Consider the following 71864-nt stretch of genomic DNA (forward strand, 5'->3'; position numbering starts at 1 on the left):
CTAAAAGCACAACGTAATTTCTATTATGGGACAGGGCTTGTGTTTGTCTATCATATGAAATGGCAGAGAAGGAAACACATATTGATTTTGCAAATGTATACTTTTTTATGGTCTCTAAAGAAATGGAGGAAATCAGAGACTCCATTTGCTATTGCCATATGGAATATAGTGCGAGAAAAATTTACCAGCCTGCAAACCTGCAGTTTCTGGTCTTAAATCTTACCTATGAATTATGTTTTCCTTCTTACAAATGGAAATCCCTGAACATTTAAATAGAGGACTCACTTGCTTGTCCCTTGAATTGCAGTTCAACGCAGAGACCCTTTTCACTGGATTAGATTGTTTAAGTCCCTCTAGCCGGGAAAATTTTTTTCGTGGTCCTCCAGGTTTCTTTCTGGAAAGTGAGTAGGTCAGGAGGAGAGATACCAACCTGACTTAACTTTTGTGGCGATGACAAGGGCAATACAACTTCCTAGGGTGAGCTTTGAAGTTGGGCAGACATGGAAGGGAATCTTGTATTCTCTCCATCCCTAGTTCCACAATCAGGGCAAGTTATTGAGAGAGGTGGTATTGAAGAGTAGTTAAGAAGACGGGCTTCTAGGTCTGACAGCTTGAGTTTAAATCTTGTTCCTGCTACTTAGTCTATGATCTTGGACAATTGACTTTACCTCCCTGAACTTCAGTCTCTTCTTCTGTAAACTAGTGCTTTACTGGGTGGTTGCAATGATTAAGTGAAATAAAGATGTTAAGCTCTTAGCACAGTTTCTGGCACACAGCAAAGGTGCAATAAATAGAAGCTGTTATGTCATCATCATCATCATCATCACCATCGGTAACATTAGTAATTGTGGTATTAGTTAAGATCGCACAGCTAGTCAGTGATGGAATCTTAAAAATCCCTAGTTGCCTTATTTCCAGCCAAGTGATTTTTCTGTTGTCAAAATATGTAGCTTTGGGAAAAGATTGGGCAAGAAGTTCAACAACGAGGGTGGAGGTGATGATGATGATGATGTTAGCAATGACGGTGGTCACTTGAACCACAGCCTTCTGTAAAGTAGTGGTTCTCATCCTAGGTCACATACTGGAACCATCTGGATGGTTTAGAAAAGACTTGGATTTCACTCCCAAAGATTTGGATTTAAATGGCTTTGAGTGCAGCCCAGGTGATGGGATTTTTAATAAATCATCCTGGGAATTCTCACGTCCAGCCAGGGCTGAGAACCGCTGGTGTAAGGGCACCTCTCGTGGGTTGCTCCTCAGTGGCAAGGGTCAAGACAAGGTCAGGTTCTGGTGCCTGCAGAGAGGAAAGCCAGCAGACCTGGCCCCCAAATTACCTGCTATTACAAGACTGAGAGGATGTGAGCTCAGTTCACCTTGCTGGGCATCAAGAAAAGAAACAAGCAGCTGGTTACCTTTTCACTTGGGAGCCACCAACCCACGGTGATCTCCGTGGGAGCCTCTCTCTGCACCCAACTGTCAGAGGCTAACCCGTCCCAACTATCAGAGGCTAACCCGTAAGCAAAAAGTGCGCCTACATGTAGACCTGCACATGCTTAGAAGCATGTTATCCTGGAACAGCCACGAGAACCTCAAAATGTGAGTGCGTGCAGGCATGTGTGTGTATATATAAGTGAAATCATTACATTCAGTTTCAGATTCTCCTGCATGTAATTTTATTCAACACAAAACAGCTGAATATTGTATAGGAAGATGACCATGATCTTGAGAGAGCCTTGAGGTTGTTCTGAGCCACCAGGTGGCACCATATTGCACATCTAGCTAATGGCCTTCGGTTTAAGAGTGCTGATTGAGTCCACTTCGTGATTTATGGCCATTATTTATCAATACATGATCTCCTCTCTACCCAGAGGTGCACAGCACAGGGTGGGTAGGGCCAGCCTGGCTTGACCAGATCTCACAAAGTTGAGCAGATGTCTCAAAGTGATGTGTCAAGCTGGGGAAAAGAGACTTAGCATTGTGTCCTTGAGGAGTGGGGAGTTGAAGCTGGGGCAGCAGAGCCAGGCCAGGGTTCTGGAGCGAGAATCAAGGTGTGGAGTCCCAAAAAGGTATTGTGATACCAGGAAGGTCAGAGGAGCTAGAGAAACAGGAAGGGTCTTGGAGCAGTTCTGATAAAATGGGTCAACACACCTTCATTTGTAAGGGAAGCAGGGACCAGAATAAAGTGGACAATTATCATTGCCTATGTATCTATTGCAAATTATTTGCCTCTTGAAACCCTGGACACATCAGGTAGCTGAAGCTGGTGATTTTATCAGTCCATTGATCTCTTGGGGTCTGGTCCATGGACATTTGACCCTTCCGGAGTTTTAGTTACTGCTTTCCTGCCTCTCTTCCTTCCCAGTGTGCCTTCCTCTTATTAACCACTCTCGTCCTTGCCCCGATCAGGGCCCATGACCAGGGGCTGCTGCGCCCACTCTGTGCCCTTGTTCAGGACCTTCTGCTCCCTCCTCCAAGAAGCTGGCGAGGTTTCCTGTTGGAAAGGATGAGTAAACTAGTTCACACCACAGCGTGACTAACTTAGAAATACTTAGCATGCACCTCTTCCCTTTAGGGTATTTGCATTTTGTGGGGAAAGCATATTACAGGGAAAGGAATTTTAAAATAGAATTTCAGGCGTCTGTCAATAGGACAACGACAAATGATTAAAGATACTTGTGTAAGAAAAGAGGAGTTTTGAGAATTTCACAAATTCTCGTGGGCATGCTGCCCCTGAGACAGGAACAGTCTTCCCCCACGTGCTGGTCTATACACAGGTCCAGGTGGGGGGAACCAGTGGGCCAGGGAGGTGGAAAAAGCACTCTGGAGAGGATCAGTGACGTGAGTCTGGGCTCACACTCAGGCACTAGCAGTGTGTGATCCAGGCAATCCACCTGAGCTTCCCAGAGAAGTAGCCCAGCCAGCATTTATGGGATACCCACTCGGTTCCAGTGCAGCATGCACTAAGCTTCAGGGTGCAAGGCGAAGAGCATTTACGGACGGAGACAAATGGTGGCTACAAGGCTTTCTAGTGGTACGCACCACAGGGTGCACAGAAGAGGAGTGGAGGGAACGTCTAACTCTGCAGGGGCGCCAGGGAAGCCTTCCGGAGGTGAGCTCTGCGCTGGAACAAAGCTCTGAAATGTCCAAGCGTCTGATGCTGGGGACAGTGCAGCCTGGCCTGTGGGAGCCTCAAGCTCTGGAGTCGCAGAGCTAGCCTGACTCGAGGCTCTGCTCCTCACCAGCTGTGGAACTTCATGTGACCAACAGGGAGGATGACAGTATGTCCCCCATAGGTGAGAAGTAAGATAATACAAGCGACCTGCTCAGATCGGTGCCTAGAACATAGGAAAAGCCAGCTTTTATCTCTTATTATTGAATAACTGGTAAAGAGGGGGTTTCCAGGAAGAGAGGAGAGACTGGGACAGCATTCTAGGCACCGATTAAGGAGTGGGGGCTCCACCCAGAGCATCAGAGGAACCAGTCACGGAGGTGAAAGGGTTGGAGGGTTAGAGCAGAAAAACGTCTCTGGCAGCTTTGGGAAGGTTGAACTGCGGAAGGGAGACAGGTAACAGGGGTGTGGGAAGAGTCAATGAAATAATAAGTCTGAGAAAAGCTCACTCGGGTGTGCAAAGCGCAAGGTGAATAGGAGTGGTCCGGGGAGACCACGGCAGTGCTGCCGATAAGCCCTTGGCTGGGAGGCCCCTGGGGGAGAACCATTGCTGTCCTGCCCTGGGAGGAGGTGGGAGGGCTGTGGTAAGGCCCCTGCCCACGCCTACGTGTGGCGACTGCCGTTGACCACAGGAGTGGCAGACAGGAATCCTCGGAAGGGACGGCTCCCCACTCAGCCCTCCTACCCTACCACCCCCCACACAGTCTCTCGAATGGGAGACTCCTCATGATGGCTGTAAGCAGACAGAGTGACGGCATTAGAGGTGGCCGGGACTTAAAACTGCTTCTCTTAATTATGAGAAGTTACTCAACTTTAGCCTCAGTTTTCACATCCATAAAATGGGGTTAATGAGAATGCCTACCATAAGATGGCTTTGAGGATTAAATGAGTCACTCTGTGGAAAGCACTAGAATGGTTTCTGGCACACAGTGCTGAATAAGCCGTTTGTTGGCTAAAATATGTAAAATGATAACAATTGCACCTACTTCAAAATGTATTGTGGACATTAAAGGATTTAGGGCAATGTCTGGAATGTAACAAACCCTCAGGGAAGTTAGCTATGACTATTGGTATTCTAACAGATGCCCTGGAGCCCAGGGAAAAAGCCGGGGGCAAAGTAAAGGTGTGGATGGGAAGGACATTTTCCCCATTCCAGTGAATCTACTTGAACATGAGCCTTGCTTTGTTGCGTTTCTAGTTGAAGTTTACTTTGGACGTGTTTGTTAATCGCTTTCTGCATGCATAGATTCTCAGCTATACCATTTTTATCTCTGAAGAGATATGAAGCCCCCATTCCTTGCATTGCATCAGGCCTTTATCTGCCTGACCCCAGTTGAGTGCACTTCTGTTGGGAGGCAGAGGGATGGACTAAATGATCTCCTCCTACCCTAAAGATTCTTTTTCTAAAAAGGACAGGTCAGATTTCCCTGGCTGTCTCACCCAGAACCCCACATGTCCTCCCATTCATCTCAATTGCTTTGCAAGATCAATGGGGGATTGCTCCTCAGTTTCCTGGAGCACCCCCACCACCCCAACCCCCCACCCCAGCTGGGTTTGGAAAGAGGAGCCATAGGGCTAGAATCTCAAGAGAGAAGGTGAACATTTCGCAAAAGGGCAGAGAAGAAAGCAGGCAAATGGAAAGCTGGGGGCCTCGGGATATCCTTAACTCTCTTCTATGCAGAACAGTAAGACCACCTACGGGAGGGCTGGTCTCCTCAGGGGGACATCAGGGAAGCCCAATGGGGATCCCAGCTCTGTCTCCCTTTGCAGGATCCAGACCTACTTACTTGACTGCACAAGCTTTTCCTCCTCTGTAAGATGAGAAGAACAGCAGTACATCAAGAGTGTTTTTAGGGATTCATGAAGTAATAGCCTTCTTTCTGTTTCTTAGACACACGAAGCTTGTTCCCACCCTGGGGCCTCTCTCCAGAGGGCTCTCCCACCAGCCTTTTGTTTGATTACTTTCTTTTCAACATTTAGGCCTCAAAGCAAGTATCTTCTCCTCAAAAGGTTTTTTTTCTCACCACCTGATCAAAAATAGCCACTTCATGACAACCGTATTACGAGTTCATTTTATTATTGACATTTATTTGCTTACTGGGCTAGCATCTGCCTCCCCAGACTAGAGTGTTAAGTCCCGTGAATACACGCTGCTGTGTGCTGTGGGCTTGGCCCACCGGACTGATAAATCATGTATTAGAAGCACCTGTATATTCAGCTCCTAAAACTCAATGATGTTATTTTTATTATCATGATTTTCCCAGGAAAAGACGTCAGTTTTACCATTCTCTTGTTTTATTTCGAACAATCAGAATTCCTTTCAATTTTCAACCCTTAGCAAAATGTTCACTTCCTTTGGGGAACTAGTATGCATTTTTTCTTCAAGAGTTGAGTAGCAGGCCATGTTTCCCTTTTCACTTCAGCTGCCAGGAAGCTCAGGGCCAAATTTTCAACTCCCTTATAGCAGCTATGTAAGCTTTCCTGGCCTGCATATTTGCCTTTCTCTTTCTCCTTAGTCTTTACTTCTTGCTTTATATTCATCTTCATTATGCTTAATCTCTGAGAAGATAAAAAAATTTGGCTTAGAAAAGGGCAGGTACCGATGAGGCTGGGCTATGGAAACTACAGCCTAAACATAAGAGAGGAACAACTTGGGGAGGATACTCCTGCCACAGGCCCTGGACATGGGTCTCCTCCACTGTAGATGCAGAGTCCTGAGTGGGGACATCTGCTTGGACAAGACTAGTCACACGCGGAGACCCTCACAGCGAGGGGAGCAGTGCACAGGGGGTCTCTGGCCTTCTAGGCATCTGTGTGAGGCATGGCCCCGCCTCCCTGCCAGACTCAAACAGTAGGGGATTCTCAAACATGGGAGAGGCATTCAGATCTCACCCAAAATACGCACAATACAAAATACACACAAAATAACTACCCACTAGAGTTTGTTTTTGTTTGGAAGGTATGTTTTTCCTCATATACTTCAAAATCTTTGCGGAATGAAGTGGGATAGGAGGATATCAATAAATACAAAGGATGTGAATTGATCCATGCCAGAAGGTGAAAGAAACCTTTCATTTCCTTACCTTTCTAAATGAAAACCTGCTGAGCCCCATTTTCCAGTGGCAGCGAGAAGTTACTTATCATGGCTCCTTTCTCATTTCTTGGACCACCAGAGCCCAGGAGTCATACTTCTCAGAAAAACCGACGGGGTGGCATCCATTCTCTGGGGAGCCCTCCTCCTCCCAGTTGCCATGGAGATGCCCTTCTCCGTCTGCCTGGGCGCTCACTGAGGTGGGCAGTTCCCCTGGTAACATCCTCTCCCTCTTTGAGCCCCTGTGCTGGGTTGGTTGCTAGCGGGGCCGCTCTGAGGTGAAAGCAGAAGTATTTTCGATCCATCTGAGGGTAAAATCCCGCCGGGTGGGAGGAAGTCAGGCTGTGCAGACACCCGGAGGCCGGAACATAGCGGTGGCCCCTCCGTGGTGCGTTCTTCTCTCCCCACCCCCACCCCACCCTGGTCCCAGTGTCCACGTGTTCAACCATCCTCTACCCAACAGCGTGGCGCACCCCTCACACATTTTCCTCTCCCTCTGCTCCGTCTGCATATGGGGGACACACCGAGTGTGGGACCACACCGTTCTCCCCAGTGGGAGGAGGAGGGTGACATTCTATATTTTTAAACATAAAAGGAGGCTGGTTTGATCAAACTCCTCACAGCCAGCAAATTCCCAGGGCTACCAGGCCGAGTTTCCAGGGCAGCAGTTGCCAAGAACAGAACCATCAAGGTGTATCCAAGACTGTTGCTTTCCTGGAGGCCTTAAGTAACATGGCCTTGCCCCTGCCCCGAGCTCCCAGCATGAAAAAGGCTCACGATGCTATCTGAACACCAGAGGGCGCCATTAGCCCGGTTTCTGGATTCTTGTCGCTGTGCTGATCTGAGTAAGAACCCGACAGGTGTGTGGTGGTAAAATAACACCCAGGATTTTAGATTTATTTTATTTTATTTTATATTTTTTATTTTATTTAGATTTTATTTATTTGAGAGAGAGAGTGAGCGCGAGAGAGAGCACAAGCGGGTGGGTGGGGGTGGGGGGAGAGGCAGAGGGAAAAGGAGAAGCAGACTCCCCGCTGAGCAAGGAGCCCAATGTGGGGCTCCATCCCAGGACCCCCAGATCGTGACCTGAGCCAAAGGCTGATGCTTAACCGATTGAGCCACCCAGGTGCCCCTAGATCCATTTTAGAGCCAGTACTTGGCTCTTTGCTGTGAATTTAGGTGACCAACAATAAAGTAGGACAGAACCTCCTCCATTCCTTTCTGCTCAACCTCAACGTGAATAAGCAACTGGTCTAAACTATGGTTTAAATGGTTTCCAAGGGCCTGATAATTCCAAGCATAGGGGCAAATAATAGTGATTTGGGGCATGAGAAGCCCGGGGCCTTCTATGAAGGATGAGGAAGGCTTGTTTCCGTTTTATCACTACATAATTGACATATAGTACTGTGTAAGTTGAAGGTGTACAGCATAAGAGGAAATCTTTTAAATCATCTCAGTGAGAAGCCTTTCCAGGTTTTGCACATCACTCGTCTGAAAACCACGTGGTAGGTCCTCCTCCTCACTCGGTAGAACCACAGCTCTCCTCAGGCCACCCCTTGTCCAGTATTTTTCCCAGAGCTTCCATTGGCAAATAGCCCATCACAGGGGACAATACACAGCCATCTGGGTCTTCCACTGGGAGTCTGTCACCTTTTTGAATCTGGCCTGAGCCAGACTAGGCTTATGGAGAAAGTGCTTGGCAAGTGAATGAAAACTGTAAAGATTTTGGGGTGGGGAGTGGGGGTGTGTGATCAAAGCCTTTGGTCCATGGCTTTTTCTGTTGTGTGTAAATAGACTGAACTTATAAATGAGTCTCACGGGGCCATAAAAGCTGGTCTCAGCAGGGCATTCACTTGGAAACACTGGTAGTGGTCATGGTTTTGAAAATAATAAAAACACATTTTTAAAAATGTGTAAGTCATAAGAAATGCACCTGTCCTGATGAGCACCAGGTGGTGTATGGAAGGGTTGAATCACTATATTGTACACCTGAAACTAATATCATACTGTATGGTAACTAACGAATTAAAATAAAAACTTAAGAGAAAAGAAAAAAAATTCATAAATCAGACTCTGTGTATTCATTCATCATTCATTTAATTACTGGCTATTTGCCACTGAGTCCCATAGGTGCCCCATAGGAGATGAATTCAGGTGGCCCTTTGCCCTGGGGCTGTTTGTTGTCTTGTGGGAGATAAATACATGTAAAATGTCATCGCTGTCCTATGGATAAGGACTGGGATGTAAACAGTGTCCCAGGAACCTAGGAAACAAACCTAGGGAGGGTTAAAGGTGGTTTCTCCTTCAATAGTTCCACACCTAATCGTGCACTCATTCATTCCACACAGATTTATCATGAGGCATCTAGGGATCAGGCTCCGTGAGACAGTGAGCACACTCCAATTGTAGGGATGTGCAAAGCCTTCCATTACAAGGTCCCCATAGTCTGGAGCGACTGGGGCTCTGCAAGCTCGACACTAACTAGCTCACATGTAGGATGTGGCCCACAGTGAGGAGAAACTTCTGGGAGGCTCTTCCCACCCGTAGGGGCTGACATGCACTGATTTTATGTATTACCAATGGGAGTAACAACAAAATGTAGCACGGAAGAATCCTGGAAATCTGAGTACATCTTCCCTTGCTCAGAAAATTCCTTCAGCATGGTCAGTTTGTACAAACTCTAAGGTCACGTGTTTTAAAAATCAGTTTCTGGGGCGCCTGGGTGGCTCAGTCGGTTAAGCGTCTGCCTTGGGCTCAGGTCAGGGAGACTGCTTCTCCCTCCCCTCCCCGTTCGTGCTCTCTCTTGCTATTTCTGTTGCTATCTCTGTCTCTTTCTCTCAAATAAATAAAGAAATCTTTTTAAAAAATCAGTTTCTGAGTCAAGAAAACTTAATAAATGAAATTAATTCCTCTCCTTGCATAATAGCGAGGAGAGGAAAAATGCGATGAGAAGCCAATTTTGGCAAAATCAATATTGTTTCTGCTCTTAAAGTTTGGGCAGCATGTTTCAGATCAGGGTAAGCATGCCTCACCCAAGAATGTAGCCTGGTTCAAAGAAAACATAAGCTTCAGTGTCCACTTGTCTGCAGGCTTCTCTGTGTAACGAATGGAGGCTGACCATTGTGGTTGACTTTGTCTTTTTGCAAGGCATTGTAACGCACCTCACATCTTTTGAGCACCAGGAAGGGAAGAAACAGGAGTTGATTTGATTTATATAATAAAATGGGATCCTGAGATTCCCAGGACTATCTGGGGAAAGGGGGAGATGGATGAGGGAAGTGGCAGAGACCAGGGGGATGGCAAGGAGCGACGGCCAGAGGGAAGGCCTCCGAGGTGAGACCAAATGAGGACCCTTTAAGAACAAAGACATCTGATGTTGCTTTATACGTCGTCTTGTGGACCATGTGGCCGTCTAACTTCTCCACACCTTTAGTACCAGCCTACCAGATGCGGCATCCTTGTGTGCTGTGGGAAAGCCGAGGTCACAGGATGATATTCAATGCAAGATGGCAAGAGACAGTCACAGGAGGACAGAAAGCGGTGAGAATTCAGCATAAATAGGATATTGGAATAACAGGAAGCTGGGGGAAACATACTCTTCCAAGAACCCCGAGAAATGTCAGGAACAGGAAGGATGCTAGTTTTCCTATATAAGATGCAGGCTCTAGATATTTTAAGGTTAACTATTAAAGAAAGGATGCCCCCACATGGCAGCAAGGTGCACTAGCACCCGGATGGCTGGCCTGTGTGTCACACCCCCACCATCTCTCAGACTCTCTGCTAGGGTTTCCCGCAGGCTTTTTAATTCATTTCCTTATAAACATTCAAAGCACGTTGGTGTCCCGTGAGAATAAATGGCATGGATTGAGTTTTTCTAAATTAATAAATTTCAAAAACAGTGATTTGATGAAAGCAAGGGAGAGAGTGAGGAATCATCGGGTTAGGTTTGCTTTCTATGTATTTGAGTTTTATGAAAGAGAGTCTCAAACGAAATAATTACACTGCACAGTGGCCGCAAAGAGCTCTTTGTGGGGGAGAATGGCAGCTTGAATTAAATGGCCTGTTTCTGTGTTGTTGTTGTTGTTGTTGTTTTAATCTCCAGCCATGCAAGAAAGATAACCACAGGACTGTGGTAATTACAGACTAATCAGAGTGATTTGTTAAAGATAAACCTGGCTGGTGGTACTAGGGATTCTGTAAACACTGTCACTTTGCACATTTTGCAGACGACTTTTAAGGGAGCATCAGCTCATTTAACGGGCTTCCTTGTGTGAACTCTGTCATCGGGGCCACTGACTCAGCTTTTAATCCTTCTTCCATTTGAGCTGATGCCTTTCATATTCTTTCAGCCATCAGTTTTGTGGCCAGTGCAACCTGTCCTGGGGAAAATGCGGCGGCCATAGTCAGGGTCTCCGGAGAACGGCAGCAGTGATGGGCAGCGCCCTCGTGCTGCCCACTGCTCCTTCCCTCCAGTTTTCTCCCGGTTCTTGGTTCTTCCACCTGGGATGACTGACATCACTGCAGGGGGTGGGCACGCAGGCACAGAAATGAGCAGAAAGCGCCTTTGCTGATGGAGCCTTTTATTCCAAAAGAATCAAGGAGGTTGTAATTACTCACCGGTTTCTTATTTTCTAGCTAGACACCATGCGAAACAGTGTGAGAGAACCTTTCTACAGAAGTGGGTTTGTTTTTTTTTTTTAAATGTCAACTGCATCCCTTAGTATTTTACGGGGGCAACCCGCAACACACACCCACATGAACATACGTACACGCCCCTCAACTAAAAGTTTTCTAAGAGAGTATTTGTGCTATGCACAGGAATTCTGATCTATTCTATTCTATTTTTTTAAGATTTTATTTGTTTATTTGAGAGAGCAAGAGTGAGAGAGAGAGAGAGCATGAGCAGGGGGAGGAGCAGAGGGAGAGGGAGAAGCAGAGTCCCCGCTGAGCAGGGAGCCTGATCAGGACCCTGGGATCATGACCTGAGCTGAAGGCAGACGCTAAACCGGCTGAGCCACCCAGGAGCCTTCTATTCTATTCTATTCTATTCTATTCTATTCTATTCTATTCTATTCTATTCTATTCTATTCTATTCTGGTTTCATTCCATTCTGTTCCATTCCATTCTTTCAATTAAAAAACTGCTGGTCATTATTCATTGCTCTGATGGCACCACTCACAGTAAAATACTGCAATCTAGACCACTAGGCACTAGGTCACTATAGTAAAACTGTCCATTTGTTTTTAATATGGCATGCTGGAAAACGATTAGAAGAAGGTTAGTAAGAATCTCCGCTCTCTGATCAGTCTTCTTTCTGATCTTTTTAACCATCCTTAAAAATAAATCACTATGAACTTCATGAAGGGGCATTCACCCTTCTCTGACCTGGTTACATGGGGGTCAGGAGGACAAGGGTTTTCAACCCAGGTCTGGTCCCAGCTGTGCCACCAAATGTGAGAGCCCTGTACAGGATCCAACTCACCCTCATTTCTCTTGTCTATAAAATAATACTATTAATAGTTAAGGTATTTCTATGTGCCAGGCATTATTCTAAGTGTTTTACATGAATTAATTCACTTAACTGCACTGCAAACCTGTGAGTTTGATGCTACATTGACCCCACATTGTAGCCCAAAGTCAAGACCTGGAAAGTTATGTGCTGTGCTGAGCCCGTAGACCTACAGTGCTAGAGCCAGGATCTGTGCCTGGGCAGCCTGGACATTCTTCTATACCTCTTATCCGGGGCAAGTGAACCTGGGTCATCTCCCAGGCCTTGCTCAAATCTGAGTTTCTAGGATTCTCCCTGTCACGGTGGTTCAGAGTTCCTCAAAAGTGAGTCTCCCCGCATGATCCTCCCTGTGGCTCCTTGGGAAAAGTTCTGTGTTATATGGCCGTAGAGAATTATGGCTTCTGTAAGACAAGCCCCAACCAATGCTTCTTACTCTAGCAAGAGGTGTGTGTGTGGAAGTGGGCAGAGAACATGGAAGGCAGGCAAGTTGATAAAATCACCCAAGGAGGGTTTTTCCTTTGTCTTTCATACCCACATATAGCACAGCCCCCCTGCCCCTCCCAGGACACATCAGGAGCTGTGGTGAGGCCGGCACCATCAAACATGCCGGTTAGAGCTAAGATGTTAGAGAGGACGTAAGGTCCAGAAGAATTTGGAACACATGTCAACACCACTGCCAGGCGTGCGCTCAGGAGTGGCAGAAGACAAAGTTGAGGCTGAACTGTCCCAGGCCTTGAACCCCAGGAGAAGCCAACATGCCTCTTGAAAAGACCTTTAGCATTAAAATGATCCTTCCAGGTACTATTGTGTTACACTCCTACAGTGATATTCTTGGCACATTGGATACGGCCTAATATTGCTAAAATATGAACTAACTTCTAAGAGAGGGTCAAACAATCCATGGCAGCCATTTAAACCTCCAAAAAAAAAATACAGCAAGGGAATCATAGTGTTGCCTCCACACAATCGTAAAAGTGCCCCCCACAGGGAAGGAGTCAGTATTTATTTGATGCTATATTTAAACAAATATCAAATAATAAAATCCTTATGGGGAGATAGGGTTCCCCCCCTCCATTAGGGCCACTGTGGGAAAATAAATCTATCAAGGGACACATTTAAATAAAAAGAAAAGTAGATTAGTTCCAAGTGGTAGGGTTTGGGGTTTTTTTAAGGAGGAAAATATAAGGTTCAATTCACTTGGTGCTTAAATTAGGATCAACGTGAAAGCAAAGTTTTTAAATGTGCTTCAGTCCCAAATTGTAGCTGGTTAAAGGAGAGGAATAAGAAGAGTGGTGGGATGGGAGGTGGCAGGGGCAAGAAGGGAAAGAGAGGATAAGGGACCAGGCTGGAGACAATGAGAGCCAGTCCCTGAGCAGGAAGAGCATACTCTGAAGGATGCTGTGATCTCAAAGTCTCAAGGAGTCAGGAAAGTGGGAACTGAAGGCGAACTGAAAGGATATTGTACGAGGAAAAAAATAAGAGGAACTGAGGATGGTTCACATGATATCGTTGGAGAGGTGAAGAAGAGATGGATTTTAATCCCCAAAAGACTAGTATGAGTTTTCCATTTGACCTTTGTGTGGATAGGTATAAACTGACCCTCAGTTATGCTTCTTAACAGAGGTGGCACAAAGGGGTTAAAAAGCCAAAATTGTCAACAAAGTTGTCTAGAAATTTCTGTCTTTAAAATTATTATTTTACAAATGGGCATTTCTTGAATTGTCTTATTAAATCTTTGTACTTTTTTCATTGTGGTAAATACACACAACATGAAAATTGGCCATTTTAGCCATTTTTACATGTACAATTCAGTGGCATTAAGTACATTCATGTTGTTGTGCAATCGTCACTGCCATCCAACTCCAGAACATTCTCATCTTCCCAAATTGAAACTTTGTATCCATTAAACACTAACTCCCCATTCCCACCCCGACCCCTCAACCTCACCCAAGCCTTTGGCAACTACTATTCTACTTTCTGTCTCTGTTTGTTTTTTTTTTTTTTAAGACCAATTCATTATAAACGTGACATTTCTTTCTTTCTTTCTTTTAGTAACTGTGACATTTCATAACCTCAGCATTTAAGAAGCAAAATTATGGAGAGAAGTCTCTTTGAGGAAAGGTAGGGCTTACACTGCCTGTTCAAACCTTAAATCCCATATTTATCAATTTCAAAATGAAATTTCAACCATTTCCCAGATTTAAAGTGTTCATTGAATTAATCCTTTGTCTTTATTTTTAGTGATTCCTAGACACAGAGACACTGGAGTATTGTTTTTAAGAAGTCCACAAAAGTAAATAGTTACATCAATCATTTCTATTTGAGTAGAATATATTGAAACTAGTCAGTGTAGGTTCATGCCCTAAATATTAACATAAAATATATGGAATTGTTTCTAAAATGCTTGAGAAAGCATTCACCACTTTTGATGGAGTAGTTGCTCTTTGCAATTTCTTTTACAGGTTAAACCTGGCATGTCAACAAACAGACGAGAGCAATAACCAATAGATACTGCAATCGTGTAGCTAATACTATTTAGAGTTCTGAAGCAACAATAGATTATGATAAATTGATAGTAAATGTGACGTTCTCAGTGCATGTAAATAAACCCTGAATTTGAGAACCTTTGTTTTCCCAGAGCCCTAGTAAATACACTTTTAACAGAGATCTCATGTAAAGTAGCCATATGCTTATAATTATCCAAATATTGTAGATCCCCTGTGTGAAACTTCACATCTTTATTGCTTCTATTTTAATGTTTACAAAGTTGGTAGTAATTTTTAAAACCAAATCTGATCCTAAACAGGAAAGACAATTTCCTATGTAATTGTAATTTTCTATGCAAGATTTGGCAAGGATCAAATCATCCTTAGAATTTATTCACCTTTACTCTTATAAGCATCCTCTACTCTCATTTGAGAAAGGTACTTTGTCTGCTCAGTTTAAGTATCCCAATACCTATTAGCAAACTGCAATGTGTTTTTAATCTAGAATATTTGGACAAACATAAAACATGTCGAATCATTACAGAAGAAAAGTGTTGCCACAAATTCACAGTGAGATACAGTAAAAGCTCACTATGTCAAACAAATTTAGCCTTTTGAGAGGAGTTACTTAACAAAAAGAAATTCTTAAGAGGATATGAAAGCTAGTTAGACTGAAGTTTTAAGATGTAATTTCAGAGCAAATGTATAAAGAGTGAGAACTACTAAAATTAACAGAGAATTCTTTGATACTTAAAAAATCCAAATTCTCAAGTAATTAACAACCACTCTAGTTACTAAACATCTGTAATAAAAATTTACATATGCTGTTGTATGTGTAAGCTGCATAAAAAACCTAGAGGCATGGATTTTCACCTCCATCGGAGGGGAAAAAAGTTGAGTTAGAAGATTTTGGGTTCATGTAGCTAGAGAGTGAGACAGAACTGGGATCAGAACCATCAGCTCCAACCCCCTCCTCCTTCTTTCACATCCATAGTACATAAGATGTCTACGGCCGTTTCATTCTGATGCTGTTTTTGTCTCCCTTCCAGGTTCCAAACAGGCCCAACCCTGCTTGCTTTGAGAGATCTGACCAGATGAGGCACATTTGGCCTGCTAGCCCTGGAGGCAATTAAATACACCTGGTTCGCATGGGGAATGAAAATTATTTGCTCATTAGGAATAAGAATCACTAATTTGAGAATAAAATTGCATACTATGCATTTCCTTTACAGCTCCCTCTTAAAAATCAAAGCATTTCTTGAAGTTCTTGGCAGGTAGATTACCCCTATCTCAGGGCGCAGACCAAAGGTTCTCAAACCCCAGCATGCATCAGAATCCCCTGAGGGCTTGTGGACCTGTCAGTGGCTGGGTCTCAGCCCCAGAGTTTCTGATTCAGTAGATCTGGGGTAAGGCCTAGGAATTTGCATTTCTAACGAGGTTCAGGGTGATGTTGATGCTGCTGGTCCAGGGGAGCCCCCTCGAGAACTACTGGTATTGACAAACTACAATATGGTTGGACATCTACATGCCCTGTGGTGTCCCCAAAGGAGAGCAGTGATTGGGTTGATCGGATGCCCCAGTGGGTCTTCGTGCTTCTTTCAATATTCAGAACCCAAAGTCACCATTCCCTGCCAATCTCAATACTGTCATACTGGTGGTAGGCATGACACCAAGTTGGAGGCAGCTGGTGGAGTGGGGAAACCGAGGCCCAGAGAGCTTGTGAGTATTAGATCATCAGGCACTACTCTTCATTCCATTTCATTTAACTTGTCTGTAAGTCCTGCTGTGAAAGAATGGGAGTGCCAAAGCCAAGAAGCAAGGAAACAGAGGAAATGGAATTATCAGTCTCAATATAAACAGAGGGAAGCAGGAAGGATTACAGAGCTGGTAGCTCCCAGTCTGAGCTGTGAAGAAGTGGTAGCTTCTGCGCACCCTTCCCTCAGCGGTGTTTGGTGGCTGTTGTTGTTGTTTAGTGTTTCCTTTGTTTTTGTTTTGTCTCATCTCCTGCTTTTCTAAGGCAGAGTCCTTGCCTTTCTTCCTGCTGCTACATTTTCCACTCTCTTTGAGGAACATGGCCCAATACTCTAAGCCAATGGCTTCTTTTGTCCTTTTGGAGGGATCTTGTCTGCAGATGAAATTTTATGAAAATGTCAAAACCATAAGAGCAGGGCTGCTTAGGGTGGAGTAAGGATGGGCATCATGAGCCCTGCCTGGTTGGCTAGTTGGTCAGAGTTTTAAACCCACTGCTTGGGTCCTTTCTGTCATTTGCTTTCTATTAAGCAATATCTACCAGTCTTAAGTCTCATTTCTCTTGGTCCACATAGGTGAGACTAGCTAGTCTTATCAGATCACCACTTTTATCAGTTTATTCAGAATAGTGTAACGGTGGTCATAAACTATGAATGGGGACCCTACTCAAGAACATTTGTATTTTAACTAGGACTTTCTGAAGATGGTACCTCAAACAAAAGCAGTTATTTCATTTGTGCAAATATGTCACTAGACTATATTTCCAGAACCGGTCGCCTCCCCTGTGGGGAGGGCGCGCACAAAAAGTCAGACTTCTTCACTCACTTTTATAAAAGTTGCCTTTCGACTGGCACTTGAATGAAACATGACATAATAAAAGAGATAAACTCCTTTATTTCTTTAAGAGAATCTTTCTCCCTGGGTAACTATGAAAAAATAACTTGAAGATAGTAGCAGCACGGATTTCAGATAGGAACAGGACAATTCTATTTGCTTTGGGTCCAATATTTCTGGGCACACGTATCTCTCATGTATGGCTGTTTTGTTGTCGAATGCTCCACACATCTCATTTGTGACTCTCTAGTTTCTTAAAATCATGCTAATGGATGTCACTCTCCCTTGTTCATCTTGCCAAGCTCCTGTAAACATTCCCCCTCCAGCGCGGGTTTGGTTCTCGGCAGTAACTCCGTCGTTGTCCACAGGGGGGCAGGACATACCATCCTGCCAGCTGTTCCTGCTGCCTTCTGCGTGGGGGGAAGAGCTCTCCGAGCACAGAATGCGGGGGGAAGCTGCCCTGGTGCCTACGGCCCACCTGGCCGACCTCGTTCAGCTCAAGGACCCCTTAGCCTTTTTTTTTAGGTTCTTCATAGATGAAACTACTGAAGAACTTATGAGAGAATCAAAGACTGGACTGAAAATTTAAATTCTATATACTAGTTCAAATTCTCAAACTGTTGTGAGAAGATCTGACAACATATGTTCACTTGTAGTTTTTTCTCTGTATCTTTATTTTTAACGCACCCATGCGCGTGCACACACACACACACACACGCACACGCACACGCACACACAGAGCAAAGGCCTTGGCATGGCTTCCTCAACACTGGGGTGAATTCCTATTTGAAACATATCCATGAGGGAGGAAGAGATAAGGCTTTATACATTACTGTTGATCATTGTCACGACATTGGAAATATTTAAGTCACAAAGACTTGCCTCCCAGTCCTGACTGGACCAACTGACGAGAATTTCGGCCTTGGGCCCAGCCGCTGTTTGTTTGCTCACCTGGGAGACAATGCAATTTCCTTGCCTAGACCAGAGGCTGGTAGCAATGAAAGGGAGGAATATCTGCCCTGGGGGAATCCTGGAGCCGGGAAGACAGACCACATCCTTTGTGGTCCCTGTCCCAGTGTCATTTACGCTAACACACCTCTCCATCTAGTGTGCTGAGAGATCCCAAGCCACAGCAAATAGGCTCATTACTTTGTTTCCTGTTTACCGATAACTTGTAGCTGATAATGATTGCTGTGAGCAAATGAAGAGAGAACATGCTGGGCTGCAGTTGCAGGCAGGAACATTCCTATTGGATGGGGGGTCTGAAACCATGAATCATCATGAACCAGACTCCATACTGATAGAAATTAAAACACTGATAACACAAACCACAAGTGTTCATTTCCCCGAGGGAAGGGATGGAGAGAGACCACAAGGAGGAAGCCTCTCCTGGATGACACAGGAGAGGCGGATGTAAGAAGCCAGAAGCCGGGCAGGCCCGGCTAGACCACGTGCATCTCAGGGGTGACAGGTAGGCAGAAGGGGCGACGTGGCTTGTGCTGGTGAGCAATGAGTTTTGAGCCTGTGGTTTTGAAGAGGTGGCCTGCACAGGCCAGGAGGGAGGTGGTGAAGACTTGCAAAGAGGGGCAGAAAGGCACAGAGGAGAGATGTCAAGGACAATAGACTTGGCAGTGATACAAAACCAAGCCAAAAAAATGAAAAGAAGGGCCAGCAGACATGCTTTGGGCGTCGTATTAAGTGACAGGGCAGGATACAGCAAGGTATCTATCCCTAGATTGCAAGGATAGGAAAACCATGGGCATGACAAATAAAGAAGGAATGGAAGGGAACCCATAAAGGTAAAAACATTTTGATTTGGTGATTTGTTGGAGTGGCAAGAATCTGAGAAACAATTTTGTCCCGTTTCAGTTCCATTTCCTTTTATGTTGTTAATTTAGTAAATAATAAAAAATTTTAAAGCACAGAGAGAGGGAAGAAGATAAGGCTATGGTAAAGCACCTTTGAGTTTAAAGGTAGGAACCTGACAATTATGAAATCAAAACTAGGGGATATATATGGGATTGGGATAGGGCCATGGGGCATCTGTGGAGGAGAGGAGGAAGAGAGCAGCCGGCAGACTCTGGAGCAGTGTGACCTTGGGCCTCAGTTTCCCTACCTGTAAAATAGGGATAGTACAGCCCTTATAAGACTGTTTTGAAGATTAAATGAAATGATATAAGTAAAGGGCTTACAACCCCGCCAATACACAAGTTCTCTTAGGTGTTTGCCATGCCCTGGAGGAGGCCTAGTGTCCAGGACGGAAGGCATAGCCTAGACCTTAAGGCAATTAAAGCATGAAGAGAGCGGGGATGTGCAACTTCGTCTCCTTGCAGTCAGGTGAGTGGACAGTTCAGGGACAGAAAAAGGCAGGGAAAAGCAAAAGTGAGAGGGGAACAGAAGATTGGGAACACACACATAAAAAGCAGTGTGGGAGGAAATCATCTGAGAGCAAATAAAACCATAAAGAAAAGAAAAAGTCAAGAATGAGAGATACTGGGGCGCCTGGGTGGCTCAGTTGGTTAAGCCTCTGCCTTCAGCTCAGGTCATGATCCCGGGGTCCTGGGATGGAGCCTCACCTAGGGCTCCCTGCTCAGCGGGGAGCCTGCTTCTCCCTCTCCCACTGCCTGCCCCTCTGCCTACTTGTGCTCTCTGTCTGTCTGTCAAATAAATAAAGAAATAAACAAATAAATAAATAAAATATAAAAAAAAAGAATGAGAGACACTGGGTGGGTGAGCAATTCTTCTATGCTGGAATGGGAACCCTGGATTTGGGGTCCTGGCTGTGGGTTCTGTCCCTGGCTGCATGTCCTCTGGGCTGAGTGTCATTGGAAAAGTCACTCATCCCCTGTCTGTCTCATTTTTTAAATCTGTGAAAGTGAAAATAGTAAGGCCAACCTCACAGAGCTGTAGGGAGACGAAAGGAGAGCATTTTGCGGTTGGTGGCGGGACACCCAATAAATGCACAAGGAGACTCTACGTCCCTAGCATTCCAGGGCACAGAGCACTGTGGGAGAGAAGCGGCCCTCCGCCTTGACTTCCAGCGCTCAGGCCCGGGAGTGAACGAGGCAGTGGGCGGGGAAGACACGCACGGGGAATCTGGGGACAGATAAAGGAAACTCGTGATGGGGCGAGGCTGGGCTGAAGAGAAACAGATTGGGGAAGAGCTGCAAAGGGAGGGGTCCACTGAAAGAGGAGGGGTAGGCCGCGGGGGGAGAGGGTGGGAGGGCAGAGATGGGAGGGCAATGTGCGAAGAAAAGCAGGCTGGGGAAAGGGGGATTGGAATGCAGAAGGAACTTAGGGAAGGAGAAAGGATTGAAGGCGGGAGGGCAAGAAGAGAAAGAAAATGGGGATGCCGTGGAGGCGGGGGCCAGGCCGCGAGAGGAAAGAGGACCCGGGGAGCAGACCGAGGAGAAAAGAACCGGCTAAAGCCAGCGTCAGAAGAGGCTGGGGACTGCGAGAAGAGAGGCTGGGGCCTGCAGTAGAGCGCGGCAGCTTTTAGCATCCATCCAGACTCTAAAGACTCGTGGCCTTTGCCTGACCTCGAGGGTCGGGAACAGACGCCCTGTCTTTGTGGAGAGCGGTACCCCACCGAGAGAATGGGGCTGTTCGGGGCTGGGCCCTGCGCCTGGGACGCGGCGAGGCTTCGCTGGCCCCGGGCTGGCCCCTGAAGGCAGTGAACGGCCGGCCTGGAGGTTGGGGCCGAGGAAAGACGGTACCACGGCCACCCGGAGTCAGAGCGCAGTCCGCTGCAGAGGCGCCGGCCGGGAGCCGTCTCTGGGGGACGCCGCCGCCCCTTCCCTCCTCCCGGGCTGCACGCTCCCCGGACAGTGGAGGCGACCGGCGAGGCCCTAGGGCCCGCGCGGCGCCCCGGGGGGACCGAGCTTCGGACAGTGCTCGGGGGACTCTGGCGCTGTGGATGCTCCCGGCCTCCCCGCCGCCGGGCTACCGCGCCCGCCTTCCCCCGCCCAGCGCTCTGGGCCCGCTCTGCGCACGCCGCCCGGCAACCCCGCGCGCGTCCCGCGGGGGCGCTGCGCCTCCCAGCCACACCGACACACGGCGGCCCCTCTCCCCTACACCTCCTGGCCGCACCACCCGCCTCTCCTCCCACCCTCCGCTCCCCTCCTCTCCCCTCCCCTCCCCTCCTCTCCCCTCCCCTCCCCTCCTCTCCCCTCCCCTCCCCTCCTTCCCCTCCCCTCCCCTCCCGGCGAGGGGCGGGAGGGGGCGTGGCAGGGCCGGAGTTTGTGTGGCTGGGACCCGGCTCCTTGCACTCGGAGTCCGCGCGAGGAGCCGGGCCCCGGCCGCTGTCCAGCCGCTCCGTGCCCCTCGCGCCCTGCGCCGCCGCCTCTCCGGGAGACGCTGCCACTCGCTCGCCATGGATACTCCTAGAGTCCTGCTGTCGGCCGTCTTCCTCATCAGTTTCCTGTGGGATTTGCCCGGTTTCCAGCAGGCTTCCATCTCCTCCTCCTCGTCGTCCGCGGAGCTGGGCTCTGCCAAGGGAATGCGAAGTCGCAAGGAAGGGAAGATGCCGCGGGCGCCACGAGACAGTACCACGGCCCGGGCGCCCCTGGAGCGCCAAGAGCCACGACCGCGGCCACAGGACGAGCCCCGGCGGCGGCCGCCGCAGCAGCCCCAAGGGCAGGAGCCTCCCGGCAGGGGCCCGCGCGTGGTGCCCCACGAGTACATGCTGTCAATTTACAGGACTTACTCCATCGCCGAGAAGCTGGGCATCAATGCCAGCTTTTTCCAGTCTTCCAAGTCGGCTAATACGATCACTAGCTTTGTAGACAGGGGACTAGGTAAGTGGCAAAGAAGATGCCCCACGCCTCTCTCGCTGGAGCTCCGCAGCCACGGCGCTGCTCCGGCTCTGGCAGGAGGCTACATTTGTGAATTCCCTTCCTGCTCTGGACACCTCCCCCTTTCTTTTCTTAAATTGTTTTTCTCAAGCGCAGTAAGTTTCTGAATGCGGCTGCAGATTTTATTCCAGTTTGCAATCCTCCCTTCCTCGCTTCCTTCTTTCCTTTCCTTCCTTTCTCTCTTCCTTCCTTCCTTCTTTCTCTTGTCTTTTGCAGAAAGCAGCTCGGTGGCCGCTCGTCTGGTGGCTGGTGGAGGAAGCGTGGAGGACGGGAGGTGGCAGACAAATGACTGGGTCTGGAGAGGGGCCGCGGCGGGGACTGAGGGCACACTTGCCACGGGGTCTCGGGTTGTGCGCGGAGCGCGGTACAAGGCCTGAGCTGCCGTGGCCGACCGGGCCGGGGCGGGGGGGGGGGGGGGGGACATGGGGCATGAGTGAGCGTTGGAAAGTCCCGAGCTCCCATCCGATCGGGGTGGGGGAAAAGCCGGCAGATGCGAGTCCTGCGGTCCGAGGAACAAGTCCGCGAACTGCATTGGGCAATGCCCTGACCCAGCCGCTGCACGGGTTCTCAGCCCTTCCCTGCACTGGATGTGGGGATCATCAGCCCGGCAGGAGCCCCGCGCCCTCGGGCGTTTTTTGCTCCTCCAGCGCGCTCACCGCTGCGAGACCGCCAGCGAGTAGTTTCTGCTAAGGCAGGGGCAGGGCAACTAAGTCTAGGGATTTGTTGGTACTTAATTCATATGGGTGCATGGATATGCACATCCACCTTTCCAGCCAGGCATCGCTCCTCTCTCTGAGCTCCCAGGGTCCCTGTCCCTGGTCCCCTCTGAGGGCGTGGGTGCAAGAGTGGGCGCCTTCGGAAACTCCTGCACCCACGCCTTGCCACCCGCGTTCGTCCGCGCGGTGAGTGCCTCCGAGAGAACCTCGAGCTCCTCTTGGTCCCAGAAACTGAGGAGGAATCCACAGGCGCCAGGAACTCAGCTCCTAAAGAGGGGAGACAATAACGTGGAAGGAGACAGGAAAGGAAGGGAGATGAAGGAAAGAAAAGGGAAAGGGGAGGAAGGGGACGTGAAGAAAGGAAGGAGAAGATTTAAAAAAAAAAAAAAAAGATTAAGGATAGAGACTTAGGTTCGCGGCTTTGACCACTTCCCCGCCTCCCACTTCCTCCCACTTCCAGGTCAATGAAAGTGGGGTGGCTCGGGAACCCGCGAGCGCCAGGGTTCAGGCAGACGGGGCTGCTCCCTCCCCGCCTGCCGTGAGTACACGCTCGTCCACGGAGCTTTTCGGAGGAGGCTAAGAGCCCCCAGGCCCCCAAGCCCCGGGCTCTTCCCGAGCTTCAGACCCCAGCCTCCACGCTTGTAGCCACCTTCCTTGTGGGCCAGGGTTCCTGCCCACGCTCGGTTCGCCGCTGCAGCCGAGGTCAGAGAGGTTCATGAGCTGCTGAAAGGTCCGGGCGGCAAATTAACGCCTGCTATTTTATGGTGATTTTAGGACTACTAAAGTCACCTTTGCAGATACACACGGCTTCTTCGTAGCGCTGCAACTGCATCCCTAACCTCCGTGCTGCCAGCGCAGCTCGCCCCCCCTCCCCCCACCAGTCTTTGCCCTGCCTCGGTTGTCTCCCTTCCTCCAAATCGTCTTTACCGTCCGTCTTCTCTACTCCTCTAGTCAAAGACTACCCTGCACATCCCTAGTGGAGACACTAAGGAAGCTCAGAGAAAATAGCTCAAGAGGCCTTTCCCCAGGGGAAGGAATCCCGGAGGCCCAGGCTGGCGGGCGGTTGGGCGCAAGTTTTCTTTTCCCCAAAGGAAGTGGCAAGAATCTCCGCCCCTCCCCCAAGCAGGCACCCCTAACTCGTAAGCTTCGCCCTGCGAGTTTGGCACGGGACCAAGAGACACTGCAGGCTGTTCGGAGGTGTCTACCGAAGCCTGGGGCGTGCAGGCAGGAGTGGGAGGTCTCTGGGGGGTTCAGGTCCCGCGCAGACGCGGGCTCGCTTCACCCTTGCGGGCGCTGCATCCTCTCCCCCCGCACCGCTCTGGGCGTCCCCGGGCGCCGGAGGTAGGGAAAGGGACTGGCTGCGAGCCCAGGCCCAGGGGACCTCTGTTGCCGAGCCAAGGTCTCCAGGCTAGCCGGACCAAGATCCAGACGTCGGCTTCAACTCTGGAACGCGGTCCCCAGCCGGAGGAGACGCGGAGTGACCACTTGGACCGCAGCTTCGAAGGCACGGTCTCCTCCACGCTCTCAGGTTCCCAGCAAACGCGAAGAAGGGCAGTCAGTTGGCTGGGAAGGCTGTGCGGCTCGCCGCACGCCGCTCGGGGGTGAAGGAGTACGGAGCCCAAGGCAGGAGGGGGCGCGCAGAGGAGGGGGTGTGTTGCGGGCTACAGCGCCAGCTTGATAAAGGGAAAGCCTCACTTTCCCTCTCACTGATTTTGATTTGATGTGTCACCGGCGGTGACCTCGGGCTGGACCTTCCGGGGCTTGCTTAGCATCGGGCCCCTGATTGGAGTGTTTCAACTCAGCGATCTAATTGAGGGTTCATGTCATAACACATCAAACGGTGTCTAGTCTCCCGTGATGGAAGGGACCCGCCAGCCGCGCATCCCCGGCTCCCCGCGAGGACTTCCGCCCCTCTCACGTGGGGACTCTGAACCGCGCCAAACCCGCCTACATCCCCTCCCCCACCCCGTGGATGGCGGGGCAAGGAGGAAAGAGCCGCGGCCAGCCGAGAGCTGGGCCAGCCGCGAGGACTTGGCGCCTTGCCTCGGGGATGTTTAAATCGCCGTCGAGTGCGGCAGGCTTGGCTTGGCGGAGCGGGGGACCCTCAGGGGGAGGAGCAAAGAAAATGGAAGGAATTCTGAAGCCTGTTCAGGAGGCATGAACTCCTTGCTCACGTACAATATTTGTAAATAGCCTTCCTCGCCCGGGAACCCCAGAAGCTCAAAAGTTACCCCTCAGGCTTGAGATTAAGAGTGGGCAAGCAGGGTTAAAAATTAGTCGGAAGTGATTGAAGAGCGCTTTGCGTCTATAAAGATAGCACATTCTCTATTACCTCACCCTTGCCACCTTCCCCCCCACACACACCCAAAGAGGAGACCTTACTGCAAGTTTTATTTTCTAAATGTCCCTCCTTTCGATTTGCTCTCCAAACATCCAGGAGTAAATACTAACCAACATATATTGAGCATTTACTGCATACCAAGTACTGTGCTAAAATCTGTTACCTGAATTATTTCATTTAATTCTAACAACCACCCCTGGGGAAAGTGCTATAATCACTGTTTTACAGGTGAATTAAGGAAGACAAAGAGGTTAAGTTAAGCAAGTTGCTTAAGGTCATACAGAGGGGCGAAGCACATATCCAATTCTAGATCCTGCATGCTTAACTATGGCACTACACGGGTAGGGTAAAGGGTGAAAGAGGTTTCTAAGGATGGTGGCAGGAAGCAGAAGTTAAAAAAAAAAAATGGGCAGATTTCCCATCTGGTCTAATATTCTTCTGTGATTTCTTAAGATCCAGTTTGGAGTTGGAGTGGAACTTTGGATTTGAGGGTCGGAATCCGTGCTGTGCTTTGCTTCCTCTTTGTGCTCTCTGGAAAGGCACAAACCATGCTATCCCTGATCTTTAAATATTCCTCCATATTGTTCTCTTAAAATGATTTTGAATCCACAAAGATGGAAAGTGTGTGCAGGTGTGTGTTGGTGCAGTTATAAGATCAGAATGGATCAGGTTGGATATAGAGAAATTACAGTTAGCACATGGTGGAACCATTAAAAGGCCACTGGTACTGGAGCCCTAGGGCCCCAACCCTGGGGCCTGAGAAAGGCAGACAATTGGAACTTCTGTGAATTCAACGTGGCTGAGAGATAGAGGGGGAGAGAAAGAGAGAAACAAACCTCAGACTTTCCGTTTATGGAGTGAGAAGTGCCACATAATTCCAACAAGGGGGGGAAGAAACCTCCCCCTTGGTTTGGGAAGAAACCAAATGAGTCTAGGAATACTGCTGCGAGTTCGGTTTCCAGATGATTTGGAAATAAGAAGACTCCTAAATTTTTTTTTTTCTGGTTATTGTTGTTAGAATAGCCTTTTCAGAAAGGAGGCAGTAGGGAACAGATAAAAACCAAAAACGAGATCGGAATATCGGAACATCGAAACTTGACACCCTAGAAATGAATCGCTGAAAAGTTTGCCACCGCCCATTGTTGGCTTCTTGGTTTACCTTCTGGGTCGCGATTATCTGGGGGCAGGGCAGGACAACTGGGCTAGCCGTGCTGCGGGGAGGGTATTCTAAGAGCTGCAGAGCTCCCTCGCGATTGAAGTTCGTCTGGGACAGCATGTTTATGCAAAACAGCGAGTTTCTGGGTGGACCTGGGCCGCAGAGTGGCGTAATCAACGCAGCAGCGCTTTTGCCCCGACCCTGTTGTCGTTGGCAAACGGAAAATGAAATATAAGCAGGGAAGTATTTTAATGGGGACGGAGGGAATTCACAACTGTTAATTATTTGGTGACCTTGTATTCGATTTGTTTGAGTCCCTTATAAAAACACTAATGCAGACCAGACGGCCAAGTGAGGAAGCCGGCAGAAGGTTCCAATCTAGGCTTTATTTCCCCGGAAAGAGGGAACAGCCTTGGAAAAGGATTGCTGAGCATTCAAGTGTGCGTGTGAGAGCGCGCCCGCGTGCGCGCCGGCGTGGGGTTTGCATTGCTGTCCAGGTTCATGATCTTCTATCAGGCCTGTGGACTGGAAGGTCCCGGAAAAAGGCCTGGGGTGACGGAAGGAAGCCTTAAAGAAGGAGTTTGTTCTTCTCTTCTGGTTGCAATGATTAAAACATTTTAAAGGCCACAAACCACAAACGCCTTAGCCATTGGCTTGTTGTTAAGTATCAGTTACTGTCACCCCCATCCCTAAGGTCTTAAGGGTTGCCTTACAAGACTCTTACAAGGGCCACCTTAGCAAGTAAGTTAAGAACACCTAGTACCTTCTGCAGCGAAAGTGCAAGTGGGGCCAGAATCCAGGGCGAGCTTCCTCTGCAGGGGAGGCTAATTTGAAAAGGACTCCGAACGTTTTCCCCAGCGCGGGAGGCGCTTGGGCTCTGGGAGTTTGCGCGGTAGAGTTGCCAGTGGGGGAGGGGATCGAAAAACGTGCTCAAACATCCTTGTCTTTTCTCCACATTAAAACAAAACAAAACAAAACAAAACAAAAATTACCTAAACCACAGCCCACGGCAGGCCTTGAGAATCCCTCGTTCCGCAAACTGAATGAAGACATGAAACCTCCCCCTCGCGACCTGCGAGTTTGCGCGCCGCCTGGACCCGAAGGGAACGCGGGCGTTGCACAGGAGGTGGTCCTAACGCAACCGGGTTTTTTCCCAGTCGGAGTTCTCCGGGTTCTGGCGGCACGCCTCCTTGCAATTGGTGCCGTTTTCCTGGGGCGGCGACAGGGGAAGGAGAAGAGAAGGGGACGCAGAGGTGGGAGAAAGATGTTATGGTAGAGATAGGACAGAACGAAAACGGTTTCCTGGCAGGACTGCTGCGAGCAGTAAGCGATGCAGAGCGCATCAACAATAATCCCGGGGGGCTCTTAAGTAAAGTGAAGGGCATTAGTTCAATAAATCCTCGGGTATGGAATAACCCTGGGCAAACGCTGCTCTCTGGACCCGGGGACCGTATCCCAGCCGAGGCCGCGAGGTGTGGTTAGCGGGAACGTGGGTCCTCCGCGTCCTTTCGTTGCTTGGCACCAACCGCCTCCCTGCCCGCCCCTCCCCGCCCTACCCCCGCCTCTCTTAAAGCCCTGGCTGTTTATTTTTAAGCTCAATGGCGGTTAAGTGGTGTCTTCTGTTTATAGGAATTAAATAGGTCCTCGTCGGCCTAATGGGTTCCAGGGTTGCTGTTCTCTGCCTTCCAGGACAGTCCATTAGCGCTGCTGGGGGCCGAGGGTTGGGTCGGCGTGGCGTGAGCCGCTGCAGGCGCCCGGCCGCACTGTCCAGCTTTCCAGAAGATGCGCGCGCCGCGCCGCCAGCGGCCCGGGGGTCTGGGGGCGGAGTTCGGCTTAGGGACGCGGTAGTGGGCGTGCTGGAGAGGAGAAGGGCGGGCCTCTGGCCCAGTCGGAAGCGGTTTAGCTGACCGAGCCGAGCAGAAAGTGGGGGCAGGAGCAGCGCGGAGGGTTGGCTTTGGGATCCCGGTGGTTTACACGCCCCCCTGCCCTCCCTGAAGAACGTAGGAACCAAAGAAAATCCGTGCGCCTGCTTTGCAAATCTGGCTTCCAGGCACCTCGGTCCAGCCCTCATCCCACTTCCCAGTAGACTGTGGCTCCCGCGCCCCGTGGGGAGGGAAATTGAATGTTAGACGATGGTCCACAGCTGCCACCGCGAATCTCATTCTGCTGCGACGTTAGTTCGGAAGTCAGCCCAAGGTGAGCGCAGTGGAGCAGAGTTTCCACTACCCCTCCTTCAGAAGCCGCGCCCGGCCCAAAACTTTCAAGAGCTCACCATTGAGGTTTCTCCTGCGCAGGAGCCCTGGGCACTCAAGTCCCTTCCTGTCCACACAACATGCCAATTTGAACCCCTCTCCCCACCTGCAAACCCGAGAACTGGTCGGGGAGGAGAAACCAAATAAAACGGGAACCTTTTCTTCTACTTTTGATCTCGAAACTCTCTAGTCGAAAGGCCTGCTCGTATTCCACCCCTGAAGGCTGCTTCGCAGCAGCATTTCCTCCTTCCCTCCAACCCTGGGCCTGTGTGGCTCCAGTGGGCTCCCAGTGACCCTGCTGGTCCGCAGTGCAGCGAGGGCGGCCCCTGGCACATCACCCGGTCCGGGCCCTGCACGCAGAGCTCCAAGGGAAGGGTAGTGACCTTCGGAGGACATGGGGACCCGGCGGAAAGGTGGGGAGAGAAGGGTACAGCTTGTGGCAATAGTACCGGGCTTCCGTTTGGATTTCATCTGCAGTGGTGTCAAATTCAGATTCTGGAAGCCCCGGGTGAGACTGCCCTGAAAAGAGAGCCCCGTGAAGTGTTCTTGATCTCGGCTTCGAATCACTGGTTCTTGAACCCCTCTCAAGAACGCGTGGCCACGAGGTTTCGCACTAAGTTCTTGGACCCCACTTTACAAGGAATCCATTTCATCTTAGAGAAACAAAAGAATCTCCTTGAAGCGCCTTGGGAGTCCTGTTGGGGTTGCGCAGTGTCCAGTGCTCAGGGGAGAGGGCTGGTCCTCGTCTCCCGCCAGAACCTGGCCTTATTGCCACAGAAGGCTGTGCTGAGGCTAGGAGGGCCCCCGAAATTTGCCTTCCGTTGGGTGGCATCTGGGGTTCTCCTTCCCTCCCCTCCCACCCTCACTCATTTGCCTCTGGCTGGGCCAGAGCGTGGTGCACTAACACTGGGATTTCTCTGTGGGATCCAGGCAGGCCACCAGGCCTGCTTAATCCTGTGGGGTTCACAAGCCCCAGGCTTCTTGCAGGGAGGAGGGCGCCGTCTGCCAGGCTTGGGAGAAAGACTAGAAAAGCCTCTCCAGATTCCGTGGAGGACCCGCCTTGGGCCTCTCTGATCTTTGAAAGGAGGAAAGAAGCTGAGAAACGCAGGGCACGCTATTGGAGAAAACACAGGAACCCAAGAGATCCAGAGAGAAGCTGGGCGGGTGCGTGTGTGGTGAGGAGACACACACCTGCCCACTGACTGGGCTTTCTCAGGCGACTTGCTCTGCATCTGGGCCCTGCACTCAGCCTCAGGAGCCATTCATTGCTACAGCCCATCTCCCCGCCAAATGTGCCTGGCCCTTTGCGGGTGAAAAACATCCGGAATGTCACCTTCATCCCCACCCCAGATTGGCTCTGTGGACAGATCGTGCCTCCTCCCTCCCAAAAGGGCTCCACAGTGGGAGGTGAGGAGTGGGGCAAGGAGACCAACCACCAGGCCTCTCAGGGCTGCATCTGCCCAGCCAGGGAGCCAAATGGATTAGCATCTGGGCTAGCGCTGGCCCTGAGCCCACAGAGGAGGGAACCTGCTGGGAGGGACCTATCCTTGATGAGGTTCTGGCTGGAGGTTCGTTGTTCACCTGGAAGTTGTGCGAGAGACCTCAGTAGTGGATGACATAATGACACAGGGGCACTGAGATGGATCCATGTGATGGGGGTGAGGCCACAACCCCTGTGGGCCTTACACTTCCCTGGACCTCAGATGAATAGGAACTGGAAGTCCTTGCTTCTCTCTTTACCCCTCTGCCCAGCGCCTTTCCTTCATTCACTTCTGGAAGTCCTTCCGAAATAAGTGGATTGCCTCTCCTCAAAGAAGGCCAAGAGGAGTATAGGTGCATCTTCTGCCTACCTGGATGTAGGCAGTTAGAGCGATATTGACTGCATTCGCTGGGCGCTTCTGTGTGTCATGCACAACCGGCCATGGGTACCTTGACTCTGACCTTTACAATGACTCTGCAAAGTGGGGGATGGTTCTCCCATTTTACAGATGAGGCATATGAGTCTGGGAGAGATTATGTGACCTAGAGTATCCAGGGTCACCCAGCCAATAAGTCACAGATCAGGTTTCAAATCTATGTCTCTTAGACTCTACATTCCTGTGCTAATTCCATGTTGTCAGTAGTAACCAATATTTGCACATGTCTTCAGATAAATATCTTTCCTACTCTTTCTCTCATTTGCTACCCCTCCTTCAGTGACTCTGTGAGCTGGTGTTATCTTCATTTTGTAGGTGAGAGAATTGTTTCCCTGTAAGTTCTCGTTCAAAACTCCAGTTGTTAACATCCCTTCAGTTCTGCTGTTTAGGAAGTGATTTACTCTAGGAGACCAGAGATTGATGCCCTTCCCCCAAGCATGGGCTGCATGAAAGAGCAGGAGCCTTCTCAGGGTTTCCGCCAAACACAGAGTTCAAGGGCTGGGATGTCCAGGGTGGTGGCACAGATACTGGAGCCAGACTGCCATGTCTACCCCTTCGTATCTTGGGCAAGTTACTATTCAACAATCTGTATTTTAAGTTTTCTGGTCCATAACATGAGCATAGTAATGATATCCTTTTCTTTTCCATAGTTAGTTTTGAGGCTTAAGTGAGTTATGAGAATTTAGATTATGCATAGCAGATGGTAATTGCTACACCAGTGTTTGCTATTACGATTTTTATTCTGGATGGTCAAGCCAGAGCACCCAGTAGAGGCTGAATTGTGTGGACTGCCTCCTGAATCTGCCTTTCAGTGAGGATGCTTAGTAAGCTCAGCAGTTTGCAACAGATCTCAACAGAGCCAGGACTCAGGACAAGAATACAGGGGGAGGCTTAGGTTATTACTGTGTCCCAGGAGAGGGTAATCGTTGGAGCACGAAGTACTCAGAGGCCTTCACACCCCAGGGGAGAGGGCTGGTGGCTCATTTTTACTCACCTTGTACAGCGGACTCTATTTCCAACCTGTAGACTTTGGCACCTCAGGGCAGTGTTGAAGCTGAGTGATCTAGGGAACAAGCGACTCCAAATCTAGCCATGAAATCCCTGCGTGGAGATCTTCTTCCTTCTAGTAAAGGAAGAAAAAAGAAGATCCCGGGGGAACCCAGTTCGCCGGGAGTTGATGGCACCGGTGATGAATGTGTGTCGCGTGTCCTCCCTCCCTCTTTGCACCACCGCCCAATCAGAGCCGTGGAAGGGGGCGTGGCCGCAGGTCGGAGGGCGTAGGAATTAGGACCTTCAGATCTTGCCCTTCACTAGCTGCAGGACATTGGGCAAGTGAAGATACCTCGCAGAACCCCAGTTTCCTCATCTATAAATGAGTGTAACGGTAGAACGGGCCTCACACCCCGCGGTGAGGATTCAGGGACAGAGCCCATCAAAGCCCTGAGCACGTGCCTGCCGCAAAGGCGCGCCCCAGAAGCGCTCAGTGCTGCTGTTGGCTCGAAAATGACGGGGGTTGGGGGAAAGGCTTAACTGCAAAGACATCTGGAGTTTTCTTTGTAAAGATGGGTGCCGATCCCGCCCCTCCCATCCCTCCACCTAGGGAAGTGGGCGTGGGAAAGCCCACTATCATCTTGGCTCTCTGAGCCACCGCCTAGTCGCACCCCTAGATCTGCGCCTTCGGAGGACGTGGGGCGGGACGCGTGGCGGGGTGGCGGGTAGAGGCGGGTACGGGCCTGCCAGAGGCTTGGCCATTCAAAGGATGGGAGCCCGACGCGCACGGAGGAGCTCTCTGAGAGAGCTGGGGCCGCGGGGGCACCCTCGGCGCGACGAGTGACAGAAAATCCCGCAAGGACTCTGAAGAGGGATCTCAAGCAGCCTACATATCTCAGAGATGTCTTGGAAAAAATGCAGTGCGGGCCCTTCCCGCCCCAAACCAAATAAAGCTGCGGGTTTTTGGAAACCCTCAGCAGGGTGGCCCAGCTGAGCTGGCCCCAGCAGGAACAGCCCTGGGGGACCCTCAAGACACATTCCCTGCCGCTGCGCGTCTCTCGCTGAGGCTGCCCTCCTGGGGCTCAGGTTCCCGGGTGTCTGGTCTTTGGTGCCCTGAGCATCCTTTCCTTTCTGATCTGGTGTGTTTCTTAGCTTCCTCCAGCCAAGCACTGAGGCTTCGACCTGCACTGATGACTTTACCTTCCTAGGCCAATTTTCTCATTTAAAATGGGTGTTATAGTCCCTGCCTTGCAAGTGATTAGTTCTTTTTCCCCGTGTCCTCATTTGCGTCTTTTTAAAAATTGTTTATCAAATCCCATACCAGATGTGCATGTTTGAGGTCTCCTCACCTCAGCCTTTTACCAACTTGCTCTTAATTCAAAAAAGGCTGACCTATTTATGAAGACTTTTCTTCAAATATGCAGACGGTTTGTTCCTTCCTTCTCCTCTCCTTCCCTTCCTTCCTCTATCCACCCACCTGGGAAAATTGATAAGCACAAATTCAGCAATTGTAACTTGAAAGGTCTGTACCTCCGTCTAATACACAGCAAACGCTGAGTTAACTGGGTTTGAGCCAAGCTGTAACAAACCAGGTCCATGCAAATTAAAAGCAAAGTAAAAACTCCCATGATTTATTACTGATTGATTTCAATTTAAAGGCCTAAAGCTTAGGATTCACTTCCAAGTTGTTAAAAAAAAAAAAAAAAAGTGCCACAGACGGAATGAAAAGTGCATGTTTCTAGGGAGGGGGATGGGAGAGAGGGTCATTTGGTGCTATCGGCCCCAATTTATAAAGGACTTCAGCCCTCATTTACACAGGACTTAATGGGAGAGGAGGCTGTGGAAGGGAATGTGAAGGACTGGCTTCCCACCCACAGGTGGCCATGGTGGCAGGGCCAGGCTTTTTGATGCCAGGTCAGCAGGCAAAGTGTCTTCAGGGTCACAGGGGCTGGTGGTGTGTGCACTCCCCAGGTCGGATGCCTCCTCTGGGCTATTTCTGTGATTCATGGCTCCAGAGCAGGTCCAGACAGGTGGGGAATGTAGTCGGTAGGAGAGCTGTGCAGAGTTGCCACCTTCTTGGACCCTCTGTTAAGGGGTTAGAGGTTCTGGAGACCCAGTGAGAGTACATGTGGCAGAAAGAGTAAAAAAAAAATGTGGGGGTGGCTGTGGGGTGGGGGCAAAAAGGAGCTGAGAGAAATAGTGACTTGGTTCTGGTGAGTACCACCTTAGACCCTGCCCTGGGTCCTGTGCTTTGGAGGACGCTGTTTTGCCCGGCCCCCAGTGGCTCCTGATCCACAAGGTGGGGAAATGGGGAAATCTAAAGAGCCAAGGGAACATGCTCATCTCAATTAGTGATTCTTAAAGTGGGATCCCAGACCAGCAGAATCAGCATTACCTGGGAACTGAGAAAAATGCAAATTCTGGGCTCCACAACAACCCCCTGGGGCCTGAGAGAAGTGAGAAGTTCTATTTCTAACAAGGGTGATGCTGTATGATGTGATGCTTATCTTGCAGATTTAGGGACGCTTATAGGTTTAGTGGCCTTGAGAGCTACTACTCTACTGTGGTACCCAAACCATAGAGCTCTTGCCCAAATAGCCCAGGGCCCCCTTCCAGGGCCCGGGCAGCTGCTTCATTGGGTCTGTCCTGCAGAGAGTGTATGGACACCAGTGAAACATGCGTGGGCAGCCCGGACCTGTGAGCAAGGGTGTCCACAGTCATGCAGGCGTGGCTGCTCAAGCTGTGGGATGGAGCTGGTATGGAAAGGGAAGGGGGCAGGTTACAGAATGAAGTCCCCATTTGCACTCTTTCCTTGAGCCCTGGAAAGATTACGAGCTGGCTGGTCTTGCTAGAAAGATCATCAGAAATCCCAGGGCTGCAGAATCAGCAGAGCCCTCTACAGATGCTTTCCTCTGTTCTGACCATTCTTGAGGACCAGAGAAATGTGACTCGGCGTACAGACTAACCATTATTAGCCCCCACTTTTTTAGAAAAAGAGTAAAAACAAAAGAAGGCTGATTTCTCCATGTTTCATGAGAGAGAAATAAATTACCCTTTACACCTTCCTATGCTCTCCAGCCAGTGACAAACTGTCTTAAGAGTTATGTAAGCAGAGATGGAAATGATTTCCTTCTGGCGTCCATGTTTTATTCCCAGCAAGGCCTGCGAGTGTAGTTTGGACGGTATCCCCCGTCCCTCATACCCCAGCCATTGCTGGTTGCTTTTAAACTCTACTACCTGCACTCCATTAGAGAGGCAATGGGGCAGTGGGGCTTAGTGGCTAAATGCTCCAACTCTGGAATTAAATAGACTTAAGTTTGGATCTCAACTTTTACCACTTACTAGCTGTCAGACTTCAGTAATCAACTTAATTTCTCCAAACCTTGGTTTTCCCGCCTGTAAAATGGGAACTATCTACCTCACAGAACTGGTCTGTGCTTGCAGATAAAGTAAGGATGAAAAATATGTCAGCCCTCACAATACTTAGCTGGTGCAGCAAATGCCTTCGGTTTGTCCCTCTCATCACATCCTTCGTTGGGGGAGAGAGAAATATGAGAGGCAAGAAAGTGAAGCCTAAGGCAATAGGTCCAGAGATCTGGGTGGTGGCTGAAGGTTGTCAGACGCAGGTTTCTTTAAAGGAGGAGAAGAAAGTGTGCTGAGTTCCCACTGATTTTAATGTGACCCTGGTCGGTTTGAAGGTCTTGGCTTCCATAAATCAACCGCCTCCAGCAGCTTTTCCCTCTTCACCTCTCTAACCCTTCCCACAGCTCCATCTCAGGTTGGGACATGTGCCTGAGAGTGAGGTAGCCTGCCCTGCAGGCAGCCCGGAGTGGGGACTGGGTTTGGCTGAGGCTCCAGGTCCAGTGCCCTGGGGCTACATCGGACAGGCAGTGAGGGTCCGACCGGGACCCAGTGACACTTTTACTGTTGAAATCGAACCAAACTTTACTAGCTTCTGGGGAAAGCTGGGGGCTTTGGGGATTTTTGTATTTGCTGGGTTGTAAATATTTTATGAGAAGGCAGCCCAGGAAAATCTGGTTAGCTTTCCGCCTTGCACACTGAAGTGGGGTTGGCTTCATGCACAAATGCGTCAAAAAAGAAGTTTTGCCTTGGTCCCAAAGAATTCATCTTGGATCTTAAAAGCCTGTTATTCCCCGCACCCCCCCCAATTATGTGCCCTAAATTTCTTTTTCTTATTTGTAACCAAAAATTTAATCTTCAAAAGATTAGTTCCAAAGCAAGATTTCAAGTTGGGTGGGTGGGTGGAGGGGAGAATGTCACTGTGTGTGTGTTTGAGGTTTTCTCCTGATGTATTTCTCATTGACTGCAGGGTCTTCTCAATGGATAGTTGCCTGGTGTGTGTGTGTGTGTGTGTGTGTGTGTGTGTGTGTGTGTGTGTGTGTGTGTGTGTGTGTGTGTTCTTTTGCCTCACCCCACCCCCACCCCCACCCCCAGCAGACTTCTGAAAGCTTGGTTGCTCTTTTGTTAGTTGTTAAAATGGTTGGTGAATTTGAAAAAGGAAGCAAGCAAGCAAGCAATCCTGTAGCAGATCTTCATTCTGTCAGCTTTGTGCTGGGCCTAAATACTTCAGCAAAAGTGTCTAAGGGGCAGCAGCGCTCCCCGAGACCAGGAGGTCTAACTAGGGCTGCATCTTCAAATCATCTTGGAGCTTAAAAACAAAAACAAAACCCAAAATGAACAAACAAAATCTAGCAAAAACCCAGTACCCAGGCTCTGTCCAGAGACCTTGTCTCAATTGGTTAAAGCAAGCCCTGGCACTGGTAATTTTTAAATTCTCTGGATGATTATAAGGGGCACCCAGAGTGGGAATAACTGCTCTGGAAGTTTCCACATACTGACCAGCATGTACTCCAGGTCAGGCACGGCTGCCGTAGGACGGACAGGACATGGTCCTAGCTCCTATGGGCCAGTGGAGGCGGGGCAGGGTGTTGCTGGGAAAGACAGACCACTAAGGAGACAAATAGAAACGAGGTCACCGTAGATAGTGCTAAGTGGGGTGAGATAATAAACCCGGGTCCTGTGATAGTGACCGAGGGAGGCTACTTTAGATCGGGGTGGTCGAAGATGGCCTCTCGGAGGAGGCGACATTTGGACCGAGACGTGAATGATGAGAACGACGAGCCAGTCAGCCGAAAGGAGGTCTGGGGGAAGCGCGGCCCGGGCCCACGACCACAAAGGGCACATTAGTGGTTACGCAGGCTCCTGGGGGAAAACCCGGGAGGCCGCCGCCGCAGCCGCCGCTCCAGCAGCCACCGACTTCCGCCCTGGGAGTCCCGGGCTGACCGGGGGGTGAGGGGGTGGTGCGGGGGGGGAGGCCTGCCCTGGTGCTCCCCCTCCCCTAGCTGCGCACGGGCCCGGGCGGGGAGCCGGGGTGGTCAGGCCCCGGGCTGGCCGAGCTGGACTCCCAGCCGGCCTGCCCCGCTGCCCGCCCTTTTCCTCCCGGGCGCGGCCGCAGAGCACCGGGCTGATCTCCCCCTTAAGTGAAACTGACTGTAATGATTTTTTATCTCGCAGACGATCTCTCGCACACTCCTCTCCGGAGACAGAAGTATTTGTTTGATGTGTCCACGCTCTCAGACAAAGAAGAGCTGGTGGGCGCGGAGCTGCGGCTCTTTCGCCAGGAGCCCGCAACGCCCTGGGGGCCACCGGCCGGGCGGCTCCACGTGCAGCTCTTCCCCTGCTTGTCGCCCCTGCCGCTGGACGCGCGGACCCTGGACCCGCAGGGGGCGCCCCGGGCCGGCTGGGAAGTCTTCGACGTGTGGCAGGGCCTGCGCCAGCAGCCCTGGAAGCAGCTGTGCTTGGAGCTGCGGGCCGCGTGGGGCGAGCCGGGAGCCGGGGAGGCCGAGGCACGCGCGCCGGCGCCCCAGCAGCCGCCGCCCCCGGACCTGCGGAGTCTGGGCTTCGGCCGGAGGGTGCGGCCCCCCCAGGAGCGCGCCCTGCTCGTCGTGTTCACCAGATCCCAGCGCAAGAACCTGTTCGCCGAGATGCGCGAACAGCTGGGCTCGGCCGAGGTCGCGGGCCCCGGCGGCGCCGGCGCCGAGGGGTCGTGGCCGCCGCCGTCGGGCGCCCCGGACGCCGGGCCTTGGCTGCCCTCGCCCGGCCGCCGGCGGCGGCGCACAGCCTTCGCCAGCCGCCACGGTAAGCGGCACGGCAAGAAGTCGAGGCTGCGCTGCAGCAAGAAGCCCCTGCACGTGAACTTCAAGGAGCTGGGCTGGGACGACTGGATTATCGCGCCCCTGGAGTACGAGGCCTACCACTGCGAAGGCGTGTGCGACTTCCCGCTGCGCTCGCACCTGGAGCCCACCAACCACGCCATCATCCAGACGTTGATGAACTCCATGGATCCCGGCTCCACCCCGCCCAGCTGCTGTGTGCCCACCAAGTTGACTCCCATCAGCATCCTGTACATCGACGCGGGCAATAACGTGGTCTACAAGCAGTACGAGGACATGGTGGTGGAGTCCTGCGGCTGCAGGTAGCGGCGCCTTTCCTGCCGCCTTGGCCCCTGACGGCGGGGGAGGCCTGACTGCGGAGAGGCCGAGGAGCTGGCCTCGGAGGAGGCAGAGGGTGGGAGGAACAGCCTGGACGTGCAGCCGGGTGGGAGAGGAGGGAGCTCAGCCCTCCCAGAACCTTCCACCTGCCAGCCCCGAGGGAGATACGGATTTTCACACCTTGCCTGGCCACCCAGGAAAAACAAGCCAAGGAGGATTTCTTTAGTTGTTGTCGTTTTTTCCTTTTTCTTTATTGTTGTGGCTTTGGATTTCCTTGTGTGCCTCACAGGTTTTGATAGGAGGTGGGGGGCGGGGAGACGCAGACCTGGTGCTCAACGGCTCCATGGACTGAAAAATGTATCGTTTAAGAAGAGAAACAGTGTGGGAGGAAGAATCACCTTTGACCACGTCTTGGTTTGATTGTTTTCTACCCATGCAAAGAAGGTGGGGTTTTCTCCGGCCATGTCATAGCCTGTGCCTTGTGACCTCCCGAGCAGAGAGTGTTCCAATAGAGGAATTAGCACGGAGAATAAGAAAGCCAGGAAGGGCCCTGCCTTTAGAAGAACTTGCTTGTATACCGGGCTCTGCCCTGGCCTCTCCCAGTGCAGGGAGCCGGCAACCGGCATCTCACTCAAGGGGGCTCAGGTCGCTGCCTTTACTGTTGCTTTTTCTGGTCGGGGAAAGGGGAACTGGTATGGATGGAATGACAAGAATGAGTCCAAATGGAACCCCCTGAAGGATAATGAGAAACCACCAGGCCTGCCTCTGAGGGGGCTGACACTGAGGTGTATGAACCAGGCTGGAGGTAACCCAGGAAAGGCCCTTCTGTGGGGTCTGTTTCTAATTGATTTCTTTGAACAGAGTTTGCCAAAATTCAGACATCCCCTCTTAAGGGGAAGGTGATTTTCCAGTTAAACAAAAAGCGAGTAGGGGATGGGAAGCTATATAAGTAAGGTAAGAGGTGCGGAGAAGGGGGAATGAGCCAAGAAGCAGAGGCTGAAGTCAGGAGGGGAGGTGGTGGGCCCCTCAGAAGGATGGGGACATAGGGGCCAGTCCAGAAGCAGGGAAGAGGGATTCCGGTCCCTGTGCCCAGAGATTTCTTTCACATCTATGTTCCCTCCCTTCTCTCTTAACATTCCTGAAAGATTACCTACCAGCCAGCGATAGCCCAGGGCTCCCCCAAAAGAATTGTTTCAGATTGTAATTACCAGTTAGGCAATGTTTTTAAAACTTAGTAATGAGAAACTGTGAAAAGAGCAAAGTGTTACATTGAGCTCGGGGGTGGGAGATGGGGAAGGGACAGTGAGGAAGGAGGCAGGGGTGGGATTCATCTTCCGGAAGGAAGCAGGAGAGAGCAAAGCGCAATTTAAATACCCATTCCCAGATTGCCAAACGCATGGACTTTCCCCCAGCCTGCACCAGTATGATTTCCAAGCATTGCCAATGAGTAGAGTTAGTTTGCAGAGTTAGTTTCCTTCTCATCTTTGACCATGAAATGGTTTAAACAAGGGAACTTGTACCAACCATTTAAAAAGTTTTCGTTTTTCCTAAGCGGTTTTGCTCTCTCAATCTAAGCCTGTTGCTTGTTTGGTTCAGAGAACTACAAACTGTCCAAGAAAGGGTGAGAATGATAATAAATGCTAATATAAAATGTCAAGTAAAAAAAAAAAAAAAAAGACTTGGCCAGGAGAAATAATTTAAAATGCACATTTGCTTTGGATGCACTGTTGTTCTGTTAAGGCTGTATATATTTGTTTATTTAAGGTGACTGAAAGTGCAAAGAGGAAGTGGATAGCATGCAATTCATCTTAATGTACAAACGTTATATGCACTCAAATGTTATAATTTCTAATATTTTTAAAGTTTATATTCGAGTTGTACAAAGTTAAGCATTAATCAGATATTTCATTCTGTCATAATGTTATCATTTTCTTAAATATTATTACAAAATTTTAAGTCTGTCTAATGGAGAGTTTTTTTAAACTGTCTACCTCACTATAATACAAGTATTTACAACACTAAAGTTACCAGAGGTCGATTTTATATTCAGAACATTTTTTACAGTATACGTTTCTTGGATGATATTCAATCTAATACTGTATTATTAAACTCATTTTCCCCCTTAATCACTCAGCCTGGTTTATATGGATCTATTTAGAAAAATCCTTTTCTCGAGGAACTACTGTCCATGGTATTTTGGTCCAGTATGGGACTGAATGTCTGAAAAGGCACTGATGATTTAAATGTCCATCCCTTAGAGCATTGCACTTTTTCTTCATAACTCTGCCATGAGTCTTCATGAACTTTTCACTCACCAGATTAAAGTCACATCCTTGTCAACTATGAGAACAGTGTTGATAAGCCTGTAACTCATTCCAGCATCTCAAGACCCCAAGTAAGAATCGGATTATTTTCTTGCTTTCTTTAATGTTGAAAAAAAGCTGTAAGTCACTTAAGCCAAGCGAACTGTCAGTAACTCCTGTTTACGGGTACGGCATACCGCAAGCAGAAGGTAGGCACCGTTTCTGTCTTTGTTCCCTTGCTGTAAATTAGGCTTGTCCTTGCTGTACAAGTCTGAGCCCTCGCTGTATGTCAGGTACAATGAGGCGCATGCAGTATTTCGTGTAAACCCCTCAGAAACTCCAAGATGTAGGTATTATTTTTATCCCCACTTCACAGATGAGGAAACTGAGGTGCGGAGAGTTTAAGTAACCTGTCGGTGGTCATCCAGCCAGGGCGTGGTACTTAGGTTTTAAACCTAGTTCTTGCAGACTCTAGAGCCTGAGGTGTTAACCACCGTACGGTTCTCCCCCAACATCATCTACCTGCTCTCCAACTGGTGCCGAAATGTTAGAGTGGGGAATTTGCAATTAGTCACAGTTATGAGGGTTGGTGAGCTGTCACAGGGGCCACCAACATTGCTCACGGTTTTAGAATATGTGACTGCTGGGATGTGGGAAGCTGAATATGGGTATGGATTGCAAAGCTCAGTGAGTTCTTTGCTTAGGCTTGCCTCAGGAAACCCATCGTTTTAGGTCATTACTGGGCTTCTGTAGAGTCTCTGCAGCTTTCTGGAACTGCCTGGGTGTGGTTATGTGAGTTTGGGTTCTCAAAATAATGGTCAATTTACAAATAGGTTATGTTTCAATAGACTGGTTGTAAGTGGTCTGTGTAGAACTGAGAAACATTTTCCTATGGAAACAATGTTGGTTTGCATTTCCAGGTCATTTTGCGTAAGTTTTATTTACCCAAATGGAACTTTTTAATAAAGCAACTTTGACTTCTGGGTTTTGGGAACAGATAATCACCTGGGAAAGGAAAGAAAAAAGAGGCTCTTGCTCTTCTCTTTCCTGGGTCGAGGCAGTTTTTGAAACAGTTGAGAATTCTTTGCATTTTTCCATCACTCTTTCTATATCCCTCACCCAATTCCCCAGCCTCCCAACTGCCCTGGGGACTCCCAGCCCTACACTGTAATATGTCCCCACTCCAGAGATTTCCCCTTTCTGCATAAATATTTCCAGCCCCAAAGTTATTTTCCTCTCTTCCCTCCATCAGAAAGTTTATTCCTTCACTCAGATGGTAGAAGAAACACAATCTGATTAAATTACATGAAGATGTAAAGATCTCCTAGCTCCTTAGCCTTGGAGACATTTGCATTTTAAGCAAAGAATCTTGGTTAACTCAGATTTCTTGTGAGTGATGTGAAAAACAACATGGAAGATTCAACGCGCAAGCCACACACAATTTGGAGAGTTGAATGTGAGCTCCGCACTAATGATACAGGGTGAGTGGAGAGTCTTGCCAGTGTGAATTTTTTTGATGTCCCCTAGGGTATATTTTGAAGAGACTATTTATAGCTAACTTGTTTTAAAAATTAATATCCAATGTATTAAAGCAAAACATTTAATAACTTAGTTTTGTTTTTTTTCTAAAGCTCTTAAGTTTAATGAATGTAGGCCCCATAAAGAGTTTGTTTGCCCTTAATTTTGCTCGTTGCTGTGTTCTCAGCATCCAAAATAATGCCCAATACACAGCATACGCTCAATAAATATACTGAATGAATAATTTTACAAATCCTATTTTGCTTGTTAATCTAATCATTTTAACAAGCACTTTGAAGGGAGCCTTAGATTTATGCCTCTTCACCTCAGGTTGAATGGATCAACCTCCCTTAATCAATTCTGGTTATAAACCTAGTTAATAAACTTCTTTTAAATATTGTACTGCTTTTATCAGATTAATATATTCAATTTTCTTTTAAAGTCCTTCAAATTTCTCTAAGAGGAAAAACCTTCCTATGTAAACCCCTCCAAGTAAAGCTAATAAATTAAACTTCTTAAGATGATGATTCTTAAGTTCTAGTAAGCATTTCAATACTGTTTATGTCATTTAGCTTAACATCCGGAATCTAAAATGAATTACTCAATCACACATTTAAGTTGATTTCAGAAGGCTAACCTGTTAGATACCTTAATAAACAACACTTCTTAAAGCTTACAAACGTTTTATATACAGATTGTCTCATTGATTAAAAAACCCTATTTTTGAACTTAGTACAACAGTGCTAATGATTTAGATTCAATTTACTTAATCTTTGTATTTACTCTGAAATTTCCTTGGGTTAAAAACACTAACCCACTCCTGAAAATTATAGTGTCACATGCAAGGTGGGGAGAGCATTTCAGCAGCCTGTGGCTGCAAATCTGCCATAGGCTTCAGCTGAGAAAGGAGGTGGATTCTCCCTGGGACACTGACCACATGCCACTCCCTTTTAACACTCACTGTAAAACATGAACCCCAAACTCCTATATTTTATGAGTTGGTCTCTCTTGGTTTCAAGATAGGTCATTAACTCATTTTTCCTCCTGATTTGAGTAAATTGAATTCCACACTCCTCATTAAGATTATAGCTTTCTTCCCTGATTAATTGGATTTCACATTTATTTAATGATCTTAGGACACATCTTTGTTTTCACCTTTGGCTTTAAAATTACCTTACCGCCAGGGCGCCTGGGTGGCTCAGTCAGCTAAACGTCCGACTCTTGGGTTTCGGCTCAGGTCATGATCTCAGGGGCGTGAGATCGAGCCCTGAGTTGGTCTCCAGACTCAGCGCGGAGTCTGCTTGGGATTCTCTCTCTCCCTCTTCCTCTGCCCCTCCCCCTGCTCATGCTCTCTCTCTCTCTAAAATAAAATAAAATCTTAAAAAAATTAATAAAATTACTTTACTGCCACTTTACTGAATTATTCTGCCCTCACATAATTCTTTCATGACCTTTTCCAACTTTATTCTCAAACTCTGGTAATCAGAATTCTGTATTTTTTTTTCCTGTAATCTTCCTTTGTGGAAGAGCTACAGCTCTCACAGATATTAAAATGGTGTCTGATGGAAGCTGCACATCCCTTGTTCTGGTCTAGTTCCGTGGTCACAGCACTAAAATCGTATTAATGAAAACACAGTCCCTATGCTTGAGGAGTTCACGGGAATATTATTATTATTACTACTATTATCTTATGAGGTAATCTTTAGGAAAACTCTAGTTATTATCACTCTGCTTGACAGATGAGAAAACTGAGCCTGAGCCAGTGTCAGTCACTTGCTTGAAAGGCGTTAGGACGTAATCTGGTGGAATCCAGAGCACATTCTCATCTGCTCACTCATTTGGCAGGTAACTGCTAAGTTCCCATAGCATGGCAGGCATTGTGTGAGGCTCTAGGAAACTTTACACATCCAACTAGAGATAAAGGAAGTTCCAAAATTGAGTTCCAGGAGTAAAGGCAGGCTGCTGTCTTTACCTATATTCTGCATTTTTATAGCTTATTCTTTTCCTTTCCAACTCACAAATTCCCTGAAAGCTTCCTCCGCCTTTCTCCATAACTGTCGAGGAAGCTGGGAGAATAGGATTCAGCTTTGAAGGATGGGGAAACACGTACAGCCATGAGTTCTCTACCATCCAGATATTCAAAATTATTAAAGGCGTAATGCTAACCTTTCCAAGAAGTCCAAACTTATTAGGAACAAAATGTGTTTGATTTAAAAGGTTTAATAAATATTTGTTATGTATTGGTGTCATCTCTGACTAATGGCAGACTTCATCAGATGTAACAGAATGATCACAGGAGTGGAAATTAGAACCTCTTGATGCAACTTTGTTTTTGAAAATTCATATTTCCAAGTGATTATTCTTTTACTTCTATTGGGAGTCCTTAATCATGATAATGATTCAGTAGCAGGAATGTGAGACTAGTTAGTATACTTTTTTTTTTTTTACCTCAAACAGCTAGGAAACCAATAGTATGTGTCCAGGGAATTTTAAAACAAGTTTAACAGGATTATTTACCCTTGACCTGGGGCAATGACCAAATGGGGTGACATCTGTGATGCGATTTGGCCATCCGCAGCTCCATGTTTGGTTGTCCCTCTTCGGAACAGAGAGAATCTTGTGTCTCTGTCCAGAAGACCTGATGATTTCCTCGTGAATGCCAACTGACTTACACCAGCCAGTTGTGCCATAAACTTTTCTTTTTGAAAATTCTTGATTTGATCCTGACTTTGGATTTTTGTAAGTTCTTGGGAAATGATGGGTTCCAATTTGTTGGAAGAAAGGGGCAGTTGGACTACCAAATGTCTTCCCTCCTGTCCTTTGAAACTAATATAGTCATTTCCATAGGGTAGTATTTACCTAAGTTGAGATAGTCTTAAAAGTCTTGGAGTTTCAATTTTGAGACTTGCCTTATCTCTAGTTTTATACCTAAAATCTCCAATGAGTTGAGCAAACCTGGAGATAATTAGCTTTTGAGTTATGTTAGTATTTTTGCCCTTACTAGTGGTTGTTTATTGGCCACCCCTAGCATTCAAATCATGGTAGAAAATTTAAATTTATTCAAGACTCTTAGTTAGAGGGCTCAGTTCATAGTTTATTCACACCAGAAAGAATTTTAAATGTTGCTTAATTTAAAATTGCTGTCCAGAGCAAATGGACATTTACCTTATGAGAATGTAGCAAGGAATTCGTACCTTCCCTAGAAACTCAAGAATGTGAGGGAGACATCATTAGGGCAGGAATTTTGCTAACTCTTGCTGGAATGTTGGTGGCTTTTGTGGCTGGTGGAGAAAATTGATTCTCTGCTAGTTATATAATGTTATCGACAATAGTGGTGGTAATGGTGGTTGAAGAGTCAGTCATTTTAACCATTTGCAATTAGAGATAAAGTTTTGACAATAAAAGATGGGTAATATCACTTAGGCCTTTGTTCAGTTTTATTTAACAGAAACCTCCAGGATAAGAGTAGCTTAAATTTAAAAAGTTCAGTTTTCACACACAAAAAGAAAAAGTTCAATGATAGGCAGTCCAGGGCTTAATAAGTGTCCCACAGTGTCTTCAGAGCCTGAGATTCTTATCTGCTCCACCATTCTAGTGCATAGCTTTCATATTCAAAGTTACTTCATGGTCCAAGATGACAGCTGAAGTTCAACCATCACATCCCAGCTGCAGGCCAAAAGAAAGGGAAAGCTAGAAGGGAAAAAAAGGGCTTCTCCCAGCTGGATGAGCTCCCTTTAAGCAGCCTTCCCAGAAGTCCCAAACAACATTTCTCTTGATTTTTCATTGGCCAGAACACACCCACACTTGGCTTCCAAGGAGACTAGGAAATGTAGTCTTACTCAATAAAGCATATGATCGTTTTTTGGTTAGGCAACAACTAGCCTAGGGTTTTAAGGCATGGACCCAATCTTATCACTTACACCTCCTCTTCCCTGAAGGTGTCCTAACCCTGAGAGCTCCTCACAGAGAGTACAGTTAGCTATAAGGGAAAACAAGTGTCCCTAAAGTGATGGTGGAGAAGCACAGGCCCGCCAGTAAAAGCTTGACTGGAGAAACATGCTGAGGCTTGGAAGACAAGCCTTTCACTCTCTCCCTCCAGAAAATGTCTGGGATCTATATAGCACACTCTGATCTAGGGACTTCAGTGTAGAAACAAAGGTTAAACTGAAAGTGCATATTAAGGGAAGTGTTGACCAGTAAGGCAAATGGTAACTTTGACCAAGCAGATTAGGAACCCCTCCTCCTGGGAGAAGGTGGGAGGTAGAAGGTAGAAGATACCATCTGGACCTTAGTTTTCCTCCTGCAGGTGTTCTTGTTAGGCTGTATGTGTATCTAGATTAAGATACTTACAGAGGTATAAATAATCCCATTATTGTATATACAGTAATATTCTGTATCTTTATAGATTCCCTGTGTATATATAATACACTGCATAGTCTTATAACTCTGAGCTCTGCAATCAATGGGCCCTTAAGGATTAAGGTGTGCTGAGATATTGGGCCTGGGGCAGCCAAAGCCTACAGCAGCCTCACTTCTGCACAAGAGCAGACTCTTCTGTTTACCCCAATGTGGTCCACATTTTCAGTGTGGGCTCTGGTCCCCCTAAATGCTATAAATTAGTTTGTTCTAGGCAATCTCATGGTATGTGTCACAAGAATATCACTTTCATTGTCATTTGTCAGTGATGGAAAATAAGTAAAAACTCACGTTAGTTGTAGGCATAAAACCATACTTACTCTGACTGAAATGAAATGCTGACCTGGGCTCTCAATCAGGGGATAGAGGTAAGAACTAGTCAGGCTCACCACAGTGAAAAACTGAAACCTCCTTAGCCTCCAGATCAAACATCTTTAATGAGATAGAGGAAAAGATCAGGTTACTCCAAGAAACTACAGTTGACTCTTGAACAATCCACTGGTTAGGGGTGCTGATGATTAACATGTATTTTGTATGTTGTATGTATTATCTACTATATTCTTACAATAAAGTAAGCTAGACAAAAGAAAATGTTATTAAGAAAATCATAAGGAAGAGAAAACATATTTACAGTGCTGTATCATCAGAAAAAATCCACATGTAAGTGGACCCATGAAGATCAAACCCATTTTTTAAGAGTCAACTATATAGCATCATGATATTTGTTTTTTTTTTAAAGATTTTATTTATTTGACAGAGAGAGACAGTGAGAGAGGGGACACAAGCAGGCAGAGTGGGAGAGGGAGAAGCAGGCTCCCCACTGAACAGAGAGCCCGATGTGGGGCTCGATCCCAGGACCCTGGGATCATGACCTGAGCCGAAGGCAGACGCTTAATGACTGAGCCACCCAGGCGCCCCTAGCATCATGATATTTCTGATATTTTCTGTGATAAAAAACAAAACCAAAAGCAATATTTCACTACTTGGATGTTTCCAGTGGGGCTCTGTGAAGCCGTGCCATTCAAATGATATCTTTTGCCTCACACCTAAAACATTCTTCATTGTTCATTATTTAACACTGATCTTTATTCCGCAGATGGGCAAAATGGTAAACTACATGAATGTTAACAGTTGAGTTCCTTTCATGGACCAAGCCTTGAGTGCCCAATAACCTCATGTATTATTTTGCTTCCTAAAGGTAGATTACAGAACAAATATTTCTTCTAAAAAGTATGCTCGGGAAGACACTCAGAAGCCAGTTCAGGCTCTGTGGATGTGGGGTGGTCTATGACTGGGTCATGGCACCAAATTACACAGCTTCTTTTGAGAGTATGTGTGGTCTGAAAGTGTGGACCATAGATAAAGATAAAATATAGAGACACACACACACACATATATTTAGCTCTCTTACAGAGCTTTCTCAAGCTTAGCAAATGACCTAGTATGTAGAAAGTTAATTAATGTTATCATTATTATTATATTTTTTGGATAGATTTTTGAAAGTTACATTAATTTTTGACTGGTGATAGAAATGATAGTTCAAATGAGCCTCTAGTAAGGGACATCGTTCATTCATTAAGGAGTTGTGACTTTTGGGACATCTATCATTTGCTACGTGCTGTGCTTGGCACTCAGAATACAGACTTAAATAGGAAAGTCTTTGTAAAAGAGAAGACTTGCTAAAATCATTGCAGCACAACATGGGAAGTATTATTAGAGATTTGAGTATCAGGCTGAGGAGGAGAAAGTAGAGCTCCTTCACACAAAAGGAGTTTTTAGTGAGCCATTCACCCTGATTTGTAATCTCTCACATCGGTGAGGTGGGTTGCCAAGTTAGTGTGCAAAGTGCAATTACAAAATTATTTTTTCTCTCTACCTAAAATGAAATAGGCCTTTGAAGAATCAAAGTTTTGACACACATCTTATTAACCCCACTGAGCAAACTCACCTGGACTTTATATTTTAGTAAGCTATCTTAAAGGTTACAGGGTGGGCAATGTAATAAACCTTGCTATGTTATCTTGGGTAGAACAAACTCTGAGAACAGATATTCAGATAAGCCAATGCAGAGAATTCATCCTGGGGCCAAAAAAAAAGGGGAGGGGGAAATAGGTGTGTCAATATGGTCAAGTTCATCTGCATAACACAGAAAGCCCCAAATAACAGCGGCTCAAACCAGATAGTTTATTTCTCTCCTATAAAAATAAATTTGCAATTTGACATTTCAGGGTTGATATGGTGATTTCTTAGATATTAAGAAATTTTTCATCATTTAAATGTGCTTTTTATCTTCAAGTTTGCCACATAGTCCAAGATAGCTGCTGGAGCTCCTGTCATCTCATCCATGTTCCAATAGGCAAGAAAGAGAAAGAAGGAAAGGCAAGAAGGGTGCACTCCCATCCTAGCAGTGTCGGTTATCTTTAGGGAGCCTTTATGAAGTTTCACATAATACTTGAGCTTGTATCTCATCAACAAGAACTTAGTCACAAGGCTTCACCTGGCTACAAGGGAGGGTGGGAAGTGTAGTCTTTTGCCTGGCACATTATTGATGGAAATAAAACTGAGGTTTTGTAATCATGGAAGGAGGGAGAACATGCATGTTGGGAAGATACTGGCAGTCTCTGAGGTAACAGGCATGAATATAGATAACCAGCATGTAAGGTTTTTAAGAGGAGTGTTGGCCTAACATCATACAAGTTATATATGAAATACCCATAGTTAACATCATACTCAATTGTGGAAAACGGAGAGCTTTCCCCCTAAGATTGAGAACAAGACAAGGATGTCCACTTTTACCACTTTTATCAACATAGTACTAGAAGTCCTAGTCACAGCAATCAAGCAAGGAAAAGAAATAAAAGACATCTACATTGCTAAAGAAGAAGTAAAATTTTCACTTTTTGCAGATGACATGATACTGTATATAGTAAACCCTAAAAACTCCACCAAAAAACTATCAGAACTGATCAATGAATTCAGTAAGGTCACAGGATATAAAAGCAATATACAGAAATCTGTTGCATTTTTATACATGAATAATGAAGTAGCAGAAAAAGAAATTAAGAAAATAATACCATTTACAATTACACCAAAAATAATAAAATACCCAAGAATAAACTTAACCAAGGAGGTGAAAGACCTGTATGAGACACTGATGAAAGAAATTGAAGATGATACCAACAAATGGAAGGATAGTCCATGCTTATGGATTGGAAGAATAAATATTGTTAAAATGCCCATACTACTCAAAGCAATCTACAGATTTAATGCAATCCTTATCAAAATATCAACAGCATTTTTTTCACAGAACTAGAACAAACAATCCTAAAATTTGTATGGAACCACAAAAGATGCTGAATAGCCAAAGCAATCTTGAAAAAGAAGAACAAAACTGTAGGTATCACAATCCCAGATTTCAAGGTATCCTCTGAAGTTGTAGTAAGCAAAACAGTATGGTACTGGCACAAAAATAGACAAGCAGATCGATAGAACAGAACAGAGAGCCCAGAAATAAACCCATGGTTATTAATCATGGGTTATTGTCAATTAATCTTTGACAAAGGAGGAAAGAATAGGCAATGGGAAAAAGACAGTCTTTTCAACAAATTGTGCTCGGAAAACTGGAAAGCAACATGCAAAAGAATGAAACTGGACCACTTTCTTACACCCTACACAAAAATAAACTCAAAATGGATTAAGGACCTAAATGTGAGACCTGAAACCATAAACATCCTATAAGAGAGCACAGGCAGTAATTTCTCTGACATCAGCCATGGCAACATTTTTGTAGATATGTCTTCTGAGGCATGGGAAACAAAAACAAACATAAATGATTGGGACTACATCAAAATAAAAAGCTTCTGCACAGCAAAGTAAATAATCAACAAAACCAAAAGGCAACCTACTGAATGAGGAGATATTTGCAAATGACATATTCAATACAGGGTTAGTATCCAAAATATACAAAGAACTTATACAACTTAACACCACAAAACCACAAATAATCCAATTTAAAAATGGACAGAAGATATGAATAAACATTTCTCCAAAGACAGACATCAGATGGCCAATAGACACAAGAAAAGATGCTCAACATCGCTAATCCTCAGGAAATTGCAAATCAAAACCACAAAGAGATCTCACCTCCTACCTGTCAGAATGTCTAAAATCAAACACACGAGAAACAAGTGTTGGCAAGGATGTGGAGAAAAAGGAACCCTCGTGCACTGTTGGTGGGAATGCACCCACCATGGAAAACACCATGGAGGTTCCTCAAAAATTAAAAATAGAATAATAATACCACTACTGATTACTTACCCAAAGAATACAAAAACACTAGTTTGAAAAGATACATGCACCCATATGTTTATTGCAGCATTATTTACAATAGCCAAATTATGGAAGCAGCCCAAGTGTCCATGGATAGATGGACAGATAAAGATGTGGTATATAGATATACACACACACACACACACACACACTGGAATATTACTCAGGATAAAACAGAATGAACTCTTGCCATTTGCGACAACATAGATGGATCTAGAAGGTTTAATGCTAAGTCAAATAAGTCAGAGAGACAAGTACCATATGATTTCACTCATATGTGGAATTTAAGAAACAAAACACACGAACAAAGAAGAAAGAGACAAACCAAAAAGTAGACTCTGAACTACGGAGAACAAACTGGTGGTTGCCAGGGGGTGGGGGAGGCGATGGGTGAAATAGATGAAGGGGATCAAAAATACACTTACGACCAGCACTGAGTAATGTATAGAATTGATGAATCACTATATTGTACACCTGAAACTAATATAACTACAATTGAATTAATTAAAAAAATAAAAATAATAAATAGAAAAAAATAGAATAAAATAAAAGACAGTGTTGCATGAACTCTCCCTAATAGTATGGGACATGTTAATGCAAATAGAGAAGGAGAGGAGCCAGCAACGTAGGGTGAGGTTTCAAAAAAAAAAAAAACCCCAAAACCAAAAATCCAGAAAAAGTTGCCTATTTTTCTCAATTATGGAGAAGATTTATCTCGAATATCATTAAGTGGTGTTGTACGATGTGCAGTTAAGATATTGCTTTCTTGGGGCACCTGGGAGGCTCACTCAGTTAAGCGTCTGACTCTCGATTTCAGCTCAGGTCTGGAGCTCAGGGTTGTGAGTTCAAGCCCCGTGTTGGGCTCCACGCCGGGTGTTGTGCCTACTTAAAAAAAGAAAAGATATTGCTTTCTTGATATCTGGAAAATTATGATCTTGTGCGGGGCCAAAGCATTTGCCATGGGAGGTGAGGGAAGCGTGTTCACTTATGTGCCCTAAAGAGCAGTGGCAATGGGTTTCTCATCTACTGGATCGCAGTGGAAGGGTTAATGTGTTAGTGCTGACCCAGGGCTGGAAGATGAAAACCAGTAGGCTGGGATATGATTTTTATTGTGTTGACACAGATGCATTTTCGTGAAGATTTATAAGAAACTTTTAATTTTTCAAAATACTCTACCTCTTGCTTTTCAAATTCCATTTTACTTATGTATGTGTCATCTACACTACAGCCTCGCTGCAGGAGAACAACAACAAAAAATATTTCTCTTTTCTTTGAGGTTTTACATTCACATGGAACATTTTTACTGAGTCAATAAATCGTTGCTTACCAGTGAGGGTTCCCCAGAGGCACCGATCTTCAGAAAATTTTCTGAAATTTGGGCAAACCAGTAATCATTCAGGAAGAGCGAGCAAACAAAGGAAACCTATTACCTTTCAAGAGAAGCAGGAGGTTTTGCATGATAATATCACCACTACCAACAATCATAAAAAACAGCAACCATTAGAAACCACTTGCTCTGGGACAGAAGCAATGCCTAGTGCTTTCCATACTTGCTGTGCCTCCCCCATTTCCTCCTCTCTACTGTACTATTCCCAACATACAGACAGGAAAACCGAGGCTCAGAGAGGTTAAATAAAATGCCTGTGGATACAGCCAGAAAAAAAAAAAAAAAAAAAAGCAAAGCTGGGACCCATACCAGGCAATCTGATCTCAAAGTCCACAGCAATCTTAACCACTGTGTAATATTGTCTCACAAACATCCCCAGAATCTGCTCCATCTCTTATCACCGACAAAGCCTTGGATTTGCTGGGAGAGAAAAAATGCTTGAAATCTAACTGGGCTCCTCTAGTATCTGTTTTGACAGCCGAAATTAATTGTCCATTTTCTGAGCACTTTTTGGCAGCGCGCTGTAATGACCCGAACTGCCGTCCCCTTCCTTTTCAGCTTGGCAGGTCTCCCTGGTGTCGGGCTGACAGGGAGTGGGGTGGGCCTCGCACTCCAGCCATGGTGCCTGGCAGGGTTGCAGGCTTTGATGAGAAAGGAAGTGATTGTTCTCCCTCCCTGGAGTTGCTGAGACTGATGGTGGGCATTTTCAGACTCTCTGATTAGAATGAAAGCCTCACAAAGCTGATTAAACCAAATGTGATAATTGAGTGGAGCCTATCTCCCATCTTTGTGTTTGTCTTGCCAAAGTGAGACCAACTGTCTTTCTCACTCTCCACCTCAGCGCCCTCCCAGGGAAGGGAGAGCGGTCCTTCCTCTGCACTTTCCCTCAGTGCTGACCAGAAGAGGGAGCAACTTCGGCTGGAAGGTGAGAAATGTTCAGGCACATGTCAGAATGAGCACCCATCTGTAAGTGTGCTCATGCTTTCCTGACTAAAAACATTTGTTAAATTGAAAAATGCTACTGAGAACAGAAAATTATCAATATTTTTTTTCTTGTAGCTATGAGCTTCTAAGTACCGTTTTGGGCAAATTCATGTTGAGGCAAGCAGAAGCTGCCCCCCAAAGTGCATTTAATAATTACTTGAGCAAGCCCTTAATATCTTTGACACTGTTATTGTCGAGGTAGGCATGTGCTAGGGTTTGAACTGCAGAAAGCATTGAGTCCTAAGTGCAAGGTACTTACAGGATAAAATGTGAAAGAGATTTTGTGGATAAACACCATGATTTCCACCTCCCCTCTTTATTTTCTCTGTGTTTCTCTCTTGTAAATAATGAAGGATGCAAATAAATGGGGAGGTCAATATTTGGCTTTGGATAGGAATATTTTCTCCCCTGATTCTTCACCATCATTCCAGGCAAAGGTAACCTTCAAGTGAGGGTGAACTTCAAGTTGGGTTTTCATTAGGAGGAGAAAAGTAAATTGGAACTGTGAAGGGGAGGTGATTCTTCTAGGTAGGGACTGCCCGAAGAAGAAACCGAGAGGAAAATGAACGAAGAACAAAAGTCACCCTTGGCTGCTTGACATTGGATGGAACAAAGAATTTGGATCAAGTAGACTTTCAGCAAACTATAGGAAGAGGAGAATGAATTTGATGCTAAAGGCTGGGGAAGTATTGAGGCTGGAATAAAGAGAAAGGAGATGATGATGCTGGCATGCTCAGATACCAGCGGAGCATTCAAAGCAGTGGATCCTGCTTGCGGGGGAATGGAGAAGGAAGAGGGGGTGTCAAGTAAGAGGGAGGCCACATGTACTGATTGGCCAGGGAAGGTCCCAGTTTATACCTGCTGAAACTAATTACTAGCTCTTTGTTCACTGTCCAGGTGTCCTGGCTTGGATGGTAAATTATATAGTCCCCTTAATCTTAGTTTACATATGGTTCATGGTCAAGGGATAAATCAAATACTTAGCTACACATATGGAGGGGGAGGGATAGATTTTGGAGATTGCTATAAAACAAGCAAACAAAGAAAGCAGGATGACTAGAACAGTGAAAAGTGACCTCACTAGAGATCTCCTGTCACAAGGGGACATGAGGGGGGCCATAAGGGAGCAATGCATTGCTCCATGTGATAGCAAGACCTCCAGGGACAATGGATATTTATTCAATGAAAATACTGAGCCAATAATACATACTTGTGAGGAGGATGAAGTTGTGCACAGGTGGAGGAAGCAGAACGTGATGTGAAGAAGTTGAGATCAAAGCCTGAGAGGGAGCTCCTGGAAGCAGAATTGATTTTCCAGAGAAAAGATGTATGGGAGGAAGTGTGGAGGGCTCGGTGGATTCTCGCTCTTGGCTGAGCCAGAAATAGGGGGCAGAAGAGTCAATAGAGAGACAATGGTTTGGGGGATGAAAGAGACACACAGTAGATGAAGCTTCAAGAACAGAGGCGCGGAGAAGATCTTGCTTGCAGTGTGTGCTAGGCGCCGTGCAAGGCATGAGACAGAGTTGAGTGATGCATGGCAGCAGCCCTCACAGCGTTCACAGTCTGGAACTCTAAGACAATCACTGATACTCAGTTACAAATCAAAGGGATGATGTTAGAGGAGTACAGTCAGGAAGGGCTTAATCCTGCTTGAAGGTGGGATGAAGGTCCTGGGGGGCAGGGGTCAAATTGTTGGAGATGACTGATGGGGTCCTCAAAGAAAGATTAGGAATTTTCTAGTTGTGGGAGTGGCAGAAGGGAGGATGAGACATTATTCCAGGTGGAGCCATCAGGATGAGCACGTGCAGGGAGGTGCAACTGGAGCGCAGGGTATCTGTTGGGTTAAGACCACAGATGAGGGCACGTGAAGAGCATCCTGAGTTCAAAGCTGGCGCATGTCACTTTTGTCCTGCAGCTCACCATGAAGAGTTGTTAGAGAAGGGGAGTGTTTCACAAGTGAACTCTGAGCATTGCACGGAAGGACAGAATGAAGGAAGGTGAGACTGGAACAAGGGAGAGGGTGAACCATGAGAGAACTCTTCATGGTGAAAGGACCGGAGAGTAGCAGAGGGAGCTAAGGGACACCTGCACTGTCGGTTCATCTGTTCGCAAGGTATGCAGGGCGCTTTGGATGTAGAAGGCGAGGGAGAGAGAAGACGCAAATATTTTGATTATGAGGAAATCTTTGAGAGGGTGGTGAAAGGAGGCAGCTCCAGAAACAGAGCTTCAGGGAGGAGAGAAGCGAGTTTGGTGAAAGAAAGCAGAGATGGGTGGGGAGAGTCTAAGGCTGGAGGGGCTGAGATGGGGTGACAGTGTGGTGGGGAAACGGGGAGGAGAAGGGTGGGGGCAGGCATGCCGCCAAGGCTGGAGGAAAGTGGTTAGTTTTATTTCCTGAGATGGATGGGGGGAGCCTGGGTATATTTGGTTTTGATGGGGTTATAGCAACAGAAGGAAAAAGCTGATGAAGAATGAGGGAGATTTCTGTGCTCACTAGAGAAAGCAAACAGCTCCAGCCAAAGTTACAGCTCTGGTACGAGGCTTACCATCAGCAGGTACTCCAATTCTTGCAGTTGATAGTGGTGAGTTCAATTTTGGTGGAAATTGGCGGGGAGGCAGGAGAAGAAACATGGCTGAAGAGGCAGAGAGCTGCCAGGGACAACATGAACTGCTGTGTGTTTGATGAAGGGACTGAGGTATTAATAGAGCTACCAGTAGAGAAGGAAAGAGAAAGCGAGAGAATGTAGGGAGTCATGTGGGTGCAGAGACACGGGAGAAGACAAGAAAACCAGAAAGCAAGTTTAGGGTGGTGGTGAGAGTTTGTTGTCTTTGCCACCTGACATTCATACCTACTTCTTGAAGTGAGAATGTCCTGAATTTGTTTTGGGGAAACCACCCTTATTCAATGTTTGGCTCAAGTGCTTAGTGTTCAGTTGACTCCACCGAGCCCAGCACTGGAATGTGAGGCTGGGTCCAGAATCTTACACATTGTATTTCACCCCCGGGCGTAATGGCTTGTACATGAGTATGCACTGTACTCATGTCAGAGCTAGGGAAGCTCAATTCTGGGATTCATTATTGAGCTATTGAGGGAGAGGACCCTTCCTTCCTTCCTTCCTTCCTTCCTTCCTTCCTTCCTTCCCTCACTCCCTCCCTCCCTCCTTCCTTCCTTTCTTTTAAAGATTTATTTATTAATATTAGAGAAAAAGAGAGCGGGGAGTGGGGCAGAGGAAGAGGGAATCTTAAGCAGACTCTGTGCTGACCGTGGAGCCCCACATGGGGCTTGATCTCATGACCCTGAGATCATGACCTAAGCCAAAACCAAGAGTCCAGTGTTTAACCAAATGAGCCACTGGGGCATTCCAAGACCCTTTCTTTAATGCTAGACTAGAACTGAGAAGGATATAAGCTGGAGTGGCAACAGACACTTTGCAGCCTTGAGGGAAGAGCCTATCAGAGAATATGGACAACATAGTGGAGTGCACAATTTATAGCGAGAGAAACTGGGTCTTCATGATACCCTCTGGGCTCCATGCCTGAAGCTGGGCGCAGCACTAGATTTTCAGTTGCATGAGCAATAGACCGATTCTCTTCCAGTTATGCCATTTGGATTGGGTTTTCTTCCTTGCCATAGAAAAAACTACATCTGATAAAGGATGTAAAGGGATATAGGTGACCAAAGAGAGGAGAGGGTTGAATGTAGGAATGGAAGAGAGGCAGGAGCAAAGAGATTGTTGGAGGTTATAAAAATAAGGCTGGTTGGGATGAGAGGAAAGGCTGATCTGACCAGGACTAGCCAGACATTTATATATGAAGGACATCCTTGGTGTATAGTATATTTCCCTAGTGGATATCGGCCTAGGAGTTGAAGCTGCCCTGGGGATTCAAATTTTTCCTCTCATGTACACAAAGACAACAGCTTGTGGTGATGATATTTACACTCGGGAATACTAATAGAAGCCCATTCATTCACTCATTCATTTGCCCAGTGAAAGTTTATTTGCATCTGCAAAACACTATGGTAAGAATCAGGAGGCAAAGACGCTGTCTTCTGCGTAGAAGTGCTTTAATGAGACAGGGTGGCAGTCAGAGGTCATTACAGCGCTGGGTCGTCGGCAGACCGGGGGTAAGTGCAGGAGTTTGAGCTCAGAGGGAGCCAGAGAGAGGTATCTGCATGGCCATAGTAAGTTAATAGAAGTAGTGCCGCGAGCGGACGCGTCAGATGACTGCTGGTTTGGCACTGGCGCTCTAGGTGAGCTTTGTTCTCTCTTGGAATCTCGGTCCCACACTGGAAAAGAGGAACCAGATGAACACGGTTCTCTCTGTTTTCCTGTTCTGTTTCTCTTAATGCAAGTGGACACTTGCTTATTCACTGTGTTAACCTCTGGTTATTGTAGGATGCTGTTCACTGAGGCAGTCAGATGGGGATTTTGAAAGTCTTCTTGACTTTCACAAACTGCTTGCATTCAGTACAGTTGCTGCTGGTTTTTTAGTCAGTATACTGACTGTTTTGCCCACCTGGGAAGAACAGGCTCACCCTGCTTGACTCTCCGAACAGTGTGTCTGAGCAGCTACAACACATATTTGATGCAATGAAAAAGCAATTTTTGTCCTTAAAATAAACAAATTTTCTCCTTCTGTAAGCCTGTCCAGATGATCAAAAGCCAGATAAGACCTTCAAACAAATTCCCTTTTACCATTTGCAATGTAAAGAACTCCTTGATTCCGAGTGAACCCTCCCCTTTCATTAATGGAAGCGCAGTTCTTATCTTGATGTATGTGTAGCTGGTGCTTCTTCAGTTCTGACAACAGGAAAAGTGAGCCACGGAACAAAATGGAGCCCTGAAAAATTGCTGTCCTGATACCACTGAAATTTCTCCTTCTTTCAAGCCCACTCCACCCATGTGTCATGTTTGAGAAATGAAGAGCATGAGAGATATCTGTAAAGTTGACAAGTCTGCAAAGTTTTTTTCTTTTAAACAGCCTGTGATCACTGAGTCACTGGCCAGGCTGGAACACTCTTCTAGGTATAGTGACAGTTAACTGGATGGACCAGACGCTCTTTTGCCCTTCAGAAGCTTCTAACCGAACACGGGCAAAAACAATTAGAAGAAGAAATGAAGTTCAAGAGCTGCAGAGTCTGAGGATCTGTGGACTCAGAAGCAGCGGCTACAGCTTCCGGCCCACGTGCCATTCTTCGAGTGCGTGATAAGCAGAAAAAAATGTACGATTGCGATTCTCTTGTTCTCCTCCTGCTTTCAGGGAAGTGAAAAATAAAAATAGATTTTCCCATGGAGGGGAGCCTTGCCTGTCCAAACTGTGGAGTATGGCAATCATGTGGGTGCCGAGTTCTGGGTGGTGTTCGGTGATGAGCGTGGCCCTGGACCCACCACCACTCATGATGGAGCAGCAAGCTGTAGCTGGACCAGATCTCCAGACATCGCAATGAAGCTACAGGTAGTTGATTTGTTCGTCATGTCATCCAGGATGATTAGAAGCCAAGGACCATGAAATAATGCTTGCTCAAGTCCTTTTGGCTAGATCTTCAGACAACTTTGTCTTTAATCAGTTTGGAGCAGGCCAGGGCCACAGAAAGGACGAAGTAGATGACAGGCTCCATCATGATAAGGCAGCTAAGGTTGTCTGAATAGCCACCAAAACTCCCTCATGGGAAGATATCCAGGGCATGTAAAGATGTTATGTGTCAGGGTCTCCTGCTGACTTTGTGTGGGGGACATGGGCTCTGGCATGGTCACCCTTCTCGTTTGCAAGGTCTATGACCAGGACTCTGATAACCTTTAGCATAGTACCTTCCCCAAAGTCCCAGACACCTGGCCAAATATCATCTTCTTCATCCACTGGTTGGTGGAGACCATTAATAATGGAGTACTCTTATTTGCTCCTGAAACTTCAAGCTGAGTACTCTGATAGACAGTGACCCAAGTGTTAGGGAATGCATGTTCGGGTACCCCTAAATCCATACGTTGAAGTCCTAGTCCCCAAAGGGATGGTATTTGGAGATAAGGCCTTTAGGAAGCAATTAGGCCATGAAGCTGGAGTCCTCATGATGGTATTAGTGCCCTTATAAGGAGAGACATGAAAGAGCTTGCTTCATTCACCATGACCCGTCATCCTTCTCTGCCACGTGAGGATACAGCAAAAAGGCATCCATCCACAAACCAGGATGTGGGCTCTTACCAGGAACTGAGTTGGCCAGCACTTTGACTTGGGACTTCTCAGCCTCTAGGCTGTTAGAGATAAATGTTCATTGCCTAAGCCACCCAGTCTATAGTATTTTTGTTATAGCAGTTCAAACTGACTAAGACACCTGAGCCACCTCATCTCGGTCTGCTTGTCTCCATTTCCCTGGCCAGTTCAATACTAACTTCTATAAGCTGGTGGTCTGCCTGGTCCCTATTTCTTACCTCACATTTTTAAAAACGATTTTATTTATTTATTTATTTGAGAGAGAGTGAGAGTGTACAAGGAGGAGCAGAGGGAGAGGGACACGGAGACTCTGTGCTGAGCGGAGAGCCCAAGGCAGGGCTGGATCTCAGGACCCCAAGATCATGACCTGAGCCAAAATCAAGAGTCAGATGGACACTCAATCGACTGAGCCACTCAGGCACCACACTTATCTCACATTTTTATGTTGGGTTTTGCTTCATCCACCAGCGTAGGCAACTGGTACTACTGAGTTCTGACGGAGCCAAACCTCACCCAGGAAGCCCTCAATGCCAATGCAAGATGGCAGCATGTGACCCATGTCATGCTTCTAACACTGTTGCCATCAAGTGGATAAAGTTGCTCACCAGAAGAACAAGAGCACCAGCTCCTACAAAGAATAGATTCCCAGCAATGTCAACACAACATCTACAACATTCCACCCCATGGGCTCAAGGTACCCATCAACAAAATTCACGCTCTAAGAACTCTTCATGGGAATTCCTTGTCTGAGCAGTTCAGTGCCAAATCCTGTCTGAAAGCTCCCTCTGCTAGAGCGCAGGGAAAGGAGTGGATGAAATGGAATTTCTGGAGGATGAGAGTAACAAGAACACCCTTGTCTCAGAAAATCCATGGTATCAGGATGCTATGAAGAGAAGGATTTCATGAAAGAGGCCAAGAAGAAGGCCTGAGGGAGGATATCCTCCCCCTTAGTTTACTTAGCTTTCACTCTGGATCCATTTCCTTCCTACCCCCACCCTTTAAAGCCAGTAGAATATTTCCATCTAGGACTTTTCCCATCCAAGAGTCTACTGCTAAGTACCCACGATTCAGATGGCCTGATCTGAGCCCAGACTGTGGTCAAGAGAAAACAAAGACGAGGACGATCGATTCTTAGCAAGTAGAACCACAAGGTCACCCCTGACTTTCTCTCTCATGTACCATCTCCATCTGTTTCCTTGGCTCTCCTATGTTCCCTTCCCTTTCTCTTCTACCTCAGCTTCAAGGCTAGATGTTGGAGGCGTTATTCCCGTTGTTGAGTTCTCCCCTAAGTTCTGCTCTGAACTCTCATTTTCCTCTGGAGGAGACTTTCCCACTCTGTTGAGGCGGTCACCCTATTTTACCTCCTTCCTCCGGGCAGCCAGAAGGTGGGGGGAAACTGCCTTGATCTCTAAGCCCCTGGGGAAGATCCCCCTCCTCCTCTTCCCTTGCTCATTACAACCATAAAATAGGAAAAGGAATGCATTGTCAGCTAAAAAGAGTAACATTTTCCCCAGGGTTGGGGGAGCGTGGTCAGAGGATTTCTGTCAATTTCTCTTTTTCTTCCATGCTGGGGCTGTTTCTCTACCTCTTGTTTTCCTGGTCTGCCACTCAGTTTTGGTTTTGCACCGAATTTGTTGCTTTTTGAAAAGGTGATGCTGTTCTGTGAGCCAAAACCAAACAGAAAATGGAAAAAGAAACGGAACTAAAGCGCTCAGACTCCCCTCTTTTGCTTTTTTTTTTTTTTTAAAGATTTTATTCATTTATTTGAGAGAGAGAATGAGAGAGAAAGAACACATGAGAGGGGATAGGGTCAGAGGGCGAAGCAGACTCCCTGCCGAGCAGGGAGCCCGATGCGGGACTCGATCCAGGGACTCGATCCAGGGACTCCAGGATCATGACCTGAGCCGAAGGCAGTCGCTTAACCGAGCCACCCAGGCGCCCCCCTCTTTTGCTTTCATTCAGTACACCTTTATCAAGCAGCTAGTCTGTGCCATGCACTGTGTGGGGAGGGACGCAGCAGCACATCTTGCTTCCTCCCCGCAGGGAGCTGAGCCAGATGGGAGCTAAGGAATGGCCACCCTTTGGGGGGGCAGGGAGGAAAGCTGGAGGGAAGTGCTAAAAGTGGCTGACAAGGACCACAACGATGGGAAGTGGGCTGGGATCATTTTCTGTGACATGTAACTCTTCAAAGCTCTGCTGGGAGTACTGAAATTTTCAGTTTAAGGGAAACTGCCTTTGCCCAGTGGGGCATAGCCATTGAGACGCACATTTGTATAACTTTTGTGGCTTATTTTAAAGCAAGTGGTTCTCAACCAGAAGTTTGCCTGCCCTTCCCCCACCCCTTTTCAGGGATATTTATTCATGTCCGGAGGCATTTTTGATTGTCACACTTGGGGTGGGGAAGTCATGGGGGCGGGGAAGGAAGGATGATCGTTACTGGCATTGAGTAGGTAGAGATCAGGGATGAGGTAGACATCCTTCAGTACACAGCCTCCCACAACCAAGAATCATCAGGCCCAAACTGTCACTAGTGCTGAGGCTGAGAAGCCCTGTCCTACAGGACACTAACTGTGCAATGAAAGCGATAACTAACACTGCCCAGGAGTTGCCACGTGTCAGGAATCATTCTTAGGGTTTTACATGTGTTATCTCATTTATTTCTCACAGCTGATTACAAGATAGGTTCTATAATCATCACCATTCTTTTGTTTTGTTTTGTTTTGTTTTTTGAAGAGTGAATCCTGGAGAGATTCAGACTTTTGCTGAAATCAAGGCTGGAAAGCAGCTGGGTTAGGATCTGAACTGCAACAGCCTGAGTCCAGTGCACCTGCCCTTGACCACTTCATTGTGCGCCTCTGGCAACAGAACTACTAATGTCCATTGTTCTCAGTTGGGAAGTGTAGTTACTCTTTTTGTTTGTTTGTTGGGTGGCTGGTTGGGTGGTTATGGAAACCTAGAAGAGGGGATAGAGGAAAGGGACAATCTCAATGACTTGTCTTTGTAATGAAAATGATCGGGGTTTCCTGTCTCTCCGTGGCTGCACGGGGGTGGGTGGGTCCTGCAGAACAGGAATGAAGACGTGCACCTGACCAGACAGGACCCACGTTTAATGACAGGACACACCGTGTCAGGCATGGCACTCCTCTTAAACCACACTCACCCTGCCCGGCTGACGACCCTGCATCCGAAAGCAGGTCCGCAGCCTCAGCCAGACTTGGAACCCTTTGAAATACCACATTGGAAACTTCTTGGCAAAGCCTAACAATATAAACCATAAGCAGATTCTAAATTACCATTATCATTAATCGGGGTTGACATTTAACAACCCCCTCCTAAGTACTGCTCAATCATTGTCCCTTTTCATTCCTTTCTCCCAGATTCCCACAGGCCTCCTTAGAGTGAAGGGTACCTGAGCCCTGCCCATGTGTGTGGTCCTCGACGGAACAATGGAGGCAAAGTAATGCCTGACAGAGCAGCCTGGGACCTTGGACATAAAGCAGATATGGGGGCACAGCCGGGGCCCTGCAATCTGAGAGAGAGCCATACGGAGCAGTGCAGAAAAGGGAAGAGGATGTGGGAGAGGGGCCAGGCATTCAGGGGCGGGTGGGAACGAGGACAGCCAACAATCCGGGGTAGGGGAATGGAGCCCGAGAGCACGTTTGTGTTCATACATACCCAGAGTTGTCACTTTAATGGATGCCAAAGAAGGAGGCAGACATGCGCTACAGGTAGCCTGGGAAACCAGCCTCATATGAGAGAAGGATTTTTTAAAATCCTTAATTCAGGAAACCTACTTATAGATTATTGTCTTAGAGCATTTTTTTCTTTTTAACAAGTATGAGTCATGCTTCAAATTTTTATTTTACATAATTTAATTTTTTCCCCAATGCATGTACGTTTTAGAAACTGCAAAAGGCCTGGACCACATCTCTGATCTGTCTATTCACTCATTCATTTATTCTGCAAATATTTGTTGAGATCCCACTAAGTGCCAAGCACTATTCTGAGCATTGGGACTACAGCTGTGGGCAAAATAGACATGGGCTTGCCCTCCTGGAGCTCACATTCTAGAGGGGGAGACAGACAATAAGACAGTAAACATTACAAATAAATAAATGACTTCTGTGCCTCAGAGGACACAATCCACAGAATGAAAAGGCAACCTGTGGAATTGGAGAAAATTTTTGCAAATCATATATCTGATAAGGGGCTAATATCTAGAATATATAAAGAACTCCTATAACTCAACAACAACAATAACAACAAAAAACCCAAATAACCAGATTAAAAGATGGGCAAAGAACTTGAATAGAGATTTCTCCAAAGATATACAAATGTCCAACAAGCACATGAAAAGATGTTCAACAGCACTAATCATTAAGGAAATGCAAATTAAAGCCATAATAAGATACCACTTCATACCTATTAAGATGGCTACTACAAAAAGAAAAAGACAAAAACAAACAGAAAATAACAAGTATTGGCAAAAACGTAGAGAAACTGGAACCCTGGTGCGCTGTGGCGGGAATGTAAAATGGTGCAGCTGCTGCGGAAAACAGTATGGCAGGTCCTCAAAAAAGTAAACATAGAATTACCATATCATTCAGCAGTTCCTCTCCTGGGTATATGATATGCCCCAAAGAACTGAAGGCAGTGTCTCAGAGATATTTATACACCCATGTTCATTGGTGTTATTCACAATAGCCAAAAGGTGGAAGCAACCCAAGAGTCCACTGATGGATAAACAAAATGAAGGACATACATGAAATATTATTCAGCCTTAAAAAGGAAGGAAATTCTGACACAGGCTATAATATGGATGAAGCTTGAGGACATTATGCTAAGTGAAATAAGACAGCCACAAGAACACAAATACAGCATGATTCCACTTATACGAGGTACCTAGAACAGTCAAATTTACAGAGACGGAGCATAGGATGGTGGTTGCCTGCGGGTGGGGATGGGGTGGGGATGGAGAGTTGTTGTTTAATGGGGACAGATGAAAAGTGTCCTGGAGATGGATTACACAACAATGTGAATGTACTTAACATGACCATACACACACTAAAACAAGTAAGATGACAAACTTTGTGTTATGTGTATTTTACCACAATCAGAAATTAAAAAAAAAAAAAATAAGGTGTCACGAAGACATGGAAATAAAGCAAGGTGACAGGGAGTGGGTGTGCAGGATGGAGTTGGTTGCATCTTAAACTTTGGGGCCTTTAGGTAAGCCTCGCCGAGAGAGTGAGATCTGAGTGAAGGCTTGTAAATGGTGAGGGAGTGAGCCATATGGATCTAGGCGGAGGGTGCCGCTAGGGCAAAGGCTTTAGGTAGTTTGGCATGTTTGAGGGACATGAGCCCAGCGAGGATTGAACCAGGTGAGCAAAGGGGGAGAGGAGTATCGGACTGTGCTGGGCCTTGGAAGCCATTGTAAGGATTTGGTTTTATCCTGAGTAAGGGTGAATCCACTGGAGGACTGAGTAGGGAAGAGCAAGGAGCTGGCTGATGTTTTAATGGGATCACTCCATCTGCTGTGCTGAGAAAAGACTGTGGAAAGGAAAGGAAGGCACGAAAGGAAGTTGGGAGACCAGGTAGAAGCTACTGTGTCACCCCAAATGAATGAATTACGGTGGCTCGAATCCAGGTAGGAGCAGCGGAAGTGTATTCTCAGAATACACAATTCACATCTCTTCAGACATCATTTTACAGATAACATCTGGTTGCAAAACTGTTTATTCTACCTGGTGGACTTCGTGAAAATGTCTATAACACAAGTGCCCAAACCATTCCCAGGTATTCCGATGGGTCCGGTGATTTAAGAATTTCGAGACAATGAGAAGCTTTTAATAGGGTTGAGCAGAGAATGTCTCTGAGGAATCCGATTTGAAAGTTAAATTTATAACTGTGAGTGCTGCCATCTTATTAACTGTAGGATCCCATGAAGTCAACAGGATCCACAGTTCACTGGTCTTTCCTTCGGTTTTGCTTATTGTGTATTGTCAGTTTTATGGAGTTTGTAACGTACTGTCTAATTACTAAGTTTTCAGAAAAACTTGGAAGAGGGAAGAAAATAAAAAAGCCAAATCATCCATAAGACCATGCTCCAGAATCAACAGCCACTACTAACAATTTAACATGTTTACTTCTGGTGGATTTTTCCTCCTGATGCTTAATTTATTTTTATTTATTAGTGGTTGTATAAGCATAACACTTTAGGTTATTCATACTTCCCAACCAGCTGGATTGTTCTGGATTCATTGCTTCGGAGAAATATGTGACTGACGCTCTCTCTCTCTCTTTCTCTGGCAAACAAAATCTTAAAAAAAAAAAAAAGAGAGAGAGAAGCTTAGGTGGCTCAGTTGGTTAAACGTCTGCCTTTGGCTCAGGTCATGATCCCAGGGTCTTGGGATCAAGTCCTGCATCGGGCTCCCTGCTTAGTGGGGAGGCTGCTTCTCCCTCTGCCTGCCGCTCCCCCCCTGCTTGTGCTCTTTCTCTCTAATAAATAAATAAATAAATAAATAAATAAATAAATAAAATCTTAAAAAAAAGAAACATGTGACCGAGCAGAGAGCAGAGAAAATGGGACTCTCTCCCTGGCTTTGGCATTTGAAAAGCCAATGTGCTTAGGGGTATAGAGACGATGGACCAGAGTTCTGAGAACAGATTTGAGGAGTATAGGACCTTTTCTTTCACCCCAGCCCCCTAATACACACACACACACACCCTGGGAGAAGAAAAACCCTAGCAGTCCTAGGCCCTGTTCTCCAGGTTTGCCTCCAGGAAAATGGCAACAACTCAGGACAGACTGTCAGCACTGAGACGAGAGGAGCTTGTCCCCATTTTCTGAATGGGACCTGGGAAAATGATAAAATTACAGAGAAGGGAAGAAATGGCTGTGGGTGTGTCCAGGCAACAAAGCCTAAACCAGTCTCACGGAATGTCCTGTACCTCACTGTGGTTTGGAAGCAGCAAGATGACCCAGTGGGGTTGACTTTGGCTGGAAGTGAGGACCATGGCCAGACTGGGGGCTGAGCTCCTCCATAGACGCCCGAGTGCTGTGTGGATACTGCAGATCTGCTAGGAGAAAGGCAGACACCTGGATTCTGCAGTTAAGTTTCTAGTGCTCCAAGGTACAGATCTCAAAGGGAAATTGAATTGTCATAACAAAGTATTTTTTCACCTTGGGTTCATGGACTAAAATCTGTACCTGTTTACTCTTCTACAGATTTATTTTATATCCAGATTTTTCCCCCCATTATTTTTAAGATTTCTATCCAAACATCATTTTTTAATACTGGCTTAATATTTCATTTAGGGATGTCATAATTTTCTTACCAATTCCTTGTTGTTAAACATTTTGGTGATTTCCAATGTTTTGCAGTAATAATTAATGCCGTGTGTATCATTAGACACAAGTGTCTAGGGTGAGGAGTTTAAAATAAATTCCACAAGTGGGGTTATAGGTCAAAAGGAGTGAACAATTTTAATTCCCATAATACATATTGCCAAACTGCTTTTACAAAAGTTTTGTAGAAATCTATAAGAGCTCGTGAGTCATCTATAAGAACTCATTGTTAGAATTCAACATTAGATCAGCATCAAATGACTACTATTTTGTACCTAAAAAAGAGATTTCACTGGTTTATAAATAATGTATATTATTTTTCTCCGATTAAGAAAGCAGAATATGTTCATTTTGAAAATACAGAAAAGTACAAAACAAACAAACAAACAAACTGCAAATCACCTAGAATCTTAGTACTTGAAAATGGCCCCGGCCCACATGCTGATAGAGATGTCCCCGTCCTTCTGAGTACGCATGTCTACTCACACGCACAATCATATCTGCCTATATTTTGCTGCTTATAAAATTAGAATCATTGTATATATCCTTTTTTATTTAACAATACTATATTTTCCAATATCAGAAAATATTTTTATAACACATTTACACTATTACTAACATCCCAAACCCACCTTAGATACAAAACACTCACTCAATAAGAGCTTGCTGTTGGCATGATGAAATGGGGATATATGTACACAGACACACACACCTATCTCACATAGACCCTGGCATGGGATTCTGGCACCCAAAATATGTGATCGTTTGCATATCGTGTGTGGAATGAGCACTGATGTCAGAAAATAAGGACTTTGAGTTTGATTTCACTGTTGAGCAGTCATGAGACTTTGAGCACACCAAGTAAGTATCACCACTCTTTGCCTACCTTTGTCTTAGGGGTTTACTGGGAGTGTGAATAGAAAAGGAATAGGAAATGTCGTGAGTCTGACATCTTTGAACTATGACTATGAGAGCAGATGATCCATGTTAGGGGTATGAACACACATAGCATTTCCAGGGCCTTCAGGGCCCACTCCATGTCCTCACAGACCCCACACCATGTGAGAGATTGAGGGTCCTGAGGTAATTCTGCAATGCTTCAAGGTCAGATCTCTAAGAAGCATAGAGCCCACAGGTTCTGCCATTCTGCTATTCTGATGGCATTCTGATGTGGATCATCTGCTCTCATTTCCTCTTGTGAACCTGTTATGGTTAATTTTGTGTCAACTTGGCTGGGCTGCAGTGCCCAGATATTTACTCAAGCATTATTCTGGATGCTTCTGTGAGGATGTTTTTTGGATGGGCTTCAATAATATTTAAATCGGTAGACTTTGAGTTAAGCAGATTGCCTGCCATAACATGGGTGGTCCGTATCTTATCAGTTGAAGGCCTTAATAGAACAAGGGCGACCTTCCTCTCAGCAAGAAGGAACTCTACTAGCAGACTGCATTTGGACTCAAACTGCTACTCTTTTCTGGGCCTCCAGCCTGTTGGTCTGCCCTGAGGATTTTGGACTCACCAAGGCTCCATAATGACATGAGTCAATTCCTTAAAATAATCTCTCTCTCTCTCCCTATATATGTGGGTGTGTGTATGCACAACACACACACGTCCTATTGGTGCTGTTTCTCTGGAAAACCCTAACCAATACAGAACCTGTACAATTTAGGTTGGAATCCTTTTAAAATTGATAGAAGTTAGATAACTCTTCCTCTAGGATCCTACTGGAAAGCTCCGTCCAAATGCCACAGAACATCCCAAAGACGTTTTCTCTGCTAATTTTTAAAAACTACAGCTAGCCCCCTACTTTCCCTTTCCTCATCAGATTGCTTTCTAAGTGTGAACTTGGTGGCGCCAGGAGTTTCCGGTCCACAGTGGGCGCCCCACCTCTTACTGTCTATCTCACTCCAGGTGCGCTGACCTTCTTCTTGTTCCTTGACGGGGCTCCTTCTGGGCTTTGCCCTTGAGGCTTGTGGTGCCTGTAACAATATCCCGCGAGACGCTCGCTTCTGTTTTCCTCTCCACATTCAGGCTCTGGCTTACAGATCAACTCCTGAGAAGCCTTTTTTTTAAAAAAAGATTTTATTTATTTTTGACAGAGAGAGAGAGTGTACAAGCAGGGGAAGCAGCAGAGGGAGAGGGAGAAGCAGGCTTCCCGCTGAGCAGGGAGCCCGTCTGGTGAGCAGGGAGCGCGATGCGGGGCTCAATCCCAGGACCCTGGGACCATGACCTGAGCCGAAGGCGGACGCTTAACCGTCTGAGCCACCCAGGCGCCCCCTGGGAAGCTTTCTAATGCCCAGGACAGAGCAGCTATCCAGTCTCTCCAGTCTCTTTCTAGCACCTGCCTTGTTTTTGTTTGTTTGTTTGTTTTTAAGAGAGAGAGAGAGAGAGAGAGCACAAGCAGGAGGAGCAGCAGAGGGAGAGGGAGAAGCAGGCTCTCCAGTGAGCAAGGAGCCCCGATCCCAGGATCCCAGGATTAAGACTTGAGTGGAAGGCAGACGCTTAACCGACTGAGCCACCCAGGCGCCCCACCTGCCTTGTTTTATTGTCTTCCTTGCTAGTATCACTTCTGATGTGTCCTGTTTCTTTACTTGTTTAGTGTTGGTCTTTCCCCACCAGAATGTCAACACTGTGGAAGGCTGCCTGGCCTTTTCTGTCTTCTCCCTGCCATATTCCTAGTGCCTAGAACACTGCCAACTCTGAACAGGAGCTCAGTGAATAGTGGCTGAGTGAGGGGATGAATGAATGAATGAACAAACGAATGAATGAATGGATGAATGAATAAGTACATTTTATCGAAGCACTCAGCTAGTGAGACAGGGGTGTGCAGGTGTGTGATATCCTACTGGTGAGAAGAGAGTAAATTGCTCATTTTTGAAGGTGCATTAACTCTTTCAGTTCCCTAGGGTATCATTTAGTTCACTGGAACAGTAATTTACCAAACAGTACCTTAGGGGCTTAAAAAAGTTAATGCGCCTCCAAAAGTTTCTAATTTACACCAGGGAGTAGTTTATTTACCCAGCAGGGTTTGACCTAATAGGTCTTAACTTCATTTAAGAGAATCATAAGGACTTTATCACTTTTCCACCGTCACATTTCCTACCCTAAACATCTATCTGTTTGTGGAATACTTGTGCCGGTTGTTGGTGTACCTGCTCGTGTTTGCGTGCACGTGCGCATGTGCACGCACGCACACACCCAGCTCCGTATTAATACCAAGGCCTGAGGACATTGCCATCTAATATAAATATTTCATGTATATTTTAGTTTGGATAATTTAAAAAATCTGCATATTATAATCCTTTCAGATAATGTTATTTTAGTGGCTGGTATATATAACAAATAATTGCTTAATTAGTTAACATTTTGTTTTTTATCCAATAATTCAGTTGCAAATATTAGAGACTGTAGAAAATTCTATGCATTTGGGTTCCCAAGATTTATCCATAATATGCAGTCTTACTTTATGTTATGTTATGTTATGTTATTTTAGGTTTTTGTTGTTTCAAATAGCAAAGCTGTCTCTACTCCTAGTCTTGGATATGTTTGTTCTGAGATTTTCCACATTTTGCCTAATCTTTCCTTTTTTACCAATTACTGTCAATTTTGTACTGTTATAGCATGTCAAAAAAATTTCCTCCACTCCTGGGCTTATTTTTTAAAAGATCATTCTTACGGATTCAAGCTCCAGAAATATCTTTTTAAAAATTGTCAAAATGATGTTACAGGACTTGGTAAAATGTATTTCTCAACTTTGGGGTCAAATCAAGAATGATTGTTACCAGCAATAGGTAGCAGACTTTTTGATAAAACAGGTTGTGGGCAGAGATTTCCAAAAATGGTAAAAACCTGTTAATTAAGAGTTCCCCAATTTAGACTGTGATAATTCATCTTGAACTGGGTTTAAATATGCACTTGCTTTGGAATGAGGGGTTTGCTAAGCAAATAATAGTGTAAACCAGGTCGTAGAGAACAACTCTTTTGAGAACATTAGCATATTAGCATAGTATGGTAAAATCTTGATAGGGTCATTTAATTTTTTGCAGCACAAAGTTCTGTTGTTGTTAAACACTGTAAAAACATATCCCCTTCTTTTGTTTTGGCTAATGTGGTAACTGAATTTTATTTATGAATATTATATTTCCTTAGGGATATTATTCTGGACAATAGTCACAAATCTGCATAAGTCAGTAGATGTTAATAATTAGGATATTGGCTCTATGAAGGTTTTATTTATTTATTTATTTATTTTTACAAAGATTTTATTTTTAAGTAATCTCTATGCCCAACATGGGGCTCGAATTTATAACCCCAAGATCAAGAGTCCCAGGTTCCCCTAACTGAGCCAGCCAGGCGCCCCTGAATTATGGATGTTTTAAAAGATATTTTCTGATGCAGACTTAGGTTTTGTGAATTAATACATTCTTTAAAGTTTGCTTGTGGCAAAACATCAACAGTGTCTGGAGAAGTGGAAGTTTTCTCTTTAAGATCATAGAGATTCTCTAATTTCTAACAGATTATTTACTATAGCAAGCAGTTTATTTATTTGAAATAAATAGATTTTATTTTAGTATTCTATCATTTCAGACTTTTCACTAATCCAGAATTTATTTTTCCTGTTAATTAAAGTGGTTGCTTGAATTATTACTGCACTAGAAAAGCATTTTTAGTTAAGTGTATTTCAGAAGTGGGCTTTGCTACAATATTTCTTTTGTGTCTTATTTTTTAAAAAAAGCATTAAAACTGGACTTTATAATAGACATACAGACAGTGTCGGAGAGGGGTTTGGGTGAGTGCTGTTGCCATGGCGACCTTTGTTGGTGTCCTTGCGCAGAGATTTTCCTACCTCTGTGTTATCAACAGGTGGTAACGATATTTAAAAGATCAAGGGTCTAACTTTACTAACTTGACCCTGGCATTCTGAACAGCTACCCCTTAAATTCCTAGGTCCTTAATGGGGCTCGTACTTGGCTGTCAGGTTGTAGAAGTAGCTGGTGCCCTGACTGTGTTCTGATTCTATTTCATATCCTCAGATTTGAAGGCTGTACCTAAATTCACGTTTCTTTTTTCCTGAGCCCTAACGTATGACCTTGCTTTCATCTGACAGCTGAGGATGAAAAACTATATCCTGAAAATGGTCTTGTCTTACAAATAAAGAAGTCTGAGCTGGTTCATCATCGACTGTCTGAATTGCTTTCAGGAATATAATTTGAGTCTTGTCATTTTTTTTTTAACACTTATTTTGGCTTTCCCAGGATGAAAGACATCCAGAGTAATAGAAGTGACACAACAGATTCGTGTCAGGAGATAGGAAGAACGTGGCAGGAGGAAATATCAAGCTGGGTATTCTTTAGTTAAATGTGACTGTTTTAGTCAAAATGACTTGTTTGGTGCTACCCGTGTGCGTCTTAAAATCCTTGAATGACAATCTTGTATAACCCTGTAGATCTCCTTTTCTGATTCTTTAGTTAGATAAAGTTTTAAGTCCTGATGAAAGCCAATGCTGATTCAAGCATAATCGGTTGAAAACTACTCCCTGGAGTCTACAAGAACGCAGAGCAAGTTCAGAAAAATCCTAAACGTGACAGGATCCATACAAGGTCCTAAGTGTTCTAGGAGCGGTGAGGCATTATTCTGCTTTAATTTATTATTGGAAGCTCTATGCTTTCAGGGAATTTGTTATATACTTATTGGTAATTTTTCACAAGATTTCATTACACTGAGGAAATATGTAAATATGTGTGAGAAAGCGGTAGTTAGCCTCAAGTGACAAATAGTAATCGTTATTTTTAATCTCATAT

The 71864-nt window shown here is 46.3% G+C and overlaps 1 protein-coding gene across 1 annotated transcript; it reads left to right on the plus strand.

Moving 5' to 3' along the window:
• The first annotated feature begins 21210 nt into the window (after positions 1 to 21210).
• GDF6 (growth differentiation factor 6) lies at positions 21211 to 37562 on the plus strand. The gene is made up of 2 exons (XM_036096126.2): positions 21211 to 21634; positions 36598 to 37562. Exons 1-2 carry the CDS (start codon positions 21211 to 21213, stop codon positions 37560 to 37562), a joined length of 1389 nt encoding a protein of 462 aa, XP_035952019.1.
• Positions 37563 to 71864: the final 34302 nt, after the last annotated feature.

This window comes from Halichoerus grypus, chromosome 5, assembly GCF_964656455.1.
Source record: "Halichoerus grypus chromosome 5, mHalGry1.hap1.1, whole genome shotgun sequence".
Classification (NCBI taxonomy): domain Eukaryota; kingdom Metazoa; phylum Chordata; class Mammalia; order Carnivora; family Phocidae; genus Halichoerus; species Halichoerus grypus.

Excerpts from the sequence above, each read along its gene's own strand:
- GDF6 (XM_036096126.2), top strand. The coding sequence starts at position 21,211 with ATGGATACTCCTAGAGTCCTGCTGTCGGCCGTCTTCCTCATCAGTTTC. Across the intron at positions 21,635-36,597 it reads CTTTGTAGACAGGGGACTAG|ACGATCTCTCGCACACTCCT; the intron begins GTAAGTGGCAAA and ends TTTATCTCGCAG.